Raw genomic sequence first — 72,089 nt, 5'->3', positions numbered from 1 at the left:
TTCGACTATAAACATTATCTTATCCTCTTGCAGCACTTCAGTTCGAGCTACCGATGTGGCACATGCAACTGCCAGAAGGAAATACGCTTTTCCTATGGGTTAGTTGAGCTATTACATGATGGACTTCAGTTAGAACTCAAGTGATTGGGTTTGGTGGAGTTGATGGAGTTGTGTTCAGTTTGACTTAGTTGAACTAGTTGTATTTAGTCTAACTGCCAAATACACTAGTGATGAGTGATGTGAAATAATTATTAATTAATTCACTAATTATTAACTCATAAATCAACTAAAGAATACATCAATTAACTCATTGCATGGACAGTTCAGTGGATACAAGTGTTATAGGTGGGTGAAAGGGTGAGACTACTATTAGTTGTGACTATAGCTGTGCATGAGATTTGTACAATCATTGATTGAGATTGCCAATGAGGATTTCGCAGTACAAGCAAAAGGGAATTCGAACTTGGATCTCATCCATTCTCAACTTGGATTGCGTAGTAGAGGCAGACAAAATAGTGGAGGAGATTTAAACCCGTGACTTGTTCAGATCTGAGCTAGTTTTGTGTGTAGCATGTGGAGATAGTACTGAGTACTTGTGAGGAGTATTGTACTATGTATTGTTACATGTTCTCTATCATTATAATATACAGATAGTTGGGGGTTTTCATCTGTATGCTTTCCCCATTACATACTGTGTTGATATGTGTGATTGACGTTTCATTGTGCGCATGCGATTGTTTTTTTAATTCCGCAAATTGATGATCAATGGTAGAGGAGGTTATGTATTATGCATGCATTCTACAAATAGTGTATAATCAGGATAATCTCTGTGAATAAGTGTTATATTATTCAAATTTCTAGAAAGTAGAAGGAAAAACATGACACTTCAATCATTTTAATTATCAATTATTATTAGCTAGATAACTTGCACACCTCTTATTGCACATGATATTGCAAATAATATCACCACCACCCTAGCAATAATACTACAAATTTGAAGTGCAATGACATGCAAGAAAAATAAATTTATTTTTATTTTTATTTCAATTTCATTAAAAAGTAATATTAGCCCCACCGGAGTGGCTCACTCGAAAATTCGATGTTATGTAAAGTTATGTGAGTGATAACTGGAGTAGGTCCAAATCCTCAAACTAACATGTGTAGGTCCACATCCCTAGTGTGTATCATATGTGGAGGTGAGGCAGTTCATCTACGAGCCATAGAAGTAGTGGTTGGAATCGATCTAGTTTCATGCAAGTAAAAGCCCAATCCAATTGTTAATACCTCTAAAGAACTAATAATAATAATAATAAGTAATATTCTATCACACACACATATATAACATTAAAAATAGAAATAAAAAAGTTATATCAAATACCAAATCAATAGAGAACTAATGCGTAACTCATTGCTTTCATTACTATACTTGCTAGCCTTCCATAAGGATGACTAATAATAAGAAAATAAATATTTTTTTTGTAAAGACAAACCATATACTACTTTCAAAAAGAATGATACACACAATTATCACTTGGTGCTAGTTTGTCGCATGGGAAACTAGACCAGTAACTTAAGTTCAAAATTTTAAAATCATTAATATTGTTCACTATCAGATAATCTATTAAACTAAAACTATATCTACCAGAGAAAATAAATTCTATAATAACAAACATGTTGATGAAATTTACATGAAAGAAATTTCGCTACAAGTGATTGGATCACCTAGACTTCATATTTTAGGATTATCCACCTGAATCAGTGTTCTTGGCTCACTAACATTTTCCAAGGAGCAAAAGTCAAGGTTTGTCAGGTTCTCGAAAAGGATTGTGACTTTTTTGTTGAGCCTCTCAACTTTTTCCAACAATTTTGTCATACATATAGCCAATTCTTAATGTGTACCTGCTCTAACAATTAGGACTCTTCCCATTAAGACTTGTATATGCCAGTAAATATTAACGATTTTCATGTAAGAGGTTGTCTTAGCCCTAGTGGAATCCTCACATCTGGAACCCAGTTCCTATTTTCTTGATCAACATGTCTATCAGGAATGTAGTGGCATGATTTCCTAACCTACTCTACCACATCTAAGATGATTCTTTGAACAATTTTAATGATTATTTCCATGTAGAATTCAATTGTTTCTTGAGTTGTTTCTTAGGCCCAGGTTTGAAGGGTCGAAGGGGGACTATGTTATGAATTAGGGGAGGGGTCAGGTCGCCCTTGTTTTCCACTTTATCAAGGAGCATAAATTCGACACTTGGCCACATTGACAAGCTTAAGACAAAGAGGGGGATCCAAGAAAGATGTGAACGAATGGGAAGGGAGTAGAACATCATGAGAACTATGTAGGAAGACAAAGATAAGGGGAGAGATAACTTATAATGTTGGTAAACATAGAGGGATGAATCGGGGGAAGCATGAAAAGAGACATAGAAGGGAGGTTAGAGTGAAAGAGAAGAAGAGGATCAAAGGAAAGGTTGGGATTTCATTGCACCGAGAAAAAAATCCACTAGAGTTAACATTCTCAGTGAAGGGATAAAAAATAAAAAACCCACAAATCCAAAATCTATGTTCAATCCAACAAGGAGGAAACCTGAAATTGAAGCATAATCCAAAATCGAAATGATGATTATATGAAACCTGTAAAGGAGGTGACTACTGCAAATTGTGTTAGTGAGGGAATCACTTTATTTGAAGAGTTTCTAGCTAAGAATGATCATAAGTCTCGCGTTCCTAAAAGCTTCCTTGAATCATCCTTCTGAGACCATTAACAACACAAGATTCTTGCTACCCATGGATGATGAATTATATTCATGCAACAAACATTGATCTTGGTATATTTTCCCTCAGCTGGCCTCCCCATATCATCAGATTGTTTCAATCCTCCAAATATTTCCATAATAACCTTTGAAATTCCCCTACAATTTGAGTTCCAGACTAATTTTATCACTCCCAAGTACTGCATGATCGAGATTCTCTGCAAGGTCCTATAAGTAGGTTCCCATAGTTTCCAAAGTGTTATGTACTAGAGGCCATGCCGACTACCATTTGGGAGGAAGCGTGCTTTCATCATTTATATATAGGGTGCTCATAACGAGTTGAGGAGGGAAACTCTTTGCATGTGCCACCACTGTGGGGGAATAAGAAAAACAAATATTACATAAACATGATGTTTACTGATTAAAAAAAAATTATTCTTGCTATTAAAATGTGGAAAAATATTCAAAATGAAGAAAGAAAAAAAGAAGAAGAAAGAAGACTTTGTGAGTATAATGTAAAATGTGAAAAAAATATCAAAAAGGAGAGAAAAAAGTACATACATGAGTATAATGTAATGTTGAACGTACATCAATTTAATTCATTGTGATTTAGGAAAACATATATTATATACATTCAATTTATTAATTGAATAGCATATGGTGTATCATATTGTTGTTGTTGTTATTTTAAATTTTAGTTTTTGTACAATTGTGTTTAATAATTTCTTTTTTCTTTTTTCTTCACATGTGGTTCATGGATACCCATGGTCACTGGTTAGCCGCTACGTCCACGGTACAACACTTGGGTGGATCCCACCTGAAGGGGATCACAGCCCTCAACCTATTTACTGACCTGACCCCAAGAGCTTTCGAGAATTGACCCTGTGACCTCCCGATTGGGAAGGCACTGATTTGACCAATTGAGCTAACCCTTGGGGCGGATTGTGCATAATAATTATATTTGAACGGTTTTATTTATTTTTAATGATTTAAGTGTATGTGTGTGTATGTACGTGTGTGTGTGTGTATGTGCGTGTGTGTGCGCCGTTAAACACAGTATTATATTAGAGATACATAAAGTTCAAAGTTGCAAGTTCACAACATCAAACTACTTAAAAGGCTCAATTTCATACCATATTTTAACAAAAGAGAAACCATATTAAAGGTCTTAGTTGTATACCTCAATATGGAAGTCCCAATATCAAACAAAATTTAACTTCCATGCATACCTAGATGTAGTTAGGATGATTTTACATATGCTCAGAACCAGTAGTCTCCATAATCACTGCAACTACATTCAAATCAAGGATGAGAAATATAGAAGCATTAACTGAATTAACTGAAGAGATGGGAGACTCAGTACCCTTAGAATTTGCTTATTGTAGTTCTTCAATTTGACTTCTAAAACTATTAATCTCATCTTTATCATTTTGAATATGTTATCTCAACTCTATATGGATGTCAATGGTAGAGTAAATTTGCAACACCAATTGATGGTACTTAGTTTATTACTGGAACAAATCCTCTTGAAGGTCCTTAAGTTTTGAAGCAAGAAGGGGGGAATTTCTCTTTCTATTCATGTTACCTTTGTATGCCAAGATCTTTAGAACCTACACAATAATTTACAACTAGAGAGCCACCATAGGCCTTAATGATATGGCCAAAATCCAAAACCAAAAGAAATTCTCAACCACCAAAATGGAATGGAACTAGGGGCCATGTTTGCAAACAAATTCGATCCAAATGAAACTAGGAGGGAATGCCTACAAAAGGATATGACCAACTACAACATCATCAAGATGATAGCGGGATCCCAATCAATTTTTATAGTCCAACACGTTGAAGCTCCCAAAACTTGTAACCACCGTCCTTGTGCAAGGAAAAATATGACAACCCAATGCATCCATGTATACCCATAAATATTTGGAATACTTTAGTTTATTAACACAATCCTTATTCACTTCCACCTCAAGGAATGAGTCCATATATTGCAACATGTAACCCCTCCTATACATCAAATTTTCCATGAACTTTTTGTAATTTATTCTCTTAGAGGTGTACCATCCCACAAATTCCTTTGCTAGGTGAATGTCCTACCCATCATATTCCATGATTGAAATTGTGAGACACAACGTACCAACTAATAGGGAGGGCATGAACTTAACTCCTACAACCACCAACTAACATGAACCTACATTTTCACCTATTGTCATGTCAGGATCAAACGATGAGACTCATGACCATTGATTTATAAGAGTCCATCTTCATGCATTATTTCCAAACTTGTTAACATATTTGCTTTAAAATTGTTTTGCCTAAATACATACATTACTTGAAAATCAATCATAGAACCAAAGCTAATCTAATCCTTTTGAAAATGGCATTAAGTTTGAGAGCTAATGTAGATGAGTTAAAATGAATATGATAAACTATGACTTTGGAATCCTCCACAATGACTAGAATATGAGTATGAAAAAAGTATTTAAAGAACTCCCTAAAGGAGGTGTAAGCCTCTGCTTGGTTTTTGGATACCTTTCCAAAATTCTAAAAATAAAATAGTTCTAGTTGTCCTTTGAAATGCACTAATAATCTACATATCCTTTATATACAATTTCATATTTGTATTTATTTCGTAATAACATATAAAATATTTTCATTTAAAATAAAGAAAAAATATTTATAAAAAAATAATATCATAAAAATATAGTTAAGTGATAAGTATTAATCCTAAATAACAATTACAAATTAAAAAATTCCATAAAATATAATTTATTAAAGCTTTATAATATTTTATATTTATGTACTATTTATTAATATGAATTAATAAAAAATAAAATAAAAATTAATATATATTTGATGAGATTCATGTTTTTAATAATTATTTTATATAATTTAACTCAATTATATTTAATGTAAATGTGTGATATATAAATTCATTCATTTTTCAAATACCAAACTCTTTTGTACTCTAGATATAGATATAGACGTATTAAGGCATATTAACAATGTGAAAAGATTGAATTTCTATTTACTCTTCTTAATTGTTCACCATTATTCTTATTATTTTTTTCTTTCCCCCTAATCAACATAAGTTTTATCTTTCTAATTTTTCTCTTTTATCACTCTTATTATTGTTTCATTTCCACTTGATCAACCTAAGTTTTATCTCCCTTATTTTTCTCTTTTATCACAAATTTATATCCCTGTAGTGTTTCTAAAAGTAAAAGAGTAGCTAATCTTTATAATTTTATATTGAGTACATTTTCATTTTTTTTAATAGCAATATCATGTATGTAATTATATATAAGTTTATAACTACAAAAGTTATTGGGCATAAACCATGTTGGAGGTAAAAGTAAATGCCGTGTTTCAAATAAGCTAGTCACTATATCTTGATAAGTAGATAGTTTTTAGAAGGAAAAGTGAAAATATGCCTAAATTTTAATAACATGTGTTAAATATATTGTGTTTAATGTTTGATTGAAAAGTATCTTAAATAAGAAATCTAAGAACAACTCGGTAAAGCAATTGCCAACAACATATTAACTCATTCCACCATGATTATGAAGCTTCCAATAAATGCCATGCTTGAAAACACACTTGAAAAATGACCTATCACATATTTTAACCATTACATCCATTTTAATATAAATAATTTAACATTTACACTTATTTAAGTTTCAAATTTTTGAAATTAAACTAACCATTATTACCATTAATAAAACTTTTATAAGATGTATTCCAAAACATTTTATCCATTTCCTCACTTGGTCTCTATATAGATCGTGTTAGAAAAATTGAGAGAGAAAAGAAAGCAATTAAACACGCACTATGTTTTATTCATTTCACAAAAGTTACATATATAGTATATAGATCATTGACTTTGACAAATCTGGATCACGACTATAACTCATACATAGGAAACAAGAACATTTGGACTTACTCCTCGTGACTCATAGTGACAACTACACATGACATGGAAACATTACTTTCAACACCCTCCCTTAATGCTTACATGGAAGCATTACTTTCAACACCCTCCCTTAATGCTTACATGGAAAACGTTGAAAACACATATTACAAAAATAATATTAATCTTTGCTTGACTGGTCCTCATCAGCACTTACACTCACTCTGAAATCTCTCAAACACTCCTCTTTCTTCACTACCACATCTTCGAGTTGTCACTTGATCCATTTAAGATATAACCGCTTTAGACCATCTTTGATGTACTTTGTAGAACTGATGCTTCTCAACCTCCCAGAGCACGACGAGTCAGTGTTGATACTGAACCATCCTATGGACATACCTCCATCTGTTGAACACATGGTCTTTTGTTGTATTCCCCGGTTATCTAGGAAGGTTGTGTGGGTACTGAATGTATTCAAAAGTCAATTATACAAGGTGACCTATTAAACACATAATCAAATTAACCTGTAAGTTGATGTTCCTATCTCCACACGATGCCAACATCTTATAATAGATCATACATAATCAAATTAGTGATATGTTCTTGTGTCACCATATGCATCAAGAACCACCAATTTGAAAATATGTAAATTTGTTCTATAATTGGTTCTTATTTGATTTTTCACATTACACTTGGACAATAAAACTGCAACACACACGACATAATAAGACTGCATATAGATTCATAAATCTTAAGAGAGTTTGAGAGACTTAGAAGTGTATTCTTCCTCACTCTCAGGTTCTCCAATTTTTTACTTTTAAATAAAAACATAAATATCACACTACCACTCATAACAACACCATTTTTATTTTATTCTATTATTAATATAACTATGCCACCATCTTCAAAGCATATCTTGAACCTAAAATCGCCCAAATATTAAAGCTTTTCGATCGGAAATACTTGCTCCGTAAAATTGGTTCTTCTACTCTCCTTAACCCTACAATTACACAGGTAGTCACTATGTTGAGTTATGTCCAACATCACGAGCTGCCAGATCCACGAATCCACACAACATAATATTTGCCATCAGATATGTGACCTTCATTAGAGGAATTTCGAGGTCTAAAATGGGCCTTCTAAGAAAAAAGTACAACCAAGATAAACTTTATAAGAACCAATAGGATTCAATATGATGATGTCAACCATGGGGGATGATTCATCGCTTTTGGAGTAAAAAGATAAAAATATTAAAAAAATAATAAAATAAGACAACTATGTTTTCAACTCGTGTTTTCAACTTATCTCCCTAATGTTTTACTCAAATTTCAAGTGGGAGTACTCGTTGGATGCAAAATTTAATTCCTCATCCAAATAGTACCCATGTTGCATACTTTCAATGGACCTCGCTACACGAAAAATTAGAAATACATGAAAACATGTTATTACAACCAAGTTTTTCATGTATTTCTCATTTTTTGTGTAGCAGGGTCCATCGAAAGTATGCAACATGGGTATTCCTTGGATGAGGAATCAAATTCTGCATCCAATGAGTGTTCCCATTCGAAATTTGAGTAAACCCATAGGGAGATACATTGAAAATACAAGTTGAAAAAGTAGTGTTTTCTTTTTTCCCTCTAAAATTTGATGATGTAATCTAATCTTATTTTATTATTTCCACTATTATTTTATAATTTCCTTAGGAGGCCCATTTTAGACCTCAAAATTTCCCTAATGTGGTCTCGATCTCTAGAATGGTGATTGAACCAACTGACTTATGAAAGCTCCCTGACATATTCATCTATGCAGTAGCTAACGCGGTGGAATGACCATTCGTTAGATAATTTAGAGTTAACTGAATCTTCAATAGTCGTAATTCTATTCCTCGTGGACGCAATGCCCCAAACTTTAATCCAAATCTCTCCCGTGAGCACAATCAGAGATGGATCCACACAATGCATCAAGCATGAATATTGCATAATACCCATGACTTGTGGCATCATGGCATCAATGACACATTGCATAATAGTGGCAACACCATCCAAATTATCAATTAATGACATTTTGTGTTCGAATCCTGGCATAAATGTGATTTCTTCAAAAAAATTGTCTACAACTCTTTCACAACATGTTTGGATTCCTTTCTTTAGCACAACACACAGTCAATTGAAGGCAACAACAGTTCCAAAGTAATATAATGTACAAGAAAAACGATCTTGAAGTTATTGAAATAAGTGGCAGGATAGACCAAAAACTCGACATTGATGGTCCTCGTCCTCTCTGTGTGCAACTCGATGATGCCTACGAACAGAACCAGATCAAGAAGCATACACTCGGCTCTCCAAAAAATGTTACACAGACAACAAATAGCAAAGATCCCTCAATTAGATTCTTAATAGATGTGAAATATTTATCACCCCGCTTTTTGCCTCAAAAATACACGATATGGCAGCAATAGGTCGAATTCAAATAAGCTCTGTTCCTTTTTTAAAGAAGATACTTAGCTTTGATCTTATTTTTCTACAAGTAGGCAACTCTCTAACTTACACACATACAAACACACATCTGAAATCACTCACACAGACAAAAAAACTATTTAATCTTCTCACACAGTAGTATATCACATAAGCCTACTCTATGTATAGAGAATTAGCATTGTTCAACATTCCATGATCACAACCCCTCTCTTGAGAGAGTCAGGGTTGAACTTGCTCTAATACCATGTTAGAAAAAATTAGAAGAAATTGAGAGAGTGATTGCACCCACAACACAAATCACACTCACTTCACATTTTATTGATCACAACAGCTACACATATATAAGACATAAATCTCTCACTTCAACAAATCTAGATCCTAAGAAAGTGGATCTCTGACATGGATATTACACGACTCCAACTCATAACATAGCAATCAATAGCTTCTAGATTGACACCTCGGGACTCACAATGACAACTACACATGACATGGAAGCATTACTTCCAACTGATGAACTTTTTATGTAGACTTATGAACTTTATATATATATATATATATATATATATATATATATATGATTAGAGGGTTTTTTTGAAGTATTAAGAAAGTTGTATTAAATAATTTAATTAAAAATTAAATGTTCTATACATGTTAGTAGCCATCAAAGAACTTACTTTATAATACATCTCACATTACTTAATTTAACTAAATCATAATTGTATTTTAAATTTATTATTATTATTATTATTATTATTAAAAAAATAATATATGAGTTAAACATCTGTATTTTTATAAAAACATGTAACAAATCCTTAACCATAGAGATTTGTCTCCTCTGTATCATGGAGATTCTTCACTTGTAAATAGACTTTGTTATGACATCATGGGTCAATATCATGTCTTTCTAATAACAATACCCAAAAAACAATAACACTTGTTCATATAACATTTTTTAAAATAAAATTGCAAAAATAACAAAACTATTTTTAAAATAAATCTCAATCTTTATTATTAAAAATATTTTAAAATATTTCATAAAAATCAAATCAATGCCATCCACCTAACAATTATTAATAATTAGATTAAAATTATAAAAATTCTACTCCAAAATAAAAACAAACATCATTAATTATAAATTCAATTATAAATATTTATATTTAAATAATTAACTATCATTTATTTTAAAATCATTTTAATATTTCAATACAACAATATTTAAATATATCTATTTTAATTCATAATAAAATTATTTCTTTAAAAAATTACTAACAAATATAATATCATATTTTCCCATAAATAATTTCAAAAAAAAATTAAAATTCCTTTTATAATATTGTATAAAAAATATGATATCATATCACATCATAATATATTGGAAACATTATCATTTTACCTAAAGCCAAACAATGTATATATTGAATGTCTCCAAAATGTTTCCCTTCTTTAATATTGTATAATAATTATGATTAATATCACATCATGATATATGGATAAATTATCAATTCATGAAAAATTATCATTTTGCCTAAAGGCCAAGCAATGTACATGTTAAATATGTCTCCAAATAATTTTTCTAATCTTTATGAAAAATGAAAATTATTATTATTTATAATAGGTTGAAAATGTGCAACATTTCAATTGCGTATTTAAAAATATATATAATTCCCACACATTCATAATTTTGATTTGAATTTCTAACATGAATTTTATATAAATTATAAAATTAAATTAAGAAAAAAAACAAACAATTATAGATAATTTAGAAAATTAAAATAGGTTGATCGTCAATCTAGTCAGAGTTAATGGAGAATGAAATCAATGGTGTTTCCCGTGTGGTCTCAAATGTACAAACAATTAATTTCCAGTAATAAAAAGTACTTAAAGTATGTAAATATGTCAATTTATTAGTTTATTTATGTTTGATAGTTAATGGTAGGTTAATGTACCTTAATACATAAATATGTTAATTTATTAACTTATTTATGTTTGAAGTTAATGTAGCTTAACACACTTTAAGATTAATCACTCTAATTTTTATGGAATTAATTGAAGAAGTAAATTTCCCTGCATGGAATCTTTTTCATATAAATCTTATTTCAAGAATCATAATTATCATTCTACTTTAATTTCATTTTTGGAATTGGTATTTTGCAAGAGAAAAATGTTATGAATGAGATATAGATAAAGAGTTATGAAACCTAATAGGTTAGGTTTTATTTGATATTAGATAAAGAGTTATGAAACCTAATAGGTTAGGTTTTTTTTGAAATTAGATATATGTAATGAGAAAATGTATTCACATATCAAATAAAAAGAACTTCAAATAAAAGAAATTTTATAATGAATTAAATCATTTTTATGAGTGTTTTTATTATATAATGGTCTTTTTATATGAAAATAGGTCTTTGAAAAATTTGAACTCAGTTTATAGTCTTTGGCACTGTGTTCTGGATATATCTGTGTCTCATATATATACATTTGTCTCATATAAACATACTTGTGTGACTAGCAAGAGTGGATACCTCTGTGCCTCTCGCATAAATATACATCTGCGGTGATGAGACAGAGCAAATGTTGTAGAATCAGACCAAGGGTATAAACTTTGCAGTGTTGATCAGTCAAAGTATCAGTGGATTAAAGGACATTATAGTGAATAAACCTCTGTGGTGGTACACTACGGTATGATGTCTTTTTCAGTTACTCTCTCTACACTTCGTCTGCGATCTTCAGCATATTTGAACTGTGTCTACAGTCTTCGACATTGTGGCTCTCACATTTGAACTTTGTGGCATATATATGTGGCTGTCACATTTGAACTTTGTCTACGGTCTTTGACATATTTGATCTATCTGCAATCTTCGGCATGTTTGAACTATGTCTACGGTCTTTGACACTGTGTTCTAAATATATATGCGGCTCTCACATATATACATTTGTATTGCATAAACATACTTGTGCAGCTAGCAAGGCTAGATACCTTTGTGGCTCTTGCATAAATATACCTCTAAGGTGAGAGACATAGCAAATGTTGCAGAATCAGACCAAGGGTATAAACTTTGCGGTGTTGATCGGTCAAAGTATCAGTCGATTAAAGGACACTATTGTGAATAAACCTCTGCGATGATTCACTTCAGTATATTGTCTGCTTCAGTTACTCGCTTTGCCCTTCATTTGTGGTCTTTGACATATTTGAATTCCATCTACGGTCTTCGGCACTGTGTTCTGAATATATATGTGGCTCTCACATTTGAACTTCGTATATGGCCTTCAACATATTTGATGTATTTGTGGTCTTTGGCATATTTGAACTCTGCCTGCGGTCTTCAACACTATGTTCTAAATATATATGCATCTCTCATATATGCATTTGTCTCGCATAAACATACCTATGAGGCCAGCAAGAGTGGATAACTTTGTGGCTCTCGCATAGATATACCTTGCAGTGATGAGACAAAGCAAATGCTGCAGAATCGGACCAAGGGTATAAACTTTGCGGTGTTGATCGGTCAAAGTATCAGTGAATTAAAGGACACTATAGTGAATAAATCTATGTGGTGATTCACTTCGGTATATTGTCTACTTCAGTTACTCGCTCTGTGGTGATTTATACGAGCCTGTGTGGTGATTCACTTCATCTCTGTGGTGCGAAACTTATTTTCTGACATATAAAAACATGTCCCTACGCATATTTACTTGCTCTATAGTTATTTATGTAAACATTTGCGGTGATTCCCTTCGGCAAATAAATATAAACCTCTTCGGTGATTATGTGGTGCGGTGATTTAATAGAATACCTCCGCAATGTGGTCTGGCTGGTGTGGATACATCTTGGTTGTGGATACATTACTATTGGTTCTCTGACGCTAAATACAATTCTAGCAGGTGCATACGTTCCTTCTTATTTTCCTTTTGTTAAGTTTTGCTTATTTACACTATGAGTACTTCCCTGCACATTTCTAAGACCCCCTCTAGCAAAGGGAGACCAAGTAAAATTACCCTAGAGATCTTTTATGAGTACATTGAATCTTTAGAGATGAAGAGAAAAAGAGAAAACCAATTTAAACTAGAATGAACCACAATGTTTGATAAGAATCACGAATCTTCAAAAAATAAAATAATCACACTTGAGATTGAACTCCAAGGAATAAAATGTAGGATTCAATAAATGGAACATAATAAATAATCAATGGTTAAAGAAAATGACACCTTGAAAAGCAAGATTAAAAATCTAAAAGAACAACTAAATAATAACCCAACCCTAAATAAAACAAAGAATAAATTAGATATTAAACCCATAAAAGAGGAAATTAACAAATTGATTGAACTCAACCATGAGCGCCATAAAAGAGCCTTGCATATTATAATTGTTGGTATAGAAGAACAAAATAATGATGACACATTAGAAATAGTAAAAGAGCAATTAAAAACAAAATTTCAAATTCAAACAACTTATCTTACAGAAGAAATACGGGTATACTTGGGCATAAACACAAACTAATCCAAGTTAAGGTAAGTTGTAATGACCATAAATTAGATATACTCAGGAAATCTCCAAGCCTAAAAGGAACATGAATCTTTATAAATGAAAATATTATTTCAGAAGACCTAGCTGAACTTAGGAAAGAAGTCAAAAAGCTCAAGGAGGCAAGAAAATAAGGGTAATGAGTTATCATTAAGATAAGAAAGTTATTATTAGAGATAGAGTCCAAAATACGAGTGATAAATAGGGACTAGCATCACCTTGAATCCTCTACTGGAATTGTTGTGGTTTTCCATGGTGTAAAGGACCTATGTTAAGTTGGATCCTGGGGGATATTAATCCTATTCTTTTAGTTGAAACTTGGGAACATGACGAATCTAGGGTCCCTCACCTTGACAAATTCATTCTTTGGTCAGCTTGGAATAAGAAATACTCCTGGAGGGATCTTGGTGGTATAACCTATTATATAAGTAACATGGTCTCTTCTCACATCCAACTTCATAAAATTGACCCCTTCAATCATTACATTTGGATCAATATCTTCGATTCTAACACCAATAGGGTTTTTCTTGCAATCTACTATTTCACTCATATCGACTCTACATCCTACAAGAAAAACAACTTGGATAATAATTGTCCTTTCAATACCTTAGAAAAAGACATCCACAATGTATAGAATGAAGGTAATATCCTTTTACTTGGTGACTTCAATGCTAGAACTTTTACTAACTAAGCTATTATATTAAGTAACAGCTCTAACCCTGACCTCTTGTGGCTTGATGAATATGGTAACTTAGCTAATAGATTGAAGAGAAACTTTGAAGACATAAATGAGAAATTATTCGACACTGAGCTCCTCAAGCTTTATAGTTATTAGCACTTGATCATTTTCAATTGTATTAACAAGTGGCCTTCCTCCAGTCAAATGACATGTTTCCATGGGCTGGGTAGTAGTTTCGTGGACTATGCAATTTTTGACACCCATGTCTTCAACCATATTACAAACTTTGAGCTACTTAATGATTACGAGCCTGACTCTGACCACAGGCCTTTGTCTTTAACCCTCAATATTGTTATACATACCAGTCACATGCAGGAGACTAGTGAAAGCCAAAGACACACTCGCTTTGATATAAGCAATATAGACCTTTTCTTAAAGGATTTAGAAAGGGATTTAGGCTCCCTGAGTTATAATAACAACATTGATCAAATTTATTACAATTTTACTGCTACCCTTTCCATTACCATTAACAAATTCTCTATTGAGGTTTCGTATAAGCAAAATAACAAAACTTCCAACCCTTATTATGACAAAGACTGTAAAATTGCCAGGAAAGTGATTAAATACACTCCTAATGAAATTGTAAAGCTCTGAAATATAAGTATGCACAAAGCTCTCATCAAAAGGAAAAATAGGTCATATATTAATAAGAGACGAGCATCTTCTCCACCTTTCTAAAGTTACGCCCGTAAAGTTTTGGCAGAATGTGCTTGTCTGTAAAACAAAAGATAATCATTCGGTCCCTTTAGAAAATTGGAACAACTATCTTAATAAGTTGTATGCCTCTCCGGACACCATGCGCACCATCTTAAACACTTGTATTAAGGAATATATTTTTTCTCTCGAAGAGATTGAGTCTGCGATTGATAAGCTTGCTAATGGGAAAGCTAAATATATTGAAGAATAGCAAGCCAATATTTTTAAAATGGGAAGATCTATCCTCATTCCCCATCTCCACAAGATTCTCAATTTGGTAGTAAAGCATGGCTTCCATAAGCCTTGGATGTAAAGCCCTATTGTTCCTATCTTTAAAAATGGGGACAAAAGTATTCCCACTAGCTACAAGACCATTACGATTAGCCACACCCTAGCCAAACTATATGGGATCATTTTGGAAAAGAAGATTAGACTTTGGATTGAAAACCATGGTAAAAGAGCTAAAGGCAAAGCTGGTTTTAGGAGACATCACTCGACTATCGACCATCTTGTAACTCTTAAGATTATTGCCAAGGAATGTCGCAATAGTAAAGTTGATCTCTTTTGTTGTTTTGTGTACTTTATAAAAGCAGTCGACGTTGTTCCTCGGGATAAGCTTTGGGAAAGACTTTAAGAGATAATGGTTCCTCCTAAGTTGAGGATTGTTGTGATTCGCCTCTACGAGATTGTTGTTTCCAATCTTAAGACAAATGAAGGGTGGTCTAAAGATATTAAATGAAATATTGGGGTTAAGAAAGAGTGTCCCCTATCCCCTACCCTTTTTGGAATTTACATCGATAAGCTAGAGGAGTGGTTGGAAACTGCGGGTTGCAATGGAATCGACCTTGCTAGTATAATCGTTACTCTTCTCCTTTATGATGATGATATTGTTCTTCTTGAAAAAATCCATGATGACTTAGACAAATAGCTTAAGGCTCTTAATGACCACTGCTCCAAGATGGGTATGACAGTTAATACCAACAAGACTTAAAGTGATGATAATTAAATCCAAAAATATCACCCATGGTAATTATGTCTATGATAACTATTGCTTAGAGCATATTTCTTCTTATAAATATTTGGGTATTGACAGCCCTTGTCAACTCAATTGGAATTACAACATTGAGAAAAGGGTTCTTAGAGGTTGGAAAGTTTATTATGAGCTTGAAAACAATTATAAGTTGGTCGATCTTTGTATTTGGAGTAAAATATGGTTCCTCTTTGAGACTCTCATCACTCTTGTTATATTATATGGATGTGAAGTTTAGGGTTACAGTATATCCAGAGAGTTATGGAGAAAGATTGAGATGATTCAAAAGCAATTCATAACATACGACCTCAAGATCAAGGGAAATACTCCCTATCCTATCCTCCTAATCAAAGTTGGCCTTTCCCCCATTGAAAGCGCGACTATGTTTAGATATCTGATCTATAAGAAGAATCTTTACAACATGGGATCCAAGAGGCTTCCCAAAATTGCTTCTAACTTTAGTCAAAACCCCCACCTTCGCCTCAAGTGTGGATGGCGTAAGGATGCCCAGTCTTGGCTTAACCATTGGGGGCTAATGGAGGTGATCATCATGGGAAGAAATGATAGTGTCAAAGATACTATTACCTCCAAATTTAAGGATAAGTTATGGGATGATAAGGAGCTGCAGGGTAAAACAAAGCTAAGATACTATAATGAAGTGATCAACCCCACCCTTTGATAACCAGAATTGTCTCTTTATTTTGACCAGCACTAAGAAAAAAATGAACATTGCTAGAATAGGAACTAATTCTCATGAGCTTTGAATTGAAACCAAGCGGTGGTCTACTCCCAAGGCTCCCTAGGATGATAGAATCTGTCAAATTTGTGATACTAAGAGGGTGAAAGATGAAAAGCACTTCCTTTTAGACTGCCTGACTCTTACTCACATCTGCTCTCAATTCCCTAACATCTGCCACACTTCCAATCTTCTTGACTTGCTAAGCTAGCCCAACTATAGTGATTTTGGATCGTTTCTTTCCCTTACTTTTTATCATAGAAATCAGAGTTTGAAGAATCGCAATTAGATTCTTCTTCTTTTCTTAAGGTCCGATAGACAACATTGGTCTTAGTGGACGTTAATCATCATCATCATCATCATTATAATAATAATTATATACTCAATTTAGGCATCTCCATCAGCATGCCCAATAATATCTCCATGATAACTCACCTTTAGACTATGAAATCTTCATTCATAACTTCTCTTTGTGTCGTCATGTTTGATTCATGCATACTTTTTTATTCTTGGTCTATTACATCAAATTTATTGAACTTCTTAATTTAAATGTATTTATAGTCATAATTATGAGTTGTGTCTTCATAGTCTCTTTAACGAATACTTATTCTTCAATCTTTTTAATTATGTTCTTTATCTCCATCTTTAAAAATCTTTATCATTAACTTTCTTCAATTTTGTCGCATTTACTTTTTTACCTATAAAATAAAATACATTTAAAAGATTATCATCAACTACAATTAATTAAACAACAATAACTTTATCAATTTACAATACACAAAATTCTTTTATTAAATTAAACATAAGACCATTTACAATATATATAATCTATATTTTTTTTTTATACTTCTTTGCTTCACTTTGAAGGTATACCAATCTCTTTGAGAATGATGAATAGATAACTAAATATTGAAAATTAACACATTAATGTACTAATCTCCAAATTGTACATGTTTTAATTTGGTGTGGAATTCACTCTTAAATCTATCTACATCTACACCTATTTTCTACCTTGAGGGAGAGCCGCCAGAAGTCAATAAAATACTAGAAGTAGTAGCAGCCAGTGTCCCATTTTTTTTAAAGGTTCACCTTTACGAGAAAATGACAATTCAAAAGTTTAAGAAAAAATAAATAAAAATTTTCTATCAATTTCATAAAATAAAATATTATAAAACCATAAAATAATGGCTACAATTCCTAACGAATAATTCATTCATTAATGAAAAATTATGTTTACTCGTATTAGCTCTGACGTAATATAGGGTACCTATTCACAAAATCAAACTTATTACATAGCTCATTTTCAAAGAATCCCACCAAAGTGTTGATATATGCACAATTTTAAGTATTATTTAATAAAAAATATTTATATATATATTTTAATAATAAAAAACATTAATTTTTTTTTAAATTTTTATATGTTTTGTGTTGTAGATATTATTGCTCAAATTTAATGTCTTAAATATTATTTTTATAATAATGTATTTATTTATTTTTTTAATTAATTTTGGGTTATATAGGTAAATATTAACAAATTTATAAATTTAGTAGCAATTTTAATTATGATTTAATGACAAATTTATAATATATTTAATTTTTTTGCCTTTACAATCAGTATGTGTTATGTAATTAAAATTAAAAACTTGTTATCAATATTAATTACAAATGTATGGTTCAATGATAATTTTGAAAAACAAAGGATAAATATGAAGTCAATTCAATGATATAAATCATTTTCCTTCACATTAACATATTTTATTTCTGGATGGATACAATGATATAGATTATTTTTCTTCACATTGACATATTTTATTTATGGATGGATATCTAACGTGTTGATTCATCCATGATTTATCCATATCTTTTTCTTCATATTCAATGAGGTCATTTTTCATTTTTCATATTTATATTGCAAATGTATGATTCAATGATAATTTCATTTCCTTTGTTTTTTTTGCCTTTACAATTCGTCATGTGTTATATATGTGTATACATTGTAATAAATTTGGAAACTTGTTAACAATATTAATTACAAATGTGTGGTTGAATGATCATTTTGAAAAACAAGCAATAAACATCAAGTTAATTCAATGATATAGACATTTTTTCTTCACATTGACATATTTTATTCCTGGGTAGATATCTAACGTGTTGATTCATCCATATCTTTTTCTTCATGTTCAATGAGGTCATCTTTTTTATATTCATATATTCATTTATATAAAGATATATATCATGTTAAATCATAGTTGGTAACTCTAAATGTGTCATATACCCTAGATATTTACTATTTGTTATTATTTGAACACTTACTATGTGATTTTGGTATCTCTATCATTGTAATAAATATTTAATGTAAAAAATATATATTTAATTAATACTTGAACATAAATTTCTCAACAATTTACTAATCTCATTAAAACAATGGATAATTTCAAATAATGTTTCTTTCTTTTCACAAAACTATGCTTATTATTTTCATTGGAATAAAAATTGCACTAGGCTTACTAAAATTTTCTAACATCTATGTTGTTGAGTTATAGATAACAAAATGGATGTTATCAACATTATACAATCTAAAATCGATATTATAACATTGATGATTGTATCTCTATTCATTCAATTTTCTACATCATTAAATCCTCATTCCTGTATTTTTCACAATGATTTTTCTCTTTCTCGATTTTATGTATCTTTATCTCACTCTTTCATTTTCTTCTTATTTTTTCAAGCAACATTGATATTAGTGTAATGATAAATTGAAAACCCCAGATGTTGAAAATGCTCGGTAGTTCTCTTTTAGTCTAGATTGAATATTAATTTCAAGATCAACAAGATGTACCATTTACAACATTAGTAATATTTTTTATAAGTGGTGAGAAATTTAAGAAAAATATGGAGAATATATAGTTTGAGTGGGCTTAATGGTTAAGAATACATATTAGATTTTAAGAGCTCGTAAATTCAAATCTAAAGTGGGGTAGAGTATATATACCTCCCTAAATTTTAGGACAAAGTATATCCCTAAACTTTAGAATAAGGTAGAATATGTACATCTTTATTGATTCCTAAGGAAAGTGAAATCTAACAATATAATTCTGAGAAAATACCTACCAAGTTGCACAATTCAATTCAAACTTTTTTTTTTCTACAAGTAGGAAAACTTATCATAACTCAGTTGTCAAACCAACAATGAGGACAGCCGTAATTGGTTGCTATCCCATAATACAAGCTAACTCATTACTTTTATTCAAGGAAAATCATGCCAAATGGAACAACGAGCTTGGTCCGTAAGGGAGCAAGCTTTCACTCCTACCAAATTCTTATGGGTCTTGGACGGTTAACCTATTTCCTTAAGTCAGAGGAAGACAAGCTCTTAGCAAAGCAGAAACAGTTTTATAACACACTTCAAACCCAACCATTCGATTCAAACTGAAAAATATAATAAATATCTACCATATTTTTTTTTAAATACACTCAAAAATATACTTCAAAATGAGCCAAAACGTTTAGCTAGTATATTTGATATAGTCACATAGTGCGATTTAACCTACCCAATCATTAATTGCCTCGATTTGAACGTGTCCAACACTGATTTAATGAATGATGATTTTGATGACTTCACCATGATTCTGCATGGTAAAGGAAAAAGGAATTTAGAAAAGGAATAGGGTGTAAAACGTGAGAGGACTGACCGACAAACCTAACCTATTTCTGGTTCGTTGGGCTTTTAAATCTTGGGTTGTGTCAATAATGGGAGCTCAAACATCCCCATCTCATCTTCTCTTATTTGACCAACCAACAAATCAGGATGTCTACTGCATCTCATGAGGAAGTAGCAGCAACAATAGCAGCACAAGTTGAATTGGATCCTTATCGTCTTCATATGTATGGGGAGGCTGAGAAGCATATAGCATGGAGGCATGGAGCTCCACCCTCTTATGATCAGGTCAACAAGTTATTTGAAGAAGGCCAAACTAAGGTTTTCTTTTGTATTTTCATTCTAAATCTGTTTGTCTTCTACCATTTAGTTCTAGAGTTTGATATGATTTTAGAGATGTAGTAACCATTTAAATCCATATGTATAGGTATGGCAAAAAGTTTCCTTGGAAGAAAATGTCTAGAGGTTGGTCAAAGCATGGGAGATGGAGTTATCTCATAAGACAAACATACAAGATTTCAAATCAATTGACTCTTCCAGCTTCTCTATAATTTCCCTCAACCAGAGTGGCATGTCTCTCCACTAGGCATTCTCATGAACTCTCACTCATGTGGGAAAATTCCCTCAATGAGAATGGCATGTCTCTCCACGAGACTTTCTCTCTATAGGAACTCTCACCCAAATGGGCATTCCTTCAGCATGACAATCTAATAAAATATCACAAGATGTGGCATCAAGTATCCCTCAACATAATGGTAATAAGGGATCTCAACTACAAAAACATCATCTAAGAAAATCAAGAGAAAAACATGGCATCACTGCATCATTTACCTCCACTTTCGGGGATGTCCAAAAAATGAAAATCTCAACTGATGAAATGGACTATGCCATTGAATTTGTGGCATGAAATCATGTCAAATGACTATAAACTTTTCCCCTTTCTAACACCATCAAATTATGGACCCTCGGGAATCTTTAAGATTCCCTAAAAGAATCCTTCTTGAAGATGGCCGAAAAATCCGTTGCTCAGATGAATATTCTTAGCACACCATTGCACTCCCTTCGAAATTCTGTGAAAGATGACTATAAAGTCGGTATCATTTTGTCTCTGTCAAAAATTAGCCTCCAAGGGAATCTTTTAGATTCCTCAAGATTCCTTGTTGTTGGACACCTGAATTTTTGTTGCTCAAATGGGGAAACAGACCACGCGATTGGACTCCTAGAGAGAAAATGTTCAAAAATGATTATCAACTTGTCAAATTTTGACACTGGCACCACTCGCCCTCTAAGGGAATCTTTCTGGCATCTCCATGATACCCTAGCTCCTAGTTCTGTTGCATCTAGTTTGCTTGTGGTTCCACATGTACATGCTCCTATGTCTCTATTTGAATGGAAAAATGAGGGTTTAAGTAATGTTTTCGAGTGGAGCTTCCAAGCTCACTATCGTGGCATGTCAGTTGTGCGGCTAAATATCACAGGGGAGGTCGACGGTTCCAACCCCCCGCCCCCCGACCACATATCAAACTTGGCATGTTTTTTTAACATATATTTTCAGCAGTTTATGATAATTAGGTTCGAAGTTACATAATGTAGTCAGTGTTTGTGACTCAATCGTGGGGTTTACAATATAACGCAGCAACAATTGGCAATGTTTAATTGTCGGTGTTTTATAGTATGGTGCATGGTAACATATGCGTTGATGGCGGTCAACATTGTCACAATATGGTAGTTCAACATATGTTGTAATTTGGTTAGGTGTTGTTCCGCCAGCAGACCGGGCGACTATTAAGTTGGGCAGTTCGACCCCCACCGGAACATATGTGGCATACTGTTACGGTTGGTGGGTCTGCCACTGCATTAAATATAACATGGTGGTTATGTGTTGGCTCTAGGGTTGTGTGATGGGTTAGGTGGTAGGTCTGCCCACTTCAGCATGCTCCCTTTTATTACATAAACATATATTGACCATTGGGGTGGGCGGGCCTCACCCACACTTTTTTTTATTATTTGTTTTGATTTTTATGATAAACTAAACAAACAAAAAATTCGTCGATTTCAAGGGTCACTCGACAAATTAATGATTCAACAAATTCACCATTTTCGGTGGCTAGATTTCGTGCACCAGGATTCTGCCAAATTTTTGCCTTGTTAAGATTGTCACTTGGCCAAGTTTGACCAAAACCTTGACTAGCTATAACTTAAGCATACGAACTCGGATTTGAGTGTCGTTAACACCATTGGAATAAGGGCGATGAGCACTACGATCTAGTCTTGATTGCACTTCAATATGAGGAGTTTGATTTTTTATCTTTTCCATAGCCACTGTTGAATTCTGAGTGTGTCTGGAGCCATCTAGATCAATGGGTAAAATAATTGAGCATAAAGGTAAGTTAAGTAATGTTACAAAAATTATTAATGACCATAATTATGGTATAGTCATTAAAAATATAAGTCTAAAAGGGCTAGAAATAATTATAAATGAAAACCTCTTTCTAGAATACCAAGTGCAAAAGGATAAAAAATTAATGAAGGAAAATTAATAACAATTAGCAATAGAAAATTTATTATTAGGGATGGAAACCAAAGGATAATAGAAAATAGGAATTTGAGACACTTAAGATCCTTTTTTGAAATTGTTATAGATTTCCATGGAGCAAAAGGCATATGTTAAGTTGGATCTAAAGTGAAATTGATATTGTATGGCTTATTGAAACTAGGGAGCATGGACAATCTAAGGTCTCTAATAAAAGGATCTCTTGTATGTTTCGTATAGAACAAGAAATCATATTTCCGAAGGATTAGAGGCATAGCTTTTTACATAAAAAGGAACATGTTTCCTAACATTAGGCTTCACAAAGAATACCCTTTCATTTAGTGCATGTGGATGGATATTTTCATGTATTACGCTAAGAAGATTTATATAGCAATATGTTATTGTTTCCTATTAATTTTATGTTTTATGATAAAAACTCTAGATAAACATTGTACTTACAATGACTTAGAACAATATATTTAGTCTAAGAAACGAAGGCATTATCCTCTTGCTAGGATACTTCAATACTATAAAACTTAATTAAGTTACCATTTTAAGGAAAGATTCCAAGCCTAGTCCTCTATGGCTAGATGAGGACCTTATTTTTCCTAGTGGATGCAAAAGAAACTATGAAGGCTTGATTGAGAATTTGTTTGGTACCTAGCTAATCAAACTCTATAGTTCTCAAGATCTAATAATTTGGCATGGTCTAATGAAGTGGTTAAACCCCAACCAAATTACTTGTATTCATAGGATTGGCAATAGTGTTATTGATTGTGTGATATTCGATATCCTTGTATACAAAAAATTAGTAAACTTCAACATCTTAAATGACCATGAGCATGCCTCTTATCATGGACCTTTAACCCTATCTTTAAACTTTGTCATGCATAAAATCCTCACTGAAGAGAATTTTGATAGTCAAAAGCACTTGATCTTCGATAAAGATAAAATTTATTTTTTTAATGGAATTAAATACCAAATTTAATCTCCTAAGAAATAAGGGTTATTGAAGAGCCTCTAATATAAATTTATGACAATACTCTCTACCTTCATTAGTATTTCTCTCTTAAGGTGATGTGTCAAAAGAAAAATAGAATAACCAATCCTTGGTATGATAAAGAGTGTAATATTGTTAAACAAGTATTTAGGGATGCTTCTAACTATTCCTTAAAATTCGATAACATAAATGGGTTTCTCACACACATTGTAGCATGATTTCTTTTTGATGCTAGAGACCATCTAAAGCCTATTTGTGGATGTATTTTTGGTTCAAAGATGGATTGCAGTCAATTCTATTTTGGTTATGTTCACCCTTACATGCTATGTAAATGAGAACGTTTGCATATTTGTGTATAACTGGTTCGAGTTCATATGGATGCACATGAATGTATATGTTTTTCTTTAAAATATGAATATTTTATGTATTTTTCGTAAATTTGGTTCGATCACCGGTTCAATTCTGATAACATTGGTAGAGTGTGGCCTTTGGAGATTCACCATACGTCAAAGATATTGACTCGAATGATGGTGAACCAAGACTAGTTTGTTTACCATGCATTAGATGGACCGAAATTATGGTGACTAGTTGATGCTAATAGTGTACCATGTATCAGGAGTACCGACTAGGCTTATGGTGATGATACACCATAGGTTAGAGGTACTGACCAGAATTATGGTAACTTGTTGATGTTATTGATTTACCATGTGTCGAAGTTATTGACTAGGATTATGGTAATTGGATGATACTGATGATGATGAATAGTTATAACCTTTTCTTAGAGAAATTTTGTCAATGAGAGAACACCTAGATAGTCATTACAAATAAATGATTAATTATCTTAATCCTTCTCTTTATGAATCAACGACTCTTTAATTTAAACAAGGGACGATCTTGGACGTCTCATGCATGGGGTAGTGTGAGCCTAGGCAGATGGAGGGTGATGCATCAAAATTTAAAGACTAGATTAACGGCATGGAATATTGAGTTATCCCAGCATGAATGTGAATTTCGGAATTAAATGCTACTATAGCAGACTATATCAATCTTAACTTTGTAATGGATCATTTTGTTTAGGAATCACATAAGGAGAGTTACTAAATTGAAGATCTTGAGTGGGCTGGTGGATGAAGTATAATGGAAATTTGGGGTTATAAATGGTGGATGTGTGCCCCTCTCCTCTCTGTATTGCAATTTTAAGTTTATCTTTGCATGAAAGAAAGGATTTTCTATGGGCAGGGTTCTGCAATGGAGCAACATCCATGCATAGATAAAGAGGATATTGTTTATCATATTTCCCAACTAGCCACTGATATGGAATTTATTACCACTCTTATTTCAAGGCAAGCAGACATGATTCTATATGAATCAAGGCACACTTTACTCTGTTGAACCAAAAGTTAAGTCTACTATAAACCAAGTTGGAATGACTACAGTCGACCTACAACCTTTTGATTGCTAAGGTGGATGACTTGACAAATTCCTCTTAAGCAAAGGAAATTGGGGTTTTGAAAGAGATATTTGAAGAATATGATGACATGCAGAATGCATCGTCAACCCAACAAGCAGAGGTAGATTCAAGAGTGACTAGCGACCTCGAAGGTTGCTCCTCCTCCTCACTCTAGACCTCGTACCCTAAGCAGTGAAGGCACTCCTTCCCTAGGATAAACGTTGTTGGATAGTTTATTTTTTTATAGATTTATCTTATGTTTTGTAAGTATGTATAAATTTTAAGAATCTTTTGGAGGATCTATAAAATCAATCAAATAAAAATTGTAGTTTGTAGATGTTAATCTAAAAGAATATTTCCTTTTGGAAAATTTGGAAAGTCAAAAAAGAAAAATATGTTACAGATGTAAAAAGTTATAAAAAGTTATGGCTTTCAATCCAGATTGGCTAAATAAAAAATATATGTTTCTTAAAAAAACTCAACTACCTTAAATAAGAAATCCAAGAACAACTTGGTACTCCAATCGCCAACAACAGACCAATTCATTACACCATGATTATGAATCGTCCACTAAATGCCATTATCAAAAACACACTTGACAAATGCATAATCCATGTATTTCACCCATTACATCCATTTTAATATAAAAATTTAACATTTGCACCTATTTAAATGTAAAAAAAAATGAAACACTTGAATCAATATTATTAAAATAAATAAAACACTATAAGATGTATTCGAAAACATCTTATCCATTTCCTCACTTGGCCTCTATATAGACTTATCGGCTTTTTATATATATATGATCAAAGGTTATTAAATAAGATTAGGGTTCTTAGTTTTTTTTAAATTAAAGGGTTAAAAGAGTTTTATAAAACAATTTAATTAAAAATTAAATAGAAAATGATAAAACGATTCATAACTAATTTAGTTATACATGAAGTATAGAACATCATATCTAAAGAGATGAGGGATTCTTGGAGCTCTGCAACCCTAATGACCTTGCGGCCATGAGGTAGGCGGCACAGAAAACCTCGAAAACAAGCAAACAAGCACGAAAAACAAAGCGGACAGGAGGCTCAAAAATGGCAGAGGAGACTAGGATGGGAGAGATCGCCTCTTACAAAGATGCAACAGTGGGTGAAGGAACAAGTAATAGTAAACCGGAGGATGAGAAAAGGACATCGGGACCAGTCCTTGGAGCAAAATGGCAAGCCGGGAGCAAAGGTAAATGCCTACCATGTGCAGCAGAAAGGCTAATATTTGTTATCCCTATGAACAAACTCGAGTGTTACCGAAGTTACATGAAAGACCATGCATTGATATGCAATTTTATCAGTGTCTGGCCGACTGAGAAAGACCTGACAAGAAGGATCCAGCAGAAATGGCAACCACGCGGCCACATTGAGCTGAAGCTAGCCACATGCTGATTCTTCACAGTAATATTCTCTAACCTGCAAGACAAAGAAAAAGGTTTTGAAAATGGCCCATATTTACATAACAATGCAGGTTTATTTATGAGATATTGGGAGCAATGTTACAACCCAGAAAAAGAGAAATTCCTAGCAACACCAGTATGGGTTAGACTGTTTGGGTTACCTATGGATTTTTGGGACCCAGAAATCTTGGAAGGAAAAGGAAATTCCATAGGTAGCTTTGTTTAAATAGCGGAATCAACTAAGAAAGGAAGATATACCTCCTATGCAAGAATCTACGTATACATGAACATTGTGAATCCCATACCAAGAGCAATAGAACTAGAATACCACAAAGAGGTATGGCAGCAGGCTCTAGATTACGAACATATACCTTTTAGATGCAAAAAATTCCATGAATATGGGCACCTCTACAAGGAATGTCCCTTAAATGCAGAAGAGGAGGAAAGAAAGACTAAGAAACAAAGGAAAAACACAAAAGATAATGAAGGGTTTCAAGAGATTAAAACTAGGAAAAGACCTGCAAAGGACACCCCTAGGGAAGGAAGAAAAGAGCAGCCAGTTAGAGAAAAAGAGGTGAACAGGTTTGAAATACTGCAGGTAGAAGAAGAAGACGAAGAAACATGAGGCATGGACTACCAAGAGGAGAAAGAACGGGAAGGAAGAATAAATCAAGAGGCAAACAATACCAAACAGAAAACCTAAAGAGAAACAGGGGAAAAGGGGAGAAAAGAAAAGGAGGATAAAGAGGAGAACGAAATAATGGAAATAGATATGGGTAAAGGGGAAGACTCAACAATAGAAGAAGAAATTCTAAGGAAATTATTGGACAAATGGAGGAACCTGGATGAGAGGTTTATCCCAGAAGAGGATAAAAAATTATACAAGGAAATCTTCAAAAAATATAAAGAAAAACAGGAGCAAGGAACTACAGGCATGAATGGGCAGTTAGGAATACAACATGATAACAGCCAAGAACAACAAAGTAAAGGAAGAGGAGGAAAAAAACAAGGAAGAAAGAATCTCCAGAAATCAATACAAGTAATGGGAGAAATGTTAGTTAATATGGGAAGAGCAGTACCGCTCTCAGCGCTCTTCCACCAAACCAACCAACCTGCCCAATGATAATCACATCATGGAATATCAGGGGGCTTAACAACAAGGGTAAGCAAAGGTACCTGGTAGAAAGGATCAAAAAAGAAAAACCCCAAATTATGATGCTTCAAGAAACAAAAATAACGGGGGGAAAAATGGAGGAGATTCTAAATAAAATCAAACCTACCTATAAATGCATGACACTAGATGCAAAAGGAAGTGCAGGTGGTATTGCATTTTTGTGGAACCCTGCAGAAGTTATTGCAAACCACTGGATAGGAATGAAGAGGATCCTCTCAGGGAGATTCAGATTGATAGGACAGAGAGAGTGGTTCTTAGTTTCGGCGGTTTATGGGCCACACATACTGGTGGAAAGAGAGGCCTTCCTAACACAGCTGCAATGATTGGGCAACATGCACATAGAAAAAATGTGGGTGATAGTGGGGGATTTCAATATGATCACCTCCATTGAGGAAAAGAAGGATGGCCTACAATGGGAGGATGCAGACATGGAAAGATTGAGGGAAACCCAGGCAACACTAAAAATGATGGATATAAACACCATCAATGGAAAATACACTTGGAATAACCAAAGAGGAGGCAGTAGACAGATAGCTTCCATATTGGATAGGTTTCTAGCAACATAACACTTTCTTGGGAAAGACATATTATACGAAGCAACTATACTACCATGCCAAGGATCAGACCATTGGTCGATAAAGCTAGAAATTGTCATGAATACTCAAAACCAGCACAAACCGTTCCGGTTTGAAGCCTTTTGGCTACGAGATCCAACCATCATAGAAAAGATGGAAAAATGGTGGCAAAACAGTGAAAGGGAAATAAAAGGAAAGAACAAGATGCACACATTCCAACTGAGATTAAATGAGCTAAAAGGAAAAATCAAGTACTGGAACAAAGAAGAATTTGGCAACATTTTAAAGGACCAAGAGAATCTCAAAACAGAAATGACAAGGATACAGCAGAAAATAACAGAAGATGGGAGAACAGAGGAGTTAGCGTAGGAAGAAGGAGGGGTGCTAACAAGAAGGGAGGAAAGAAGAAAACAAGAGGAAATTCTATGGAGGCAAAAGTCAAGAGTTCAATGGTTGAAAGAGGGTGAAAGGAATACAAAATCCTTCCATAGAGCCATGCAGCAACACAGGCAGTAGAACAAAATTTTCTCCCTAAAAAATACCCAAGGTAACAGGGTAACTCAGAAGGAGGAAACGGAAAATTTACTGATACAGCACTTCAAAGGCATATTGACGAAGACACAAAGCAATAGAGAAGAGCAGATAGAAAAAATAAGTCAACACATTCCTAAAAAGGTAAACAAGAAGCAAAACATGGCTCTCCTAAGGGTAATTACTGAGAAAGAGGTAGAGGATACAGTAAAGACATTGGAAAAAAACAAAGCCCCAGGCCTAGATGGATTTACAGCAGAGTTCTTCCAAGAAACATGGAGTTTCATGAAACAATACATTGTAGACGCAGTGGAAGAATCAATATGTAATAAAAGAATGCATCCAGCATGGAATGCAACTTTTATAGCATTAATTCCAAAGGTAGAAAAGGCTAAGGAGCCACATGGCTTTAGACCAATAGCCCTATGTAATGTAATCTATAAGATTCTAGCCACCATAATGGTAAAAAGATTACAACCAATTCTCCCAGAGCTAATAGCAAAAGAACAAACAGGGTTTGTAAAAGGAAGACAGATAGTGGATGGGGTCATAGTCGCTCAAGAGGCAATACATTCATTAAAGAAGTTGTGAACTAAAGGAATGATGATTAAACTTGACTTAGCTAAAGCCTATGACAAACTTAGCTGGGAGTACCTACAAAGAATCCTAAAAGCATATGGTTTTGATGACAGATGGATAGCATGGATAATGTCCATGATATCCACCCCAAGAATGTCAATACTACTGAATGGAACCCCAACAGACACTTTTAAGCCATCCCGTGGACTCAGACAGGGAGACGCACTATCACCATTCCTATTTATAATAGTAGCTGATGGCTTAGGCAGATTAATTAAAGCAAGAGTAAGCATCGGGGATCTTAAAGGTCTCAGAATATTGGGGGAAGAATTAACTCTTACACATCAACAATTTGTAGATGATGTAATGATTTGCAATCAAGCAAATCTTAAAGAAGCAAAGAAACTGGTTGAAATCCTAGCAGAACTCACAAATGCATCAGGAAGAGAGGTAAATAAGGATAAAATAGAGATATTCTTCTTTAACACCCCAATGGTGGCCCAATAATTCTTAGCGAGAACCATGGGGTTAAGAATTGGCAAGCTCCCAACTAAATACCTGGGAGTACAACTAAGTGACTAGCAGAGCAAAATTGTGAATTGGAAAGGATTGATAGGGAAAATTCAAAAAAAAATGGACAATTGGACGTTTAGAACACTCAATATATCAAGTCATCTCATCCTATTGAAGTCAGTCCTCCAGGCTATGCCAGTTTATTAGAGGGCTAGTCAACCGATCCCTAAGACCATTTGCCAGAAAATGGTGGAAATTTTAAAAAACTTCCTTTGGCAACATCCAAGCAAAACCAAATAATGGGCCTTGCTCTCATGAACATGGCTAAGAAAATCAATTGCAAAAGGGGGCTTAGGCCTGATAGATCCCTACATATTAAACCAAGTCATGGGAGAAAAATTATGGTGGAGGTGGATTCAGGAAGGGGCAGATTTATGGAAATTATTATGGGGAAAGCAATATGGGCTGGCAAGGTCACCCGAAGGCAAACTCCAAACCCAACAAGAAAAGAAAGGTTCAACCATATGGAACCTTGCCAGTTGTAACAGGGACTTGATAAGAAACCACAGTTTTTGGGAAACCAGAGAGGGGGACAAAGCACCCTTCTGGCAGGAGGCATGGCAACAGAGAGGAGCCTTGAATCAAGAACCTTCGATCTGAGACATCCAACAGTACACCACACAAGTAGAGGAAGATGCCGTCAGAAATTATTGGCTCCTTGAATAGGATGGTTACTGGAGAAAATGGAAGATGAAGAGCGACTGGCCCGAAGCACCAGAAACAGAACAATGGACAAATTACCAAAATGAAATGGCAACAAGGAAAATCGCAATTAAAGGACCAGATATAATAAGATGGGGTAAACGCATAAAATGCATGTTTACTATCTTAGAAGGATATCATATCAAGGCAGGAAGAATCAGAAATCCAGAGATAAAAAAAGGGAACAGAATATGGCAGTTAAAAACTTGGCCAAAAGTGGCATTTTTTACCTAGACAGTGATGCACGAGTGCGCCTTGACCGGGGACCAACTGAGAAGGAAGGGGATGCTCGGACGCTCGTGTTGTGCCCTATGCCAAACCCAAGAAGAAACCATGGATCACATTGTAAACTCCTGTAGCATTAGCAACAACCTGTGGCAGAACCACCACCAGCTTTTCGAGATCACTGAAAGGAACATAGGTAGTATAAAAGCAACAATAGAAAATTGGAGCAGCAAGCCATGTCACAACACTATACTGAAGCGTGCCTGGAATCTGTCCATTGGTTTCCTCCTATGGAATCTATGGAAGGCACGAAACTGGGTTATATTCGGAGAAGAAAAAAAAGACAAAGAAGAAATATGGAGCCAAACCATGAAGAACATAAGAGAAACAGTAATTCTTGAAAATTGGATCGAAGAAGATTAGAGGCAACCGAGACCCGCATTATGAACCGCCTACAAATCAAAGTAAAAAATACAAAGAGGACAGGGAAGGAACACAAGGTAGGCAATTCAAGAGCTGAAGAAATCTATAGGAAACCACCACAGGGCTTCACTAAGCTGAACTTTGATGGCACGGCAAAAGGTAACCTAGGGGACGCTGGCATAGGAGGGATATTCAGAAATGATGAAGGGGAGATTAGACGAGACTACGCAATGAACTGTGGGATTGCCACTAACAACGAGGCGGAATTCCACGCGCTAAACAGGGGAATAACAATAGCGATTAGGGAAGGATACCAAAGTCTACACATCAAAGGCGACTCGATGTTGGTGATAGAAACAATTAAACAACTCCAGGAAGGAATACCAACCGAAAAACAGAGCAAAAGTTGGCGGACAACATGGATAATAACCGAAATCAGTTAGCAGGTAAGGAAGGTCACATACATTATACCATCCCATGTGAAGAGGAAAGGGAATGCCCTGGCGAACCTCCTTGTGAATTGGGGATTCCATAATAGAGAGCAGCAGTTGGACGCGAGCGTGGAGGAAATTTACCAGAAAGAAGAAATGAGACATGTAATTTAGGCAGCAGAAGAAGACAGGCGCCAAAGTGAGTGTCTAGAGAAGTCGCTTGGAGTGGACGAGAGGGACGAAGGACAAAGGCAGGAGCAAGTGGGACAGAACAGGTCTGACATGGAATAGCAAAGGACAGACAAAAGGACAGAGAGGAGTAGGATGACGAAGGGGGGTAGAGGGAGGACAGGCCTGGAAATATCGGGGGCAGAGATGGAAAGGTATGGAAGAAGAGAGGACAGGACAACGAGTTCGAGGATGGGCAACAGAATAGTGCCAAATGGCAGAACGGAGTTAGCAAACGAACGGCAAGAGCAGCGAGGAGAGGAAAGTATTAAATGAAGGACGGAGGACAGGACATTTGGGTAGCATCCCAAGGCAGATGGGAAGGGAAGCAGGCCAAGACAGGAGGGAAGGGTGGAAAACTGGTGGTAAATTTACGAAAGGAAAATAGCAATGGGATAAAGCCAAAGGAAAAGGAAAATCTTACACTTTGCATGCGGACGCGTAAGAAGAAAGGTGGCGAGAGTGAAAAAATAGGTAGCAAACGAGAGCCGAAGGAGACAGCGAAGCGAAGGAAGGTAAATGGGTATGTGAAATCTCATCCTCAATCCTGTGAAGAAATAACCAGATTAAATTATAGAGTAAGCATAAAGATAGTTATGCAGCTCTGGGTTAACAATAGAAATTATGGTAGAATTTATAGAGATAAGAAAGAATGTGACAGTGAAGAACCCTTGGGGGCCATGGCCAGAAAGAAGGGGAAGAGTATGGGTAAGGTGAGGGAGAGAAAGGATGCGCATGGTCCAATTTTGCAAAACGCTCTTAGTAGAATTGATGCCTTAGTAAATAACAGACCAGGCAGTATGCATGTTGTATGGAATAACGACAGTGGGAAAGGGAAAACCCAAAATCCTGGGAGGAATGAGTGGCACCTCTTGGTGAGGGGGGAAACTGTTACAAGCCATGAAATGGCATCTAATTCCGAGAAAACCAACACTGGGAAAGGGGTATGAAAACCAATTAGTGCGAGGGGTGACCCCTTGAGAAAGACTGGGCACTCAACCAACGAAAAGTTTTTTAGAATGCATAACGTAAGTTGGGGTAAACAAGGACACCCCAAAGCCAAAAGAACAAAGGAAGCTATTGTTTTTCATAAATAGGAAGGAAACCAGAGGGAGGAACCTTAGAGAGGAAGAAAATGTTGGAGCAGGACCAAGAAGAGGGGGGTAGGAAAACCCAGGATGAAAATGCAAATTCAATTACTAATACTTACACTTGTACTCACTCTATGATCGGTCTAACCCTAGGAAAGGGTGTAATCGCAATCCAGAATGCACAACTACAAGCAGAGAGAGCTAAGGAGCAGACGAGAAGAAGAATGGCTCCTAGGCGTAGTAAGAGGACAATTAAAAAAGAACAAGGCACCAACAACGTAGGGAAGAAAAGGGGTCGGCAACCGGACGGAGCACAAATGAAGAGAATCATTGACTCCTTTATGGAGGGTAATCCGAAGGAGGTAAGAGAACAAATCTGGAGCTGGGAGAGAGATCTGCGAAATAACCTTAGGTGCAGAGACTTCCCCATGGATGAGTGGGAAGGCATGCTGCAGGACCCGGGGACCAGAAACGGCCATCAATCACTCTTCAAAAGGACTCTGCAACAATATTGGATCATGAAACATGTTGTAGCCCGCGCCATGACACTTCATCAGGAACACATGGAAGGGGAAGTCTTAGATAAGAAGGAAATAAGAAAGGAGCCAGACCCTGTTCGAATGGAAATTCTGAAAGACCTTGCGACAATCCAGATTCAAACCTACAGGAATAATCCTGCATTGGGCCGAATTGAGCAGACTCTATCAGAAATAAAGTTGAAATTGTTCTAGGGACATGAGCTACCAGGTCCTGGGGTGAAGGAGCTAAGTTTTGGAGCAAAGGTTTCAATTAAGATAGCATCCTCTGATGAGGATTAGTTTACTTTGTCTTTTGTCTTTGAATGTAGTTAAAATGCAAAAAAGAAGCAATTTTGTTATGTTTTTTAAAGAATATAGGGATAATCTCTCGAGAAGTAGGTGGTGTGTAATGAACTTATTCAAATTTTGGAGTAGGTATAATGCTAACTAGTGGTCACCTAGTTTCCTTCAGGCAGGTGACTGACCGGAGAACATGTTTGTAAAAAAATTTCAAAAAGTAAATATAGAGAGCACTACATTGTTTACAAAATAAAATAAAAAAATAACTAATTCAGTTATATAAATTAAATGTTTGATAAACATTAATAGACATCAAAGTATTTATTTTGCAAGACATTTTATATTGCTTTAAAAAATTTAAAATTAAATAAACATAAAATTTAATTAAAATATAATTGTATTTTAATTTGATTATTATTAATAAGTATTATAAAAAAAATATTATCAAGAAATGAGCTCTGTGGTTCCTAGTTCTCGGCGGCTAGGGTTTCCCTAGCTATTGCAACTCTTTAAGTTCATATCCGAAGGCTTTTCATAGATTCGAAGACTGAATCGTGGTTCGTTGGTCGGCTCGTTGGATGTGTGTGGTCATTGGAAACTAGTTTCTGCAGATCAAGATTCCTTGGAAACTAACGTTGTTGCTTCAGTGGGATGTATAGTTTGTTCAAGCTCGTTTCTTGATAGGCGTGATATTGCAGGCCTAGGGACATCAATTTGAGCTTGTATTGTGGGAGGCATTGTAGATTTGGAGCAAGACTCCCTTTGTTGGAAAATTTGTTTCTATTCACCATGCCATGGAGGAAGTGGTTTCCTTAAGAGCCATGTTGCAGGCACAAAAACCACAAAGGTCCTTTTCTCCCCCAAAAAGAGTTGGGAAGAAATTAGTTAAGATCCTTGTAGTGGAACTCTCTCCTTCATATACATGCAAGAGAGCTTTAGCTCTCTAAAAAAAAATGTTTGTTAGTAAGTTTATGGGCTTGTGGTCGAATCCAAAAGCTATTGAAACCAAGATCGTGGAACAATAGGCCCCCAAGATTTATGGTAAATTAACTTTATTTGTAGTAGGTAGAGACTTTTATGTCTTTTTTCTTCTCAACAAAATGGAAACAGATTTTATTTTCATGTTAGGATCATATTTCATGGGGTCTAGAGGCATCTTCATCACTCCATGGACTCTGGATTTCAGTCCAGATTTTGAGATTACTGTCATGTTGGTGTGGTTTCGATTGCCACACCTCCCTCTTCATCTTTTCTTGGGGGGAGCGGGGGGGTTTGTTTTGGGGTGTTATGGACTAAAAGACATAGGAAACAAGCTTGGTCGTTATCTGGATAAAGCGAACCACAAGGAGGTCAATTTTCTTATGATGGAATATGTATTGAGGTAAGGCTCAATGAAGGTTTATTGGAGGCCCCAGAGATAAATCTATAAGAATTGAGCCATTTCCAGGAATTAGACAATGAGTGGATTCCTTTCAAGTGCAATGAATGTCATACTCATGGGAACTTTGCCAAAAACCACCCCCAACAAAAAAAGGACAAGCAAGCCCAAGCCCTTATTTCTAAAGAGGCTAGTTTCCAACTAGCACAAAAGCAAAGAAGGAATCGACAAAACAAAGTTGCAACCTCAAAAAAATCTGCCAAAGCAGATCTCGTGCTAGAACCTTCCTTCAACAAAAATTCTTTCGAGGCTCTTCAAGATCCAGAACAAGATGGAAATACCCCTTTGGATAAAACCCCAATTGAGTGTCAGGGAAATACAGAAATGTCGGTAGAGAATGCAGTGCAAGCTCCTTCACGGGTCGCCTCTCCAAATTCAGAGTTATACTTTTGAGGGAATAACATTGGCATTGAAACCCTCCAGACTTGTGGAGATGAAGAGATCTATCCCAAAGATTTACCAAAAAGTTATGATAGTTAGAGAAGCTCATGCAAAATCATGAATGAGAGGCAGCACTGAAAAATCCCTCTCCTCAAATACAGTGGAACCACCTCTCACAAGAGGCAGGAATTCCAATAAAGAAAAGCGAGAACATGAAACATATGCTAACTTGACTTAAGGATCCCAACTCCACGTGAACGCTTTGTTTAAAAAGCCTCTCAACTAACTCAATGTACTATTTTTGTATACTCTTACGCTTGAAATATGTAAATTTACTCTTATAAACATGTAGAAGGACTCAATTGTAGTTTTGTGGAAATTACTGGGATTTGTCTCCCATGAATTTAGTCAGTACCTTAGTGGAAGATCCCATGGAAGAAAATTATTGAAATTTAATGAAGTTCCTGAATATTTGTTGCGACCAAACATGGATTTAATACAATATTTACTCACTTTTATTTGAAAAAAAGATTATAAAAATAATTAATATATGAGTTAAACATATGTACTTTTAAAAAAACATGTAACAAAATTCTTAATTATGGAGATTCATCCCCTCTTTATCATGAAGATTCTTAACTTGTAAATAGGCATTTTTACAGTGTTATGGGTCAATATGATGACTTTCTAATACCAATACCCAAAAACCATAACTAATATTCATCTGACATAGATTCATATGACATCATTTTAATTAAAATGGTAGAAAAGAACATGATTACTACTAATATTCATATAACATAGGTCATATGACATCCCTTTAATTAAAATGGTAGAAAGAGTAGGATTACTTTAAAAATAAATCTCAACCTTTCATCTGTGATTATTACTAATTTTTTTTGTGGCAACGTGAGTCCTAAGATGAATGGTATGCCTAATCCATGGCTTGAGTAGTCGTGACCCAGGGGTATCTAAACCATCAAAATCACCCATGGATCACACCTATCCTGGAGAACATCAACCCTTAACATGGATGGATTTTTTTCTCACATAGTTTTGAACTGGTGACATTTACATCATGGAGTGCCTAAACAAAACACCCTTACTAAAAATATTTTAAAATATTCCATGAAAATTAAATTGCTAACATCCACTTAATAACTATTGATAATTAAATTAAAATTATAAAACCCTGTTCCAAAATAAAAATACTCATCAAGAATTATAAATTCAGCTATAAATATTTATTTTTAAATATTTAACCATTATTTATTTTAAAATTATTTTAATTAATTTAATAAAATATTATTTCAATTTATTTATTTTAATTCATAATAAAATTAATTCCTTCGAAATTTACAAATAAATATAATATTTTTCTTTATAAATTTTATTAAAATAATATACATGTTCAAAAGTCATTTTGTATAATATTATATAAAAATTAAGATATAATATCACAACATGATAAAGAGTTTAGATTATCCATTCGTGAAACACTATCGTTTTGCCTAAAAGATCTACATGTTGAATATGTCTCCAAAATCATTCCAACCTTTAATCTTCATTTAAAATGGGAAATTGGGAATTATTACTGTGTATTAACAGTGGTTAATAATGTTAGTGAGTTAAATAAGAAAAGTGTGAAATTATTAAATTATTAGCTTAATGTTTTGTAATAATTTTTTTTGTAACGGATAAGTGATATAAATGATTTTTCCATATTATAATATATTTATAAGAAAATGTAATTGTATTTTTAATTTGAGTTTATTTTTTAAATTTAAATTTATTAATAAAATAAATAAATGAATCTATTTTATTTTAAACTATTATTAAAAATAATAACTGCAAGAAAATGTAATTGTGCTTTTTAATTTGAGTTTAGATTTTAAATTTGAATTTATTAATAAATTATTAATAAAATAAATAAATAATCTATTTTATTTTAAATTATTATTAAAAATAATGACTGCAAGATAAAAATAAAATTAAAAAAAAAAAGGCTGACAACAATGCTTGGCTAAGTCAAATAAGCCAAAATTGCACGTAAGCAACCGTGCAGCTTAAGTTGCTTTCTTTATGAAATGGAAAGTGGCCAATAAATAAACACTCCTTAGGGAGGTTTGCGGATTAAATATATGTTGATTCGTATGTAAAAACCTATATTGTCAAACAAATCGTCGTTTTGTATGCTACAACATATGCATGCAGATGCTTGCGAGCTAATGTTGTACAGTTATATGCTTCTTGTTTTAAGAGAAGAAAGAATTTATGTTAATGTGTTTTTTTTTCCTTAACTAATAAAGTATTTAATAATATATTTAAAGTATTTAATAATATATTTAATGGTATATTATAATAAGAGGATTGTACAAAATGGCATAAATATAGTATAGATGTTATTTTTATAATTTTTTGAAATTTATATTTTTATATATTATTTTTCTGTCTAATAGTTTTAAAATAAATTCCAAAATAAATCTCATAGAAATAAATTCCAAAATAAACTTCATAAAAATTGTTTTTTCAATAAATTAGTCTATTTCAAAAAAAAAAATCTGAAGTTCAAAAATTCAAAAAAAAAAATAATTTTGAAAATTTTCAATTTAATATAATAATTTGTGATTAACTTTATTAAAAAAAAAATATTATTATTTTTTACTAAAACACAATTACAATATAACTTATTGTTAGTAAGTATAAAAATTAATAATAAATTGTTACACTTAAATATATGTACATGTAAATTAAATAAACATAAAATTATTTGACAATATAATCTAGAAAACTAGCCTCAGTTACTTGTAAATCTAATTAGAGCAAATGAGGAATGAAATCAATGATGTCTCTAGTGGTCTCACATGTGCAAACAACTTTAAACCTATGAAAAGTATGTAAATATTCATAGTGTTAATTTATTTACTTATCTATATATGAGGTTGATGTACGTTGACATGCCTTAAAATTATCCATAAATATATCGACCCTCTCTTGATGTAACTACTCAAGTAGTGAATTTATTTACATGGAATCATAATTAACAATTTAACTTCATTTTTGGAGTGGGTATTTTGCAAAAGGAGTGGGTATTTTGCAAAAGGAAAATGTTATGGATGATAAGATATAAGGAAAGAGTTAAAAAATATAATAAGTTTTATTTTTATTTTTTGGGATTTAGATATATAGTAATAAAATTTATTTATATATCAAATAAAGAATATTATAAGTTTATAGAAAAAAAAAATATAAAATGGAAATTTTATATTTTTATATGTTTTTATTATATAGTTGGTTTTTTTATATGATAATTGGTGATTATAACAACTATATAATAATTATATTCAATTTAGTCATTTTCATCAATATGTTTAATAATATTTCCATAATAACTTAACTTTAGCTATGAAATGAAAAGAACAGAGAGATGTGTGCATGCACAAGCAATTATCTTTTCTATTATATAGAATCATTCAATTACATCATGTATTTATTGTATTAATGACATCCAACCATTTCTAAGATGAGGGATTGTTGTTGAGAAAATATCTTAACTATCTAATTCACTCAACAAACCAATCTGACCTATTTTCTAAGTAAGTGTTATTTCCAAGTCTCCCCTTTAACGCTTAAATTATTATACAAATTACACCCATTAGTTTGATATGGTCTTCATCAACAGTTACATTCACTCTAAGATCTTGCAGACATTCCCATTTTTTTCACCACCACATGAGCTACGACTTGATCTCCATTTGAAACATAATTCCCATTTTTTTCACCACCACATGAGCTACGACTTTATCTCCATTTGAAACATACCCGCCTCTGACCATAGTTGATGAATTGTGGAGAATTGACATTTCTTGACTACCCCGAATAACGACCGAGATATTGAATATCTCTATGGACAAGTTTCCATCCTAGTAGTATCCACCAAAATACACACTTCTAATTATATAGGTAACCTGTCTAAGTACAGAGCTTATCCAGCAGTCAATTATGCAACTGGACTTTCTTCACACACACTTACATACACACATTGATAATATCTAACTAATACTAGAACTAATAGTTGTTTTATAAATGCATGAGAGGCTTTGTATTAAATCCATTATCACTGTCACAATCTAAGAAGTCCTCAAGGTTGGCCTCTGGTAAGTCTTCAATGGTAGCTATGTTGGTTGATTCCTTTAATTTTCCATTTAAGAGATCTCGACACGAGTTTTACAATTGAATGTCGTGTGTCCATGTTTTTGACAATAAAAACATTCTACTGAGTTCTTGTTTTTATTGACTCTACCCTTTGAGAATAGTGTCATCTCATCATGTGAGTTGTCCTCTGTGTTACATGATTTCATCCTCTTCTCTTATGCTAAGAGTAATGCAATCATTTCATTTAATGATCAAGAGGAAAATTGACTTAAGGTGAAAATAGCATTATCATAATTTAAAGATCAGTTGTTTAACAAGATAGCCTTGACATCTTTTTCTTCTATTTTTTCCCCAATTTCCTCTAACTGCCTTATGAGTGATTTTAAATCATTTGTGTGTGTAGACAATAATACCCCATCATACATTTTGAGTTTAAATAACTACAATTTCTGAGAGAATTTTGCATTCACGGCCTTTTCCCTAAATATCTTAATTGTTCCCATATTTGTGAAGAGGACTTTTCTAAGTTTATAAGGTGAAATTGTGAATCTGACAAAGATAGTCATATAATAGACTTAGCTCTCTCTTCCCTTTTCTGTCATTCACTTAATTGTTTAAGGTCTTAAAGCGTTGGTTCTAATCATTTTACTAAGCTCCATAGGTTTTTATGCATCAAATTCATTTAGACTTTCCCCTTTCAAGTATAAAAATTTATAAAAATTTGACCCATTGAATTTTTCAACTACTATTTCTCCATTTTTTAAATAAACAACTACGGTAAAATTATAACCTCGTGCACTAGCTCTATTGCGTACAGCTCTTGTGGTGGATCTCGTACACTAGCTCCTGTTGATTTGACCAAAGGTGAAGCCTTTGCAAATGGTCACAGTGTCATTGAGTTGATCTCCTCGCTTGCCAACCGTAATTACATCCACGCAAAATCATTCAAGATTGTTGCATCCCAACCAACTTTATGTATGATGTCTCTCGGTTAAACCGTTGTGACATATGGTTGAAACGTAGTCAAACGTGTTGCTGAAACTCCAGAAATTAGTAAGATGCAGCAACTAAAGGTTGTACACGTGACAACCGTAAGGGAGAGGTGGAATCACGTTGGCCTTCTGCAATTAATGTGAGGATACCTGATGACAGACAGGCGTGAGATTTACAATCGTCTGCATGAAAAAGGCCAGGATACACTCTTTAAAATGCATTGTTCCACATAGCACAAAAATAAATATTAAATTCACTCCTCTCACATTTTCCCGGGCTCTCCCTGTAAGGAGTTAACCCAGAGCTATCATCTCTGATACCAAAAAGAACAAAAAGATGTGTGCCTGTGCAAAGCAATTATCTTTTCTATTACACATAATCATTCAATAACATCACATCATGTATTTATTGTATTAATTAGATCCAACCATTTTTAAAATGAGGGATTGTTGTTGACAAAAATCTCAATTGTCCAATTCACTCAACAAACCAATTTCTTACATATTTTCTAAAGCGTTATTTCCAAGTAAATCCTCATCAGTAACTTCTCTCTATGTCTTTATGTTTAATTCATGCATAAATTTTTATTCTTAATCACTTACATCAAATTTATTGAATTTTATAATTAGAAATATTTATAATTATAAGTATCAGTTATATCTTCATAATCTCCCTTAATGAATACTTGTTTTTCATGTTCTTTATCTCCATCTTTTAAAATCTTTATCTTTGGCTTTCTTTAATTTTGCTCGATTTTCATTTTGTATTCACAAAATATAAACATTTTATTTGATAAAACACATATAAAAGATTATCATCAAATAAAATACATGAACCAACAACAACTTTATCAATTTATACAAAAACATAAAACCCCTCATTAAATTAATTATAAAACCATTTATTTTTTTGTAATTGAACTTAACACATATAATCTATTATCTCTTTGATGTTTCCTGATGCCACTTTGAAGGTATACTAATCTATTGGGATGATGAATGTGTAATTAAATAGTGAAAATTTACACATCGTTCAAAAAAATTTCATACTTTTTATATTAAGAAAAATTTTCTATTTTTAAATAATACATACACTTTTATATAATTTAGAATATTTAATATTTATTATTTTTTCTCATTTATATATTAAAATATTTTTTTGATTTCTATATTCTTAAACTTTTTACAAATAATACTTTATAAATCATTATCTGCTCGGGGTAGCTCAAGTGGCGATGGCCATGGAATGAAATCTTACCGAACTAGAGATCTTAGGTCCGAATCTTATACTACCTTCCCCGTTGCAAGTTGAATAATGGACATATAAAATGGAAAATAAGAGTCTTACCAAGTTGAACAAAAAAATACTTTATAAATCATTTAAAAATTCACCATTTTGTAAATTGTTAATATTTTATATAAAATCATGATATATAGAGTCCATTCTATATTAAATGGCCTAACCTGTCAACCTTGGAAAATCCATTCCAATATTATTAAAGAAAAAAAAAACCTTTCAAAATTTCTATATTACCAATTGTCACGTCCCTACACCTGCGGTAGTCTTCCAACCGCTTGTAGTGAGGTGCGGCACCACCGAACGCTTTCTTTTTAACAATACTAACATTTGTGGACTACGCCTACTCCAACATGAATATACTTAGTTTATGTTTTGCAACCAAGTAAAAGCATTATCCTTTATACTTTAGTGAAGTCCATTCTCAATCATTAACCATATACAATTAACCGAGAACATCAACATCAAACAAGTATAAAGGGAGGGGAAACTCCCAGAAAGTCTGCCCAACCAATATATATTATCAAAATATTAGTTTACAACAGACCAGTGTGCCTTGCCGAACCAAGTCTACACTTAGTCAAATTTACAATACAACAGTAACTTGTTCTACAACCATGTGCACACTTGCACGGGAAGGAGTGCTCACCCGAGTCACTCAAACCTTCACCCAAGCCTTGCACTTACAATTGAACCTTCACACCTCAAACCGAAAGATACTTCCACCTCGCACTTGGACTGAACTACGCATGAGGTATGCGTATCCTCCTCCAAAACTGCGCAGGTATTTTACCCCTATGCGTATGAGAGATGAGCGAAGTTGCTTGTCACAAATGAGGTGCATCCTCCCTTATTTATACGCTTTCCATCATGCGTATTCACTATAGGCCGACTTTCTAAATATTAGTATGAACAGCCCCAAGTCTTATTTTAACATGTCGGCTTGGTTATAAGTTTTATGCCCACGTCCAACGCATATAAACCTTCGTGCGTTCACATAACATATGCGTACATGACACTTAGCCATTTTTTGTGTGCTTCCTATCATCGCAGGTTACGTCGCAATTGTGTCGCGCCTCTCCCACAGCTCATCGCAAACTTGGTTGTCGCGCGCCCATCATGCGCCCGTCGTGCGCCCGTGCCCGGTTCCCGTTGCACAATCACCCGGAGGCCTAACATTCTCCTCCACCTGAATTCGTTGTCGTCCTCGACAACATACCATCATCCATGATGTTGTCTCCTCCACATAAGGCAAACATCACTACAACATATGTAGAACCATTGTCATCTGCAATATGTTGTCCATGCGTGTGTCTCCTCCAAAGTGAAGAGATCATCTCATCAACCAACTCTCGATGTGCCCCATTCAGGTCCATGAAGTCCACTTCATCATCTGCAATGTGCCATCATCAATCATACCTGCTCCATGTGCTTGAGGACTCACTGCCATGAGCAGCTAACAATGAGCCCACCCTCTTACTCATCTTAGAAGATGTAGAGAGAGTAGAGCCTGAAGGCTCTCCCTCACTAATTAACTCAATCCATCTATCAAGATTCTCAATCTCCATCCTTTGTAGATAAGCAACACAGTCTTCCTTCTGGACATCCGGCCTTACATATACCTCATCATCATCATCATCATCATCTTCCACTATCTCTAGCCTCCTTGTCAAGTCCAAGATGCTATCTGAAAGTGATCTAATGAGCAATGACTGCTCCACAAGCTTTGTCTCAACAGTGGACAACCGCTTGTTCACCTTCTCCTTATCCTCCATTTGCATTGCTCCTACACTACAATCAGCTCTTGTTACACCAATGGTAGGCACACCAATGGGTACATCTTCCCTTCCATCATAAATGTAGAGCTTCTTCAAATGTGGTACAATCATAGCATCGAATTGTTTCATAAACTCCATCCCCAATACAGCTTCGTAGTCATCAATCCGCACTATAGTGAAGTCCACCTTCCCGGTCCATTCACCAAGTGTAGTGTCCACCTTCTCAGCTATACCAAGAATGTCCATAGGATGAGAATTCACTGTCTTCATTTGTGCCTTTGCTGGTACAAACTTCAGCCCAATTCTTCTTGCAGTATCTTCTCCCATGAAGTTGTGAGAAGCCCCACTATCCACCATAGTGAGTACATTAGTATCTCCAATCTTCATTCGAACATAGTCTAACTTGTTTCTTTCCGGGTCTCTCTTAGAGACTAATTCTGTAGTAGCAGAAGCACCAAGTATCTGCATCATCCCCACAGAAGCATCATTACCCTCATCATCAGATTGTGCAACCATAGGCACCTTTAGTTTAAAGGGACAATTCTTCACCGTGTGTGGTCCTTCACATAACCAACACTTCAAAGGTTTCTTCATCTTTGAACCATCATCTGATTTTGGAGTACCATCATTCTTCTTCTCTTTTCTCTTTTCAGACTTCTTCTTCTTGTCATCAGAAGTCTCCTCAAAGTGATCCACCATCCTATCAACTACAGCAAAAGCTTCTTCAAGTGTGTTAATTTTCTGCCTCCTTACTTCATTGCGTGCCCAAGGTTTCAATCCCATGATGAAGTTGAACACCTTGTCCTTTTCTGCCATGTCATGAAGTTCTAGAGCTACACTTAAATACTCTTGTTGGTATGCTTGTAGGCTTCCTGTTTGCTTCATGTACTTGAGTTTGGTCCTTGCTTCCTCAACCTCTTTGACCTTCACCGCAAGTTGTGTATACATAAGATCAGTGTACTCATTTTATGCCTTGAGCTCATCATTTTGTGTTCGAAGTTCATCGAGTTTCTCTTCAAAAGAAATCTCCATATCTTCTACCTTTACCAACACCCTTTCAATGAACTCCATAGTAGTTTCCTTGCCATCATGACTAGACCCGGCTTGAGACCCGGCTGCCATCTCGACCAGCTTCTCCTTCCTTTGTGATCTAGTCTTGACCATTCGAGTATCCTGCAACCTGAACCAACCCTTGTTTCACTTCGTGTGAAACGGCTTCCTTCACCTGCAAGTACCCTTGTCACTGCCACGAGCAACCTTTGCTCACCAGCTCCGACCGAGCTCTGATACCAACTGTCACGCCCCTACACCTGTGGTAGTCTTCCAACCGCTTGTAGCGAGGTGCGGCACCACCGAACGCTTTCTTTTTAACAATACTAACATTTGTGGACTACGCCTACTCCAACATGGATATACTTATTTTATGTTTTGAAACCAAGTAAAAGCATTATCCTTTATACTTTAGTGAAGTCCATTCTCAATCATTAACCATATACAATTAACCGAGAACATCAACATTAAACAAGTATAAAGGGAGGGGCAACTCCCAGAAAGTCTGCCCAACCAATATATATTATCAAAATATCAGTTTACAATAGACCAGCGTGCCTTGCCAAACCAAGTCTACACTTAGTCAAATTTACAATACAACAGTAACCTGTTCTACAACCGTGTGCACACTTGCACGGGAAGGAGTGCTCACCCGAGTCACTCAAACCTTCACCCAAGCCCTGCACTTACAACTGAACCTTCACACCTCAAACCGCAAGATACTTCCACCTCGCACTTGGACTGAACTACGCATGAGGTATGCGTATCCTCCTCCAAAACTGCGCAGGTATTTTACCCCTATGCATATGAGAGATGAGCGAAGTTGCTTGTCACAAATGAGGTGCAGCCTCCCTTATTTATACGCTTGCCATCATGCATACTCACTTTAGGCCGACTTTCTAAATATTAGTATGAACAACCCCAAGTCTTATTTTAACATGTCGGCATGGTTATAAGTTTTATGCCCATGTCCAACGCATATAAACCTTCGTGCGTTCACATAACATATGCGTACATGACACTTAGCCCTTTTTCGTGTGCTTCCTATCATCGCAGGTTACGTCGCAATTGTGTCGCGCCTCTCCGCAGCTCGTTGCAAACTTGGTTGTCGCGCGCCCATCGTGCACCCATCGTGCGCCCATGCCCGGTGCCCGCCGCACAATCACCCGGAGGCCTAACACCAATAATGGCAATACAAATAATACGTTTTATACTTTCTATCTTATTAATCACTTTAATACAAATAATATTTTATAAACTATATAAAATTTTTATAAATAATTAATATTTTATATAAATTTATAATATATATCAAATGAAGAGTCCATACTTCCTATCTTATCAATCACTCTAATACAAATAATAAACTATGTAGAAATTTTATAAATAATTAATATTTTATATAAATTTATAATATATATCAGATTCCATCTTATATCAAATATCAAATGAAATAACGTGTGGACCTTAAAACATAAATTTTATTGTGAATAGATTTCCAGGGAGTAGTAGAGTAAGTTTGTGTCTTATGATTTTGATTAAAACTTCATGAGCAATTGCAAATTGACACCATAATTTCTACAAAGGTGTGGAAGGTGTTCATTCAAGCACCTTCCTCCGCACTCCGCACAATCATCAGAAGAGCACCAATAATCTTCATATTCATTGCGACATAGAAGTGTTTGTATATGCACGTTTTTATTTTTGGAGATTGAGCAAGCTACATATAATACTCAGATGTTGTAGACAAAACTATATATTTATAGATTTGATTAAAAATTTTCCTATATGTAGTGCCATGTCTCGAACAATATTGCATTGATAATATTGTAGCCCCATTAGTTTACCCAATGCGAAGTGCAGTGGCATGGAGAAAGCTTTCAGTGTGCAAAGTTTCTGTTGCACCTCTGCAACTCTGCACAATGACAAATCTTCCACATAAGGTAACATCATAACAAATAAAATAATATATTTCACCCAATGAGAAAAGATAACAACATTTTCAAGTTTTTATGTACATGCTTTTGAACACAGAGTAATTGATTGTTCATTTTTTTTTGTAAACGAATATTTGTTTCTATCGTTAATCGTTCCGAATGCACTTACTTGATATGTAATATTCCATTTAATCCAGCTACTTAATATGAATTTCAAATAAGACGTGGAAAATTACTCTATACCTTCAGTGGTTTAGGGCAACTACTGTAACAGTTGCAAAGTTGCATACCTAAGGGTTTATCTTTCATTGTCCAAAGTACGAAGGTGTGGCTTATTGAAACAATTGTGAAAATACAACGTTTTGAAATAACGATAAAACACAACAACATTTTCAAAGGACGACAAAATTCGAACTCTGTACAAAGAGGTAGAGACTATGCTACTATACAATTATCACCCTTGTTTATATTAATGATTTTCCTTTTCCTATACTTTATTTTATATGGAAAATGTATAAATTTTAATTACACAAAAAAATAACACATATTCATGATTTTGATTTCCATTCAAAACATCAATTTTACATTAAAAATATAAATTTTACATCAATTTTATCTTCTTATTTATGTATGAGGTTGATGTACCTTGAAACGCCTTAAAATTATTCACCTTCTGTTTGTGATGGAATTAATGGAAGAGGTGAATTTAACTACATAGAATCTTTTTTGAATCAAGCTTGAGGCCGTCGTGGGCAGCGATAGTCCCCGAGGATGAGTATAGGTTTAGCATTGGAAGTAGCTCAAGCACTGAGGCGACGCGGCGGAGAACCTAGGGTTTCCTCGGCCCTGGTATTTGCCTGAGTTTGCGGCGGCGGGGCTTCCGCTGGTGGGGGTCCTGGGGGCCTTCCGGCTGCCATCAGGTGCCTTTGCTTCTTCGTCGGGCGGCCATCATCTTCTTTGTTTTCGGTGCAGGGACACGCTGCTTCGGGTGGGCGGATCCGGTTGGTTCGGCCTCGGCTCCCCTATTCCCCTGCGCTGTGTCTAACTTCAACTTCCTCTGCGGGACTCGTGCCTCGACTGGTGTTCCCGGGGCGGCTGTCTGCACGAACCTCTGCCCATCATCGGCGGTGTTCCGGAGTTTTTCTTAGTGTATTAAGCAGCGCGGCGGCGGAGTCTTTTCTCTGGTTCATCGGCGGCTTTCTGCACCTCCAGACCCTCAGTCTTGCCGGCTTCAACTAGGTTTTTGGCCCTACACTGTGCTGTCCTGCTGAACGGGGACTGGGGTTTCGGACCTCCTGATTTTTTTCATGGGGGCGAGGTGGCTGGCCTAGCCGCCTCTGCCCCCGGAACCGGCCCGCCTCGGCTCTGATCGGGAGACTCCCTTGCTGATGCGTGGGTTTTTTTTGGTTTTTTGCACGCTACCAAAGCAGCCAAGGCGAGTGTTGAGGGATCTGAGCTACATCGATTCGTGCCGCTTTTCTATGGCTGCTGCTGGATAGCTTCTCTTCTGACTTCTATGGATTTTGGGTGGTTTTCTTCCACTGGGTTCTGAGGATGTAGGTGGAGAGTCGAGGGGATGGAGGAGGTGTGGCTTCCTCGGCTGCTCTCAACCATTTCGTGCCTCTCTCCTCTGTTTTTGGCTGCCGTTTCGAACTATTTCTGCTCATTTCATAGGAGCTTCGTATATTTACTGTTTATACTTTCTGTTATTTATTTAGCTTGTATGGGTAGGGTTTCACCCCTGTTGGGGTTTACATACCCACTTTCTGACCCTGTTTCTGGAGGCCCTGTCTGAGGGCTGTATCAGCATACTTCCCAGAAGTATTGGTTATTGTAAGTGGTTTTTTACCACAGTACTGCATATGCTTTGGCATCTACAACATGTAATCTCTATTTTCTTTTTAATAGAAATTACGAACTCTATTTTCCCCGGAAAAAAAACTACATAGAATCTTTTCTTGAATGGAATTTTTTCTTATATATAAGTGATATATGGAATCGTTTCTTGTATATAAGGTTTATTTGGAGAAACACAATTACCAATCCACTTGAACGTCATTTTTGGAGTTGAAATCTTATGAATGATAAGATATAAAGAAAAGTTAATAAATATAATGAATTAGGTTTTTTTTTTTTTTTTTTTTTTCAGGGAATTAGATATATGTAGACATAAATTTATTCATATATCAAATATAGAACGTTATAAGTTATATAAAAGAAATTCACATAACAGAAGTTTTATACTGAATCAATTCATTTTTATGAGTATTTCTATATATAATTGGTCTCTTTATATAACAATAAGGGTCTATAACAACTATATAGTAATTATATATTCAATTTAGACATATTCATTAACATGCTCAATAATATCTTTATGATAACTTAACTTTATCCTTTGAAATCCTCATCCATAAATTCTTTGTGTATCATCATGTTTGATTCATGCATAAATTTTTACCTCAAAGTTATTAAACTTCGTACTTTAGATGTATTTATAGTTATAATTATGAATTATGTTTTCATATTCTCACTTAATTAATACTACTCTTCAAATTTTTTCAACTATATTGTTTATCTTTAATTTCCAAAATTGTTATCTTTAACCTTCTTCAATTTTATTCTAATATATTTTTATTCTTACAAAATGTAAAACTATATTTACTTAAAATACATATAAAAAATTATCATCAACTAATATATAGACAAACAACTTTATCAATTTACCAAACATAAAACCCTTTATTAAATATAATTATATTATATATTCTATAATCTATACATGAAACTCATGGCAATATATATAATCCATATATTATCCTATGGAACTCATGGCAATATATATAATCCATATATTAAGGTTTTATTAAATATAATCATATTATATATTCTATAATCTATACATGAAACTCATGGCAATATATAATCCATATATTATCTTTGATGTTTCCTTGTCTCATTTTGAAGATATAAAAATCTATTGAGAATGATAAATGCATTACTAAATATTGAAAATCTTATACATCAACGTCTGCATGTTAAATTATCAAAGCTTTTCAAATAATCCCTTTACTTTTTTATAAGTCAAAATACTTATACTGACAACCTCTTCCATTTTATAAATTAAAAAAAATTCATAACTTTATAGTATTAATAATTATAATACCATTAATACTCTATCAATCAATTAAAAAATCATCATTTTATAAATCCTTAATATTTTATATGACATTATGATATATACTAAATATTAAAGTCCATTCTCTATTAAATATTAAATGCTTTAACGTGTTAACTCTGCAAATTCAATTTTAAAAAAAAAAAAAAACAAACAAACAAACTTACTTTCAAACTTTCTATATTTTTAATAACTCTAATATAAATAATATTATATTTTATAAATTATTTAGGAATACAAATTATTTGAGAATTTATAATTATATCGAAGATGTTTTTAAGATAGGTTTGGTTTGGCAGATTTAACTAATAGTAGAGGTTCACTTTCTTCTTCTTTTATCCAACAATTTTTTAATATGTGGCAAAACACGACAATTAGAAAGTTTCAAATTAATTATGCTTTTTTGGACAAGATTTCACAGAGTGTGATTACTATTGGCGTAACTATGGCTATAATTGAGTATTTCATATTTTTAAACTCAAAATCATAAGTCAAATTGGGAAAGGCTCCAAAGTGTGATTACTATTGGCGTAACTATGGCTAAAATTAAATATTCGAGCGCCTTCAGTGACAACTGCAAGCCGATAAACCATTTTAAAGCCTACAATGTTGTTCAATATTTTTAATAACCAATGAAGATACACCTATTTTATCCCTTTCTAAGTCGTAATTTTCAAAACAAAATACATATTCAACCAACATTATTATTAATAACAAATTAGGATACGCATTACATGCATCTTTCACTGAATATTGTATTATCACTAAATCATGATCCATCCATTGAAACCACTTGTTATTTAATATCCATTAGTATCATAAATGGATGTTACCCCTAAGGACAAACAAAGTGCAACAATAGTCAAAATACTTAGTTACTCCTAGTTGTGCACAAGAGTGGCTAATCGTGGATGAGAATTAGAGGAGGGGAAGGGAGGAAGTGGAATAAGGGGTCTAAGAGGTCATTGCAATGCTGGGGTGGTCTTGTTGATTCTTTCTAATTTTGTTTGTAAGGAAAACCTTATAGTAGGAAACCATCTCACAAGGCACATACCTTCTTTTCTTGGATTTTTAAAGAATCAGAAGTTGTTCTTTTGGGTGAGAATTCCTTGTCCAAAGCAATTTCTCCAAAGATAGGCAGGTGCAGTGAGTTGAAAATTTTGGAATTGAATAGAAATTTTCTTGAGCGATCATTATGGTTAGCGTTGGTTCAACTACAGAGTCTACATGTGTTAACCCTTTCTGAGAATTTCATCACCAGTTCCATCCCTAAAGAAATTTCCAATTGCACAGAATTGACAGATTTCAAATTAGATACAAATAACCTCAATGGATCAATACCATCCGAGCTAGGTCGGTTGCAGAATCTCAAGTTGCTTCACTTGTTCAATAATTTGTTGAAGGGTTCCATCCCTAAAGAACTTGGTCATTGTTAGCAGTTGATAGAATTGAAGTTGAATACAAACCAACTAGAGAATTTGATATCATTTGAGCCGAGTCAATTGCAAAATATGGGGTTGCTCCCTTTGTTCAAAAATTCTCTCAATAGCTCTATTCCTAAAGATCTTAGCAATTGCACACAATTAAAAGAATTGGGGTTGAATACAAATCAACTGTAGGGATCGATACCATCTAAGCTTGATTAGTTGAAACATCTAAGCCTACTTCACTCGTTCGAAAATTTGCTCAGCGGTGGGGCTAGAGCCAGGAAGGAGGTCGCCATTGCCAGCCAGGAGGTGGTGGTCATTGTAAGCCGGTCCATTCACAGATGGGTCATAGCCAAGGGGTCGTTTTCATAGCCAGGAGGTGATAACTATTGGCAGTGATAGAAAGATGGATCTACTCATGGGAACCTTACGTGCATGAACCTATACTCAGTGAACTGTTCGACGTGATCTTTCCCCCTTGCCCAGTTCGACGTTCACTTTTGGGCGTAGGAGGGTTGTTGTCCCCACCTGTTGCAATACCCCGTGCCCTGGATGGAGATGGTTTTCCATTTTTGACCAGTTCGACGTTAACTGGAGGTTATTATATTTGTGTTACCAGTTCTCTTACCCCCCAGCCCTGGAGAGGAGGTAGTCAGTCAGTCAGTCAGTCAGGTGAGGCAGGTTAGGAGGCAGTGAGTTAGTCAGTAAGTTTGGATCTTTACCAATAGCACAAAGAAAGCCCAGTGTTACCAGTTATCAATACCCCTGCCCTGGAGGTAGGTTTTCGTGCCATGTGTGAACTAATTACTGTAAGCGATGATGGCAACAAGTAGCACCGGTTAGTTATTAATTGATTTCCACATTGGCTGAGTGAGCGGGGCCTACAGTTTTTGATGAGATTGGTGAGTACGTATAGTCATGGAAGTGGAACCTCCGCCTCCTCTCCTTATCAGTCGAGCCTGCTTACGCATCCTTATGCATGAAAGAATTATGATGTTGGTTCAACTGGTGCTTCTGGGACTGTCGGTTCAACTACTGGTAATGCTGGGGGGAATAAAGCTGCTTCAACCGCTTATAATGTGGGTTCAATAACTGGTTAGGCTGGGAATCCCGTTTTCACTGGTGCTTATAGGGCTGCTTGAAATGCCGGTTCAATTGGTGCTCCTGGGAATCCAGGTTCAACTGGTGCATATGGGAATGATATAATATGTGAATCTTCTGGTTCAACCGGTGCTTATGGGAATGAAGCCAGTTATATTGCTGATGGTGGGAATGCTCTTGGGAATGATGACCCCTTTATTGACGCTGGTTTCACTGGTTCAATTTATGTTGTTTGAACTGGTGTTGCTTGAAATGATTCTGGGAATGAGATTCTAATGAATCCTGCTGGTCCGACTGGTGCTGCTATAAATGCTTTGGGAGCTGATCCTGGAACTGAGGCTACTTTTGCTGAGCCTGGCTCATATGGTTCTAATGAAGCTGGAGATGACACTTATTCAACTGGTGTTGATGGGGATGCCAATGAAACTGGTGCTTCTGGGGATGCAGGGAATAATGCTTCCTCCATCCCTAAGGAGCTTCACAATTGTACACAGATTACAGATGAAGTTGAATACAAATCAATTACAAGGATCGATAGCATTTGAGTTGGGTCACTTGAAAAATCTACAATTGTTTCATTTGACTGAAAATGTGCTTAATGGCTCTATCCCCAAAGAACTTAGCTACTGTAAGAATATGAAAAAATTGAGGTTGAATACAATCATCACACGGGGACTACACCATCAGAATTGAGTCAATTACAAAATCTCAGGTTGCTTCACTTATTTGAAAATTCTCTCAATGGAACCATTCTTGTGGAGATTTCACAGCTAGAGAATCTAGAAGAAGTACTTATGTATAAGAACAACCTTGTGGAAAACATATCAGTAGTTGTTAGCAACTTGAAGCATCTTAAAAGATTGGATCTCCACCATGACCAACTCCAGGGGAAATCCCACCTCCATTAGGTGCAAATCAAATCAAGTAGATTGAAATTGACTTAACATGGAATCGATTCAGTGTCACATTGCCGACAATGGTATGTAATTTAGGCAAGCTAAAGGTTATTTCCATTGGAAACAACTTGCTCCAAGGATCTATTCCCCCCAAAATTGGCCAATGTCCTAGTTTGAAATGATTGATAATTAATAACAATAATCTCATTGGTGTTATACAGTGATATGAGGTTCAACGGTAAGTTTCTGGGATGTAACCCGCGAGATGAGGGTTCAAATCTCATTGAATATATATATGACCTTTTGTGTCTTGGCTAGAAGAGTAGGCGATCCCATAGCGGACGTCTGGGCTCTTGTTGAGGCATAAGTTTCCTGCTATTGTGCGGCTTTCAGGCGGTTGCACATAGCCTAGGTTTATAGTGGCAACCAGTTAGATTTGATCCTGGGTCTATTCAGGATAACTCTCACCAGTTACCGATTTTTCTAGATTTAAAAAAAAAAACAATAATCTCAGTGGTGTTATCCCATATTTTCTTATTTCAAAGCCTTTTATGATTTCTTAGGTAAATTTGAGTGGCAATCATCTGGAAGGAAAAATCATCTTGAGCCTGGGAAATTTAATAATCTCTGATATATAGACCTATCGATGAATAATTTGATGGGCAGCATACCAAGAGAATTTGGGCAGTTGTCAAATCTAGAAGTCCTGAAGTTATCCTCAAATCACCTCGATGGTTCTCTGCCCCCTTTAGGTAATTGCAAACAACTTCATTTCCTTGATTTGGGTTTTAACCTTTTGAATGGTTCAGTACCAGTTGAGCTCTCAAACATTACCAAACTGGAGCATCTTATTCTCTAGGGGAACCAACTGATTGGAAGCATTCCAAAGGTCTTCTTCAAGTTACAACAACTGCGAGAATTGAATCTTGGAGGAAACCAACTGGGAGATCTTATCCTTCCTGCACTCGGTAACCTTACAAGTCTGTTGATTACATTGAATTTGAGCATAAATAGATTTACTGGGTAGATTCCACCATAGTTAGGCAGTGTTAATAAGCTTAGAAGCCTCGATTTATCTTACAATAACCTAAGTGGACCTCTTCCATCTGTCATGGATGGTCTTGTTTCATTGAAAGTACTGAACATGTCCCATAATCACATAGAAGGACCCATGCCAAAGTCATGGTTGAACTTTCTAAACATGTCCCCTGCCTCATTCTTGGACAATTTAATACTGTGTTTTCCAGACAACACCCTTCACAAAACTCGTTGAAGAAATTAGAGCATCCAAACCCATTATGTGGCTCGGGAAACGAGTTGTTGACTTGGACGAGATCGATTTCCATCTTTACATAATATTTTCTTTATTAAAAATAAGAGCTTTAATGTTTAGTGATTTAATTTTTCAAAATAATGGAATTCCAAATTTGTTATTCCTTCGATGCACCTTTGTACCTTTAAAAACCATTGTTAATTTTATAAATAATGAATATTTTATATAAATTTATAATATATATTGATTTTATAGATACACTATATCAAATTATCAGAGGCAACCCATCGACCTTAAAATGAAATTTTATTTTACATATTTAAGAACTTTTGACATGTAGCACACAGTACGAATTTAAAAGCTTAAGCGTGATGTGCAAACTGCCTTTAAAATTCTATTCCTGTATGGCATTTCTATTTTGTATCAAATCACAATCCATGCAATGACGAGAGCATTGCAAAGCACTGATAGCACTAAATAGAATCCATGTTTGACTTTGACCATCAATCAGAATCCCATGTTTGAATTTCAATCCAAGAACTAATCTCCAAATTGAACATTTTTAAATTTAGAGTGGAATCCACTCTGTTAAATCTATCTACATCTCTACCTTGAGGGCGAGCCGCTGGAAGTCAATAAAATAATAGTAGCAGCCACTTTCCCATCCAAAGTCAATTTTCATACCGTTAAGGAACTGCCTCCTGCCTTTGAACAAGTCCGACGCTTTTGATTCAATGGGTGAGGATATAAAATATATTAAACTTCAATTAATACTTGGAGCATAATTTTTTCACAATTTACTAATCTCATAAAAACAAGAATAGTTTGAAATAATGTTTCTTTATTTTTCACAAAACTATGCTTATTTTGTTTATTTTTTTTCATTGGAATAAAAATTGCATTGATCTTGCTAAAATTTCTAACATTTATGTTTTTTATTAAGTTATAGAAAACAAAATGGATGTTTACATAATCTAAAATTAGTATTATAACATTGAGAATTGTAATTCTATTCATTCAATTTTCTACATCATTAAATCTTTATTCTTGTGTTTTTCATAATGATTTTTCCCTTTCTTTTTCATAATGATTTTTCCCTTTCTCGATTTTATATATCTTTATCTCACTCTTTCATTTCCTTCTTATTTTTTTAAGCAACATTGATATTAGTGTAATGATAAATTGAATAGCTCACATCTTGAAAATGCTTGGTAGTTCTCCTTTAATCTACCTTGAATATTAATTTCAAGATCAATGAGATGTATCATATATAATATTAGTAATATTTTTTAGAATTGAGATTCTTAAGAAAAATATGGAGAAGATATACTTTGAATGGGCTTCATGGTTAAAAATACATATTTCATTTTAAGAGCTAATAAATTCAAACCTAAAGTGGGGTTATGTATATTTCCTAAACTTTAGAAGGAGGTAGAATATGTACACCTTCATTGATTATGAAAGAAAGTGAAATCTAATGATATAATTTTTTCGAAAATCCCTACCAAATTTCACAATTCAGTTCAAACTTATTTTTTTCTACCAGTGGAAAAACTTATCATAACTCAGTTGTCAAACTAGTAGTGAGGACAACCATATTTGGTTGTTATATGAGAATGCAGGATGACTTGTCACTTTTATTCAAGGAAAACCATGATACCTGGAACAACGCATTGTGGTCTGTAATGGGGCAGACTTTCACTCATACCATATGCTTTTGGGTCTTGGGTTGTTAACTTGTTTCCTTACATCGAAGGAAGACAAGCTCTTAGTAAAGAAGAAGGAGTTTTATAACACACTTCAAGCCCTAACAATTCAATTCAAACTGACAATTCTAATAAATATCTACCATATTTTTGAAAAATACACTCAAAAATATAATTAAAAATGAGCCAAAATGTTTGACTAGTATATTTGATATAATTTTATATTGAAATTTAATCTATCTAATCATTAATTTCCTGGGTTTGAACGAGTACAACACTAATTTAATGAATTATGATTTTGATGACTTCACCATGATTCAACATGGTAAAGGAAAAAGCAATTTAGAAAGGGATTAGAGTGTAAACCATGAGAGGACCAGTTGACAAACCTACCCTATTTCTAGTTTGCTTGGCTTATAAATCTTGGCATGTGTCAATAATGGGAGCTCAAACATCCCCATCTCATCTTCTCTTATTTGACCAACCTATAAATTAGGATGTTTGCAGCATCTCATGACGAATTTGTCATAGCAACATTGGCACAAGTTGAATTGGATCCTTGACATCTTCATATGTATGGGGACGTGGAGAAGCATACAACATGGAGGCATGGAGCTCCACCCTCTTACAATCAGGTCAATGAGTTGTTTGAAGAAGGTCGAACTTAGGTTTGTGTTTTACAATCCAAATTTATTGTCTTCTATCATTAGCTTGTGAGGTTGATGAGATTTTACAGATCACTGAGCAATTAGATCCATATCTACAAGTATGGCCAAAAGGTTCTTTGAAAGAAATTGTTGAGAAGTTAGTGAAAACATGGGAGATGGAGTTGTCTCATAAGACAAAAATACAAAATTTCAAATCAATTGATCCTTCCATCTTTTCTATGAGTGTTAACGGTAATATTTCATATATATATATTGAGTCAAGTAATTAACATATAGACCTCACTAGCCTTAGTGTGTGGTTTGAAGAGACAAAGTAATAATAATAGAGGCATGCGCTTTTCCCTGTGAATTGTGAAATTGCAATAAGGCCTGTGTTATCAGGAAAATAGACCCTCGATATGGGAAGCTACAATGCACTCATTTAAACATATTTTCCCAAGGAATTTAAATACTACAAGACGTCCATGGAAATATTCGAGTCCTCTCATGATATATTTCGAACTTTGTTTCCCAGAGGTTTTGCTTGGGAAGTGGTTCAAGTGTATACAAGCCCCCCACTTGTAACATTCAAGTTCAAGCACTGGGCCATCATGGAAGGACCATTCAAAGGTCATAAACCAACATGAGCAACCTTGCAATTCATTGGAATTTCTATTTCTAAGGCAAGAACACTCTGCCCATACAGTGCCCAAAACAAACTCATCCTTAATGAATCCTAATATCCATTATTGTACCCAATCGCTACCAATGTAAGATACTCTTCCCACTTCTGTCAGTGATGCATAACATACATTTTCAACATGTCCTCTAAAATCCTATTGACCATCTTTGTTTTTCCATCTGTCTGCGGATGATAAGTTGTGCTAAAGGCTAACTCTGTACTCCATATTGCAAATAACTCTTTCTAGAACATGGAAGTGAACTTAGCATCCCTGTCTGACACAATTTTCTTCCAGAACATCATGCAACCTCACTATATATTTAATGAAGACCTTTGCTACATCACTAGTTGAATACTTAGACTTCACTAGAATGAAGTGTGTTACCTTTGTTAACATTCCAACCACAACCATGATGGAATCATGATGTCTAGATGTCCTCGGTAAACCTGTGATGAAATCCATAAAAATGACCTCCCATTTCCACTCTGGAATTGGAATTGGCTATAGTAAACCACTTGGATGCTTACAGTTTGCTTTTACCTATTGACAATGCAAACATCTAGCCACAAAATCTTCCACTTCCTTCTTCAGATTTAGCCAAGTAGAACTTCTTCACCATTGTCAATGTCTTACGATATCCCAGATGACCTGAATATGGATTAACATGAAATTCCCTCAATATAAGATTCTTGAGCTCATTGTTGTCTGGCACATAGATCTTGTTCCTAAACCTGATCAACCCATCTATCGTGAGATGATAATCCATATCCTGTTCACCTGTATCATATTGTAACATGTGCCTAAGTTCCTTATACCTGTCACCTTGTTGTCATGCCTATAACATCTGACCCTATAAATTTGTCCCATATGAACTCATAGTTGCTATATGATTTACCTACACTCTTCTGCCAAAGGAATCTACAACCTTATTTTCCTTTCCCTTAATGTACCTAATCTCGAAGTCAAAATCATTGATAGTTCCCAACCATCTATCTTGCCTAGAATTCAAATTCAGTCGGTCAAATAGGTATCTCAATCCACTATGATCACTCATCAAGATGAACTGCTTGCCAAGAAGATAGTGTCTCCACATCTTCAAATAATAGACGATCGATTCCGACTCATGATCATGTGTCACATAATTCTACTCGTGCTCATTCATTTTCCTTGATTCATAGCAAACTACATGTCCTTCCTTCATTAGGACTCCACCAAGTTCTCTCTTACAAGCATCTACACACACACCACAAACTCTTTATCCGGATCCACACTCTTTAGAACTAGAGCATTTGTCAACAATTGTTTCAACTCCTCAAAACTTGTTGCACATTCCTCTGTCCATTCAAATTTCTTCCCTTTTCACTGCAATTATGTAATAAGATATTCAATCCACGATAAGTTCCTAATGAACCTAATGTAGTAACCTGCTAACCCCATAAATGACCTTACCTCATCCACATTCCTAGGAGTTTCCCATTCCATGATAGCCCTTATATCTTCTGGATCTACTACTATACATTCCTTAGAAACAACATGCCCCAAGTAATGTACCATTGTCTGAAAGAAACTGCATTTGCTAAGTTTGGCATACAACTGATGCTCTCTTAGCAATCTCAATATTGTTGCTAAGTCTTCTGCATGCTCTTCCTCATTCTTAGAATATATCAAGATGTCATCAATGAATATTATCACAAACTTGTCCAAATAAGGATGCAACACAGTATTCATCAAGCACATAAAAATAGTTGGAGCATTAGTTAAACCAAAAGGAACTACATCAAACTCATAATGCCCATACCTGGTTCGGAAAGCAGTCTTATAGATGTCCTCTTCTTTGAAGTGTACCCAATGATAACTTGAGCTCAAATCAATCTTCGAGAACACTGTTGCTCCCTTCAACTAATCAAACAAGTCGTCAATCCTCAGCAACTAATAGATATTCTTGATGGTTATTTTGTTCAACTATCTATAGTTAATGCACAACTGGAGAGTACCATCCTTCTTCTTCATGAATAAAACTGGTGCACCCCAAAGCGATACACTTGGCCTAATGTATTCTTTGTCAAGAGTTTCCTTCAACTACAACTTCAATGCCACTAATTATGGAGTTCTCATCCTATAAGGTGCCTTTGATGTTGGTTTTTCCCTTGGTACCAACTTAATAGAAAAGTCAACTTCCTTATGAGGCGGAAAATCTGAAATATCTACAGGAAATACATCCTGAAAAAGTTGTAAAATTCGGTACCAATTCAATAGCTTTGCGTCCGCAACATCCTTACCTTTATCAATGGAAATATGCAATGCAAATAAAACACACCCTTTCCTGTGACTGTGCTTTTCTTGCATATTTGTAACCATCCTCACTGATGTAGCTTTCTTCTTACCCTATAAGATTATTTGTTCTCCATTGTCATTCAATCACTCAATAGCCTTGTCATAACACCTTAGTTCTATGAAGATACAACTAGTCCATACCCAAAAGCATATTGTATGATCCCAACAGAAGTACATTCAAGTGTGCTGATGTCGGAATACCATTCAACTCAAATGCACAAGATCTTACCCAATGATGAACCCTTTTGTTTTTACCTATATCCAACTTCACTAACCAATATTTTTCATATACTTATTTATTCAAAGCACACTTATCCACCAGGTCAAGGTTAACATAACAATAATTAGATCTAGAGCCAATCAAAATAGAAACAACTTGATCACAAAGCTTACCATCCATCTTGATAATAGATGTCTAGTGATCATCCTACTTGTTATCCAATGTTGCATAGATATGAGGAATGATATGTCCAACAGCCCCAAATGTTTGCGCTTCCTGTGAACTGTAGATATGAGGCCTACCATCCTCATACAACGATCAATCCTTCTTGAGATGCTCCTTGCCACATATCCAACATTGCAATTGTCTTTTACCCTCACCTTTATTCTGCTACCCTTCAAGCTATGACCCATGTCTCTGTCCAACCACATTAAACTTTTTGTAACGAACCACATTCTCTTTCTCACTTGCATCCTCGGGTCTTGTTCACTTTGGTGGCCACTTTGCCTTAGCTTTTTCTTTCCCTTTCCAACCTTGTTGAGACTTTGTCTTACACTTTGATTTCTCATAACAATGTTTCAACTTTCTGATGGCCTCCTCCAACGATCTAAGCTCATCAAAATCGATCATGTCTTTGAACACCATCGGCAACCCACTCATGAATCTCTGTATCTTTACCTTCTCCTCCTTCAAATAAAGCACATACCTCAACAACTCCAAGAATCTACTAGTATATTGCTCATCATTCATAGACCCCATCTTCAGCTCATAGAACTCCTTCGCCCTACCATCATAGTATATCTCACATAGATACTTCTTCTTGAAAAGTCTTTCAAACTCCCTCCAATTCAAGTCCTCTTCCCAAATTCCTCTAACATTCTTCACATATTCCCACCAAATGTTTTCTTTACCTTTAAGACTGAAGGTAGCTATCCTGGCTTTCATATTCTCTAAATAGTCATGTAATCTGAAGAACTTTTTCATCCGAAGCAACCAAGATTCTACATCTTGTGACTTCTTCATTTCTCCATCAAATGTAGGTGGCTTTGCTTTCTTAAACTCATCTCGAAAATAACCCTTGTCACTCCTACTATAAGGATGATAGCGATGATGACCATGACACATGTCTGAACCAAAACTAGAGTAATTCCCATGTCCACTACCTCTCCTATCAGGTCTGTCCAATAATTTTTCATCCTTGGTGGTATCATCAATTTATGATCTGTTTCCATCATGAGATCTTCTACTATATGCTCCATTAGTCTTGTCCTCCTGTCCATGATTGATCCTAAGTGGTCCTTGCCTTTTCAAGTCTAACAAACTCTAAAGGATAACTTCAAACTCTTGTGACTCAATGATTCTGTCATTATCTTCTTTACAACGTATTATTTATGCCTTCAAACTTCTCAAAGTGTCTTCTATGTGAAGGGAATACTCATCACCATGTTTCTCATCTGATCCATAGGGAGAATCTCTTGAACTGTAGTCTACCATTTTTCTAATCATATTTTAACTTCTTCTTCCTGCAAATATATCATGTTAGCTAAACCAAAATACAATCATAACCAACATACCTCAATATAGTTCAATGGAGGATATCTCGTCTGCAAAATCAATCCATATTAGCACAATACATGTATAATCGTAATCATAACAGTATATAAACAACATCTCAATCATCATCCCAGTTACCATGCATGATGCCACAACTATAACACCAACTAGACACAATGCATGAATAACCACATATAGACACTGACATGCATAACAAATGCATATACAATTGACATGCATTCATGACAACACATCCCAACAACAACATAAACACTTTTACATAAAAACACAACCGCAAAAATGACCATCATCATCCATACACATCAAGCACATATAAAATCTACATGCATGCATGACAACCACATTCCGCCCATCCATTCCAAGGGGTGAACCATGCTCTGAGACCACTCTGTGGTATCAGATATTTCCCAAAGAGAATGGAAACCAAACACCACCCAAAGAGAACGGAACCCACTTTGATACCACTCTATAACACCCCCCTTCCACATTTACCCAAGCTAACTGAACTGTCGAGGTAAACATGTGACGAAGAGTTACTATGATATGATTCAACCTCCTATATCACCTTAAGGAAGTGGAATCGACAAACCAAATCCAAATTGACCTTCCTCAGGAGCTACAAGACCCTCGGAGGCTAACTAACCACTCTAGATGCCCAAACCCTGAGTTAACTTGCTTTTAACTGGATTAGACCCCAAATTTCTCCCATGATAATCCCTTGATGTGACTGTAACCCTCCAATCACTCCCACAACAAGGCGTCCATTAGATTGCAGTCTTTTTCAAGCAGTTTTGTGTCAGGGACCCTAAAATCTAAGCCACCTTTTCAGGGCTAAGACTCAAGCCTCTACCCAGAACTTAATGAAACACTCATAAGTGATAATTAACAAGAAGACAAGGCCTCGAATGAAAAACTTGAACAAGTACCTGACCCGAATCATCCTAACCATGACAAGCATTTCGTTAAACACATCATGAACATGTAATGTGCATGTCATAAATACACCTCTGAACATAGGAATTCGATACTTATCTAAGAATTTGGTATGATGCCCTCTCACAATAGTTGCATTATCATCTATTAATTCATTCATTCATTAACATTTCATCTACTAACCAAAACATGATGAGTTTCATAACTCAAATCTGTCATAAACCATGCTCATAACTAGCATATAACCAGAGAAATATCAATGATAGAAAAACCATTAAAGCCACATAATAACAAGTACATTTACACATGATACATAAGAGGAAAAGAACTCTTATTAACACATGATACGATGCAACCAATTTAGGGACTTCCACATATCACCTATAGGTATTAACCCTGTATAGAAATTACTTGCAAACGAATTCTTAAAAAAAATAGAAAATATACAATAACGAGAAACACAAAACAAATACACAGATATTTTTCCCTTTATCTCAAAACCGGGACTACCAGATTGATTTTTTACTATATTCCTTTCAATGTTACAATACATATGTATGCATGTCGAAGCATTCATAAACCCCAATCCATTAACCCTGGATTAGAACATAATCGTAGTTCCCTTGACTGGATCTACAAAATACCATGGGAAGAAAACCATCATGCCCAAAACCATGTGCAAAACCCATGCAAAAACCATAGGTAGGTTCGGCCACCTAATCTAGGGTCCAAATAAAATTCTCAGGGTGCTAACCCAGACCCTATGCAGGGGGGCTACTACCCCCTTGAAACCCCTCGATAGGGAGGGCTATGCACGGTGCAACGAACAATGAATAAGGGGGTCCTATCGCCCCCTTGAAACCCCGCAATAGGGGGGGCTGCATCTGACGCAACGAATAAGGGGGCCTATCGCCCCCCCTATAACCCACCCCCCCCCCCCCCCATGCGACTAGTCATAGAAGGAATATATCACACACCCAACACCACTCGACCATATATTAGGATGAACCAAATCTTTCTTTCAACCAATCACCCTCGTACCATATTCCAAGCATGACTGTGGAACACGCAACAAAACCAACCAGGGCTTCTTCAGGCTTTGCCGTGTATCCTGCCATTATTGGTCAAGGGATTCCTAGGTTCGAAACCCTCATTTATACATCCAGACTCTACCGTGTATCCCCATATATTGGTTAAGGGATTCCTAGGCCCAAACAATAAACATACACTACCAGGATTTACGACAAGCCCATTGTTGGGTCAAAAACAGGGATGCAAATTAGAGTTTCATTTACTATCAACCCGGGTAAGTAAAACTTCGAGGAACATCCACTGTATGTGGACTTAGAGACAAACTAGACTAAGCTAGGTGAAGAAATGCCAAAGCTCCCTTACAGGAGGTTTTTCATTGGGAACTCCAACATCTATTTAGCCATTTAACAAAATGAAATTAATAAATTAAAAGACATTGTGATAAGTGTAAGAAATATTAAAGCTCCCTTACATGAGTCTTCTCATTAATATTTCTAATCATCTTAATCAACAAAACCTAATTCTGATTGATTACATGAAATATTAAAGCTCTCTTACAAGAGACTATTTATTTATATCTCAGCATATAAATAAAAAACTTAAACTAATGAAATCAAACATTAAATAATAAATCAGATTTATTGAAGGAAACATTAATACTTTCTTACGAAAGGTCATTCGTTAATATTTCAAACATATGAACCTAATAATTTAATCTAATTAAATTCACAAACAAACATAAAATAAAAGCCTATCAAAATAAAAGTGTACTTGCTAGGCAATGGGGATCCTTCCAAGGATTCACAAGCACACCAAAAGAGAAGTCAAATGTAGAAGATCAAAGAAGCTCTGTTTTATTCATCATCAATTGCAAATTGCAATTACAACCATTACAATGATTCTCCAAATCTAACTTCTCATTACCAACCTATAAGATACTAAGATTACAAATGAAGGGCTATGTTCTAAAATTATAAAAATTAAGATTACAAATGAAGGAGATTATACTCCTATTTATACAAAAGATATGATAACAAACTCATAAATGTAAATCCACTATTCCCTCCTTTGATCTGGATTTCTCAACCAATGGTGACACATAACCCTATCCTCCATGATCTCCTCCATGAGGTCCATGATCTTCTCCATGAGGCCCATGATCTCCTCAAATTCGAATTTGAACATAAAGTGCCACATAAATATGCCTTGGAAGCTTCCTTTGTACCTACACATGTCAACAAACTCATTCTAATTGTTAAGAATAAGTATATGGATATTATTTTCTAAATTTTAACCACAAATTCACTTAAAAATACTAAGAATTAATAATGTTTTGGAAAACACAAGGATAACCCATATAATGATGAAGGTGAAGCTAATGTGATGACATGGTGGTGGAATAGAGGTGAGAAAATGTGTGAATGGAGAGAAAGTGGACGTTGAATGGAGTGAAAGTGGATGTATTTTAAGGATAATTCTTAGGCCCAACACCCACCATATACCGTTAAGGGATCACTAGGCCCTAACAAAACATGGGTGCCTTCAGATCTCTCCACCCAAACAATGAGGAATTTTCCTATCTCCACCCATAGGATTTACTGTGTATCCCATCATTTACCGGTCAAGGGATTCTTAGGCCTTTGGGAATTTTCCTGAGACCACCCCACTCAGTTTCGAAACCATCAGGCAATCTAGCCCATCCAAGTAAAAGAACCCCACCACACCATGGTTATCTAGAAATGGAAAGGCAAGGCTGAAACCATTGTCACACCTGGAAAAACCCATGCCAATGACAACAAGAGAACCAAATACGCACATGTATGTACCATGCATGCCAAAACTAGCAAGGAAATCATACATTTAACTCTATACTTGCAAGTAATCCCAATGTAGCCACTTGATCCAACTCTTCCTTGCTTGATCTTTGATTCCCTTTTCTTTCTTTTCCTTCCTTTGTTTTCATTTCTCCAATGTTATAATTTTCCAAGATTGCTCTAAGTGTGCAAGAGTATGAGAGAGTTAGAGAATAGAGAGAGAGCTCCGAAATTGAACTCAAAAAAGGTTGTGAACTGATCCTCATAAGCCTTTAATGAGGCCTCTATTTTCTTCATTTTCCATTCTTTTCCTTCATTTTCCTTCTCACACGCAACATGTGACCTTTCACCTTCCTTTTCTCCTAATTTCCTTTATTTTCATAAACAAAATGTTGATTAATGCCTCTTCCCTTTTCAAAGCCTTTGCCATTGCCAATTTCCCCTAGCCATAATAAACCAAATGAACACCTGCTAAGATGTTTCACCCAACATTCAGCTTGGAATACATGTCCCATGACCTTGGTCTTCTTTTTCCTGTATTAAGTTTATTACATGGATTTTTAACCCATGGTTATTACACTTTCTCAACCAACTAGGGTTTACAATAATTTAGCTACATACCCTAGAACAAAGAAAAAAAATATTTTTGAAACCCTAATAGAGCTTATATGAAAATAAATAATTATATGTGCCTTTTATCATTCTTACCTTTGCAAGTGACTTCCTTTCAAGGATAAAGTTCTACCTTCTTTAGTTCTGCCTTCAAAGATGACAAGTCAAGGTGTTCTTTCTTAAGTAGATTGACTCCTTACTTCTTATATCTCTAATAAGACACTTAATCTTATGCTCAGAACAAGTGTTTTAGTGGCAATTCGCATCATATAGCAAAGACTATTATTACACCATCTATGCAAGGTAACTTCCATGGTGACTGTCACATTTATCGATCATTGAGGTTGCATCTATTTATTATACTACCAAATGAGCCAATAGAACCATTGTAAATTCACTATGTTGGTTGAATGTCACCATTGTTGTAGTTATGTCAAAGCCAAATTCTTTATTGTTAGGCAAGGTCAAATGTATTTATGTGCAAGGAGTCAGATTATCATGTGGAAGCATTGTACTTCACTTTCTTTCTACACAGGATTCTCAGATCCTTTCTAAGATGATAGCTTCACTACAGGTCTTCCAACTAGGCCTTAAATGCTTTTAGGCAAACTTAGACTAGGTGTGTTCTTTTCGCTAGCTATGAGAGCTAACTTTGGTTTACAAAATATATGACTTGATCACCTATGCACAGAATTCGAATCTCTGAGGTGACTTGCACAAAATGTTGTAGGTTTAGGTCTAAAAGACAATTTTGAGACTGTAAACTTTGAACACAGAACTTCGCTCTTTATCACAAGAGACTAGACCTTGTTAAGGCATATTATATAGTCTTTAGGTTCTCCAAATGATGCTACTCGAATCCTCTTTTGGGCTAGGTCTGCAATCCAATTTCAGAGGTATGTACTTTTAAATGTGCCCATAAATTTGTTCTTATAATTTGTCTATCCTTCTAGGGAACCCAACTTTTAAATTCTTACAAGCATTGATCTTCTAGCTGCTTTTTTTTTCCTTTTTACTCCTTTGCCTTAGCTCTGATACCATGTTAGAAAATCATAAAGGCAGAAATATTTTCTTATCTTTGATAACCAATTGTGATGTTCATGGAAAATTTTAAGAACCCCCCCTAAATTTATAAATATAATAAATGGGCGAATCTCCATGGTATATAGGAAAAATGGAAGGCGATTTTATCAATAATATAATATGTATATATAATTTTTTGGCGAATCTCTCACCAGGCATGGCGAATATTTTCCTCAATTATAAAATCTTGTAAGATATTGGCGAGTCTTTCACTAAATAATAAAACTTTAGCATAGGCTACATGTTGGTTTAATTCCCCCATTTAAATAGGCTACATTCCAGGTGAATACCATGGGTCAATACCATGTGCCATTTTGGTGAATACCATGGGTCAATACCATGTGCCATTTTTATTTTTATTAATTCTAATATTAGGGTTAATAATGGTTTTTTGCATGGTATTAATAACAATCTAGTCCATGGTATTTGTCCCATAGTATTTTGGCCATAGGTTTCACCTAAATATAACCCATTTTTTGAGTGTTCGTAAATATAAGGTGACTTATGGAGTAAATATAAAAAAATGTTTTATTTGTTTACCATACCTCTCGTTTATTTATATTTTTATTAATTTACCATACCTCTTTTACAAATATGGTATTTGGCCCATAGGATTCACTTAAATAAAACCTCTTTCTTGAGCCTTCATAAATAGAACGAGGGTTATGGACTAAATATAAAAATAGGTTTTATTTATTTACGATACGTCTAGTTTATTTATATTTTTATTTATTTACCATACCTCCACTTTACTTATATTTTTATTTGTTTACACCCTTACATGTATATAAGGTGACTTATGGAGTAAATATAAAAAATGTTTTATTTATTTACCATACCTCTCATTTATTTATATTTTTATTAATTTACCATACCTCTTTTATAAATATGGTATTTGGCCCATAGGATTCACTTAAATAAAACCTATTCTTGAAAATGGGCGAATAGATTCACTTAAATAAAACCTATTCTTGAAAATGGGCGAATGGAAAGTTGTAAGTCCTAATTTCAAGGGCTAAATTTACCTTTTTTACCCTCTCCCTTAAAATAAGGTGGGCTATTTGAGGTGATTTGTAAAAATGTACTATGATACAAAATATTCGCCCACTAAAAATTTAAAACCCTTAATTTCGCCAAAGGGCGAACATTCGCCCCTAAAATTATCCTTGGTGATGTTCTTAAATTCTTATTAACTTATTTATGTTTTCTTTATCTTCTAATCACCAAGAAACTATGAAAAACATGAACATGAAGATCAAGGACACAAGATGTAGGCTCTCAACCAGGGCAAAACCCCTCTTCTAGGGAAAACCAAAAAAACTACTTCTCTTCTTTCATGAACCAAATCAAATGAGACAACCAAGACCAAGACACCCCCACTCCACGAGGTAAACCTTCCATGTAGACAAGTCAACTTCTAGCCCATATCTTCACAAGTCAAACACAAGTCAGCTTCATCAAGGTAAACTGATTAGGATCTTAGCCCTTTCTGCAACACTAAAAACTTGTCATGTACCCTCGTCCATGCACCTTCGCTTCACTGCTTCAAAATCACTTGCATGTGTGACAAGAAGGAACAAAATTATGGTCTCTTTCTAATTTACTTGTATTCATTTCTTCTTGCAAATATAAAGCCTTCATCTCTATCTTCTTCACACTTCTAATCTCCCTTATAAACTACAGATCAAATTGATTGATGGATTCCTCTTCCAATAGGTCGAATGCATGGCTATTTATAGTAGTTCAAATCTCCTTTTGAGGTCGACTTGGTGGTGGAGTATTACATGACTAAATTACATAAAATAATTATCTTTCTTCGACACAATGAGCTCAACAAGGGTCTTTTACATCATGACTTAGACTTTGGCTTAAGACACAAAACCTAGAGCACTCAATGGGTGCTTTTGACCTAGAAATAAAATAAATAAACATGAAACCCATGCTAATAAATATTTTTTCTTTTACAAATAAGTTCCTTTTTCTTTCTTTTGACAAATACATTACATCATGACTCAAATATAATTATAAACACCGACACTAGTTACATTTCTCAACAATATGGAGTTGTCTCATAAGACAAACATAGAAGATTTCAAATCAATTGACCCCAACGTCTTTTGTATAAGAGTTAATGGTAATATTTCAGATATACCAAGTCAAGTAACTTACGTATAGACCTCACTTGTTTGAGTGTGTAGTATGAAGAGACACAATAATAATAGAGGCATATGCCTTCCCCTCTAATCATATTGTGAAATTGCAAGAAAGCCTATGTTATCAAGAAAAGAGACATCTTTACTAAGAAATTTCAATACATAATTGTATCAAATTATTGACTAATTTTATAATAACAAAATATTATTAAATATATTTATTTTTTCTAAAATAATATAAAATATGTATACGATTTTATTTTATTTCATTTTAATTTATTTTATAATAAATAAAACACAAAATTTATACATAAAAAATAATAATAAAATAACTATAATACATAATTTAAAATAATACCTAATATTTAAATGACCAATATAAATATTTCATATATGGCAACCATAGTGTACTCCTTTTAGTGGTATGCAAAAGACTCTACCCAGAAGTGAGCATGAGAATCACACACTCAGCCATGGTCATCGTCTCTTTGTTTGCACCATGTCCTTTGTCTTGTCATGGTAGTTGGCGAGGGAAGAGAACTGAAGGAGCAAAGAAGATATAGCATTGAGACATTGTGAAATACCAGCTCCAAAGGATGAGAGAGTTCACTCGTGCAAATCCAGGATACCCAGTCAAGTGTGTGGAGCTCTCATTTTCATTGCACTATCCTAGCACAACCTAATGAAAATGCAATGATGGATAAGCATCAAGTAATTTTCCAAACGGAATTTTTTGATCAAAATTCAGTGTAGGGCGGAGAAAGTTTTGGAGGAGGGAGGCACCCTTTTTTTCAATATGAAAAAACTTACATACTTTCATTAGTAAAAAAAAATTAGTTACATTTGCATGGTTTTATCTCATCTCCTTACATCTTCAACCCCATATGTGTCCCTCAATAAATTACTATTGACATTTTTCACTCTAGAATGTTACATCTATATCTTCTATTCATTCATATGATTTGTCTCACTATTACAATTATGGCTTCATATAACAAAACTACCCTTTCCTACTCTAGCAAGGATATCTAATAGAGCTACAAAAAAATGATTTTAGAAATTGACTTGTAACATAAACATTTTCATAAATGCAACATAAGGAAAAAGTCTAATACAATCCTTCATATTTTAATAACCCCCAAACGTTGAAAGGAACCGTTTTCGAACGCTGAAAACTTGAACTTGCCCGAAACACAACTACAACCATATTTTAACAGACCATCTACTACATGATTATGTTCTCTAAAGATATGTGAAAAAATATCCTCTTGAAAGTGTTAATTAGTAGTATGATACAATGCATCCAATTTGAGAGAGATGTTTGCTCGAAAATTGATCTCATCTTTACCCATTCAATAATCACTTTTCAGCCTCCATATACATCAATCTCATCAATGGCAAGCCATTTAACACAAAATACATCTCCCTAGAGTGCAAGGAGCTTTGGTTTGTTATTGTAGCCAATGCCACTACACTAGCTAAAATGAAAAATTTCTCGGGATTCAATACTACGAACACCCCACTGCACATATAGGAAAAGATGAAGCCCCATAAAAAAACCCACTGGGTATTTTGTCCATATCTCCTTGATATGGAAAAGTCTTCTTGAAAACGTCTCCTTCTTTGGTCCTATCTCCAAAAAGTAGGTTGATACCTTTAGGCATGTGCCCCTTAGGTTTGGCTCTACTTGGTCGAAAATCTCAGCGTTCATGGACCTCCGAATTCCCCATAGGATATAGAATGTCGAAGCTCGATATCCTTTAAAATCCACAAACCACTGAGAAAGGCAATCCTCAATTGATGACTTGTCCCAAATAGCATGTAACTTACGTTGATATAATACCCCACACCATACTAAAATCGCAAAAGGACAAGAGAGGAAAAGATTATCCACATCTTCATAATATTCTCTACATAATATGCATCTCCCTGATCCCTGAAAACATCATTTAAGAATATTTTCCCATGTACAGATCATGTTATGAACAACCAACCAAACAAAACATTCTAATTTAAGCGGGATCTCCCACTTCTAGGACTTTTGAAACAATAAAGCTTTAGCAGCCATGCTTCGTCCTTGCGAAATATAAGAA

The 72,089-nt window shown here is 34.7% G+C and overlaps 1 pseudogene; it reads left to right on the top strand.

Annotated features, from left to right (window-relative positions):
- Window positions 1-20,680: 20,680 nt before the first annotated feature.
- On the top strand, window positions 20,681-58,297 carry LOC149157911 (pathogen-related protein pseudogene; annotated as a pseudogene).
- The last annotated feature ends 13,792 nt before the right edge of the window (window positions 58,298-72,089 follow it).

The sequence above is a fragment of the Pinus tabuliformis genome, chromosome 5_2 (genome assembly GCF_031772625.1).
Source record: "Pinus tabuliformis cultivar Carrire ecotype Pingquan chromosome 5_2, CPIR1, whole genome shotgun sequence".
NCBI lineage: Eukaryota > Viridiplantae > Streptophyta > Pinopsida > Pinales > Pinaceae > Pinus > Pinus tabuliformis.
The sequence above is the reverse complement of the archived record's forward strand: the minus strand, read 5'-3'. Positions and strand labels throughout refer to the sequence as shown.